The sequence below is a fragment of the Aethalodelphis obliquidens genome, unplaced genomic scaffold (genome assembly GCF_003676395.1).
Source record: "Aethalodelphis obliquidens isolate GAN/ISIS:26980383/991018 unplaced genomic scaffold, ASM367639v1 scaffold8, whole genome shotgun sequence".
In the NCBI taxonomy this organism is placed as follows: domain Eukaryota; kingdom Metazoa; phylum Chordata; class Mammalia; order Artiodactyla; family Delphinidae; genus Aethalodelphis; species Aethalodelphis obliquidens.
The window spans coordinates 50173647-50241688 of NW_020837952.1; the positions used below are offsets into that span (position 1 = coordinate 50173647).

Sequence of the window (68042 nt, forward strand, 5' to 3'; positions counted from 1 at the left end):
TAATGATCAAGATCCTTATGTTACTCTGAAAGATACGGTAAATATCTATATGGCTTTTCTAATTATGCTCCTTAAGTGTTTGAAAAACCTTCCCAAATATCTGATTCTAGTCAATGACTTTTTCTCTCTCCACTTAGGAGCAGTACGAACGTGAAGATTTCTTGATTAAGCCCAATGACAATCTCATAGTTTGTGGCAGAGCTGAACAGGACCAGTGCAATTTAGAGGTACATGGTAAGTGGGATACATCCCTTACTAAAGTTTTCTACTTAAGTGATACTAAAATAACCATCATAGTAACTATTATGGATTTCTAAGCACCAGATCCTTCTGTATTTCATTTAAGTTGGTTACCTAGTTAAATCAGACTTCCTGGTTATTGTGCCTGGGCATGTGTAGTCCAATGTGTTAGTTTGGTACTTGACTTGACTTATGGAAATAGGTCACCTGGAAGGTTCTAACTGGGTTTTTAAAATCTTTTGTTTAAACATTTTTGCCAGTTTTTAACTTTTTCCCCTCAATGGAGAAAACCTGGAAGTAAAACTATTTTAAAATGCAAGAAAAAATTATAATCTCATTAGCGTAGGGTAACTTTTTACCCTGGCTCTTTACTCCAGTTTGCTTTCTGGCTGCTTTTTCTTTATGTGGCAAAGATTACACTCAATATAATTTATCCTGCCTTTTTTCAGAGTTATTTCAAATAGATCCCCTTTTGCAAAACATTTTATTCTTTTCATAAAACTTCAGCATAGAGGCCCACATTTTTCTGCAGAGACCAAAACATTTTGGTCACCTTTCTCGGTGCAGAGAATGTTTGCACTAAAGCCAGCGGTGAATACAGTTGAACCTTGAACAACACGGGGTTGAACTGCGTAGATCCACTTACATGCAGACTTTTGTTAATAGTAAATACTACAGTACTACACGATGCGAGTTTGGTTGGGATACAGAGGGTGGACTATAAGTTATACAGGGATTTTCTCCTGTGCAGAGGGTCAGCATCCCTAACTTCTGCATTGTTCAAGGGTCAGCTGTACTTTGAATCTGAAGTAGGCAATGATTTGAATTTTTCTTTTTTATTGGAATTCTTAAATCAGATATTTCTTAATGTTGATATTTATTAATTCAACAAACATTAATGACTGTTTTCTTAAAATAGACCTTTAAGATATCTGGAATATTCTGCCTCCATATTTTCCCTTTTTCTTTTTTTTGCCCCTTCCTGTGTGCACACGTCCTCAGACAGGTCCATTCGTGCCCAGATACTCTCCTTCCCCAACACTCTTCTGTTCATCTGTCTGAAAATTTTGAAGCTTTAAAGAGATTAATAGGCTAATGCCTTTTCTTATAGGAAACACAGTTTGAAAATTAAAACCCTTGGGTTTAATGTTTTACTCCATTTTTTAGCTTGAATTTCTTCAAGACTGCCCTCAGGAAGCCTATCAATCAGGCCATTTTTATTCCATGGCCCATTGTGATCTATTTATAAAGTCAAAAAGGCTTTAAATAGCAAATACGTCAATGTGAAGTTATTCTCCTAATTATCTTTGAACTATTTACATATTTCAAGTGTAAACCATGATGATGGAATTTTTAAAACACCAATTCTAATTTCAAAAAATTGCAACTATTACGGTTTGTCATCGTTGATTTTTATGCATTCTTATTTGAGAATTTACTGTAGTCATTCCTTTGAATCTCGTGAGCCTTAGACAGGAGCTGAGAAGTTGAAGTAAAGCAGTTGTATTCCTACGTTGTTCTAGGTTAGGTCATTAATGATATATTTTACTTGGATTTGGTGTGAATCTCCAGATTACCTAGTGTATCTCTGTTCGAGAATAATTTCAAAATTGCACTCTAAATCAAATCTGAATAATAATCTGACATGGTTAAAAGAAGATTATTTTAAGGCATCATCATCATTTTTATTTAAAATGTAAGCTGAGTACATTGACCGTAGTTGAGGTTCTTGCAGGGCCACAACCTAATCATTTTGAACACATTCTTATCATAACGTGATGTGATAGAGCATTACATGGAATCTGCTGATCCCAAGATCTGTCCCAGATGCAGTGGTCTGAAGAATTTTTTAAAAATCCTTAGCTTATCTTAACATTGCTTCTTTCTAGTAAAAAACATATTGGGGGAAATTTCTGACTACTTGGGCTCTATTTTTATCAGTGTTTCATTATATAATTTTTAAAAGGCTTCTTATTGATTTTAACAATAAATATTAAAGAAGCAATTTTTGACAGGCATTTAGACTTCTAAATATGAGTTATTTCTCTCCAGTGCTGATTTGTTCTTCTTTACTTATGACCAGATAGACCTTTAAAAGATAAAATAATAATGAAGTACTTCTTATGGAGACCTCGTTTGTTTTCTGTAATTGGTGAACCAGAAGGTAGGACCATTTTAGCCGGGGAGCATGCAGATGGATTATTCAGGCAGATGTCAATTCTCTCTCAGTGTTCCTGTTCCCCTTTGGGGCACACCAGGTGCTGGGAATATATTTGACATGAAAAATTTTTGCCTAGCAATAAATACTTTGGAATGTCTTTAATGTCATAAAATATGTCTCACTTTAAGCAAGTGTCTCCCATAGGTTTAAAAGGGAGAATCTTTCCTTTTGAGTGGGATATGATTTCTTATTCTGATGTAATAAAGTCTCTTTTCCCAATCTTCTCAGTTTATAATCAAGAAGAAGATTCTTTTTATGTCCACCATGATATCCTGTTGTCTGCATACCCTTTGAGCGTGGAATGGCTGAATTTTGATCCTAGCCCAGATGATTCAACTGGTAATTAGAAAAGTTGAGATTGCTCAATGGTTCTACTCCTATGTGTTTTTCCTAGCCACATAAGTTACCTATTTTGTATGAATGTTTTCATAATTATTGATGTTTTATGAAGTTAATGTTATTTTATGAAGTTATATAGTTCTCCAAACACAATCACTTAATTGTTTTGGGTCTGTGTGTCTCCAGACTTTGGGCAGGCTAAGGAGGTTGCTGCTCCACTATAGGCAGAAGGACAGGGCCTGGAAGCTTTGGGTCTGCAGAACTGTGTGAAGGTCTCCTAAAATCCCAAACCTATAAACTGGCATGGTGTGTCTGATGTTACCAGCTAGAGTTTAGTGCATGACCCTTTTCAGAAAACATCAAGGTAAACCAAAATGAAGAAAGAATTGGGCTCTCGTGTTAGTCCCTTTGGCCATAGCTGCACAGTACTAGTTGCCCCTGCATACTTCTTAACAAGGATAAAAACTGTTAATACTCATACCTTACATCTTGTTTGCAAAGCTTGTTCACATTCATGATATTCAAATTGTTATTCAAATTGTGGTCTGAGGACGGCAGCACAGCATTGCCATCACCTAGAAGCCAGTTAGAAATGCAGTTTTGGGGCCCCACCCAAGACCTGAAACTGAATCTGCATTTTAACAACATTCAGGTGGTGTACACACATACGAAAGTTTGAGAGAAACTGCTCTAAGCCATGACTCAGTTAATCTGAAGTGTAATGTATTTCATTAGGAGTTGTATTTTAAATCATAAGTATATCATCTCCTCCTGTAGGAAATTACATTGCTGTGGGAAACATGACCCCCGTTATTGAAGTGTGGGACCTTGATATAGTGGACTCTTTGGAGCCAGTCTTTACACTTGGAAGTAAGCTATCAAAAAAGAAGAAAAAGAAAGGAAAGAAGGTAAACAAGCTAATAGATATTTAAACTCTGATGACAAACAGAGAGAGGTTTGTGGGGCTGGGGACGGGGGATGAGAACATGCACTTTTTCAGTTAGACACTTTTGGTGAAATAGGACAGGTAATTATGAAGTTACTCTAGTTTCTAGTTTTGAAAAGCCCATCCAAAGAAAAATTGACTTCTGATTATATAAAACCTCCACTGGCACGTTATCCATCCTTACACAAAACAAATTACTCTGAAGGTTATGATCTTCCTTCATAGAGAGTAGCTGTTCACACTAAAATGCTATTTTTGAACTTTTAAAATATTTCTATTTAGCCTTGAGTACGTTGAATTCTAAATATCCATGTATTCCTGTAGCTTTGAAAACTGTCAGGTTTTTGGTGGGGGAGAGGTGGGTGGGGTAGAATTATAGCACCTAGGTTAAGAACTACTATAGTTTCTTCCCTGTAAAGAACATTTATCATGTCTCTCAAGTAAAAGGAGGAAAAGGTGTTTCTTTCCCTAGATATTTGGGCAAGTTTACTTAAAATCAAAATAAGTTTTAAAGAATCTTTCAAATTAATATACCAATTTTATTTGGGGGTGTACTTTAATACCAAAAGTAATTAAACAATTATTACAGAATTCCTCAGCAGATGGGCATACCGATGCTGTCCTTGACCTTTCTTGGAATAAGCTGATCAGGTAAAAAATACCATTTGCAGGACTGTTAAAGACGGTAACCAGCGTGGTTTTACCTCCTGTCTACACTCATCTCTCTACATTATGACTTTCACATCTTTGTGTCCATGTTTTATTTTCTTTTCCTGCAGTACAAGCTGCTGGAAGGCAGGAGCTCTGCTGTCTGTATCCTTGCACCCCCCAGCATCACCTGCCAGCTCTTCACTTAGTAGATGCTCATTACATATTTGGGGACCAAGTGCCCTCCTCTCCAACACCACTGAGAAAAAGCAGTATGTACTGCAGTGCCAGTGGTGCAGTAGAATTGTTTCTTCAGGGAAGACGTTTTTCTCACTTCATTTAGTTTTCACATCTCATCCACGTGTTCTTTATATATATATATATATATATATGTTTTTTTTTAAACTGGTAAAATATATGTAACATTACCATTTTAACCACGTTTAGGTATACAGTTCATTGGACATTTTTGCACATTGTTGTGCAAAACGATTACCACCATTCAACTCCAGAACCTTTTCATCTTCCAGAACTGAAACTATATGCCCATTAAACAGTAACTCCCCATTTCCTGCTCCCCCCAGGCCCTAGTAACTACTGTTCTACTTTCTGTCTCTATGAGTTGACTCCTCCAGGTACCTCTTTTTTTTTTTTTTAAACATCTTTATTGGAGTATAATTGCTTTACAGTGGTGTGTTAGTTTCTGCTTTATAACAAAGTGAATCAGCTATACATGTACATACATCCCCATATCTCCTCCCTCTTGCGTCTCCCTGTTATAAGTGGAATCATACAGTATTTGTCCTCTTGTGACTGGCTTACTTCACTTAGCAAAAGTTGTAGCATGTGGCAGTATTTCCTTCCTTTTTAAGGCTGAATAATATTCCATTGTACGTATATGCCATATTTTGTTTATCCATCTGTTGATGGACACCTGGGTTGCTTCCACCTCTTGGCTTTTGTGAATAATGCTGCTGTTATTGACACAGATATAAATAATGTGGGTTTATGTGTATCTGTTAGAGTCCCTGCTTTCAGTTCTTTTGAATATATAGCCAAAAATGGAATTGCTGGATCTAATGGTAGTTCTATGTTTATACCTTTTTGAGGAACCACCATACTGTTTTCTACAGCAATTGCACCATTTACCTCCCCTCCAGCAGTGCACAAGGGTTCTAGTTTTTCCACATCCTCTCCATCACTTGATACCTTCTGTTTTTGTTATTGTTGTTTTCATAATAGCCATCCAAACAGGTGTGATGCAGTATCTCTTTGCAGTTTTTTATATAAATTTATTTTATTTATTTATTTATTAGTTTTGGCTGTGTTGGGTCTTCATTGCTGTGCGTGGGCTTTCTCTAGTTGCCACGAGCAGGGGCTACTCTTCGTTGTGGTGCGCAGGCTTCTCACTGCGGTGGCTTCTCTTGTTGCAGAGCATGGGCCCTAGAGTGTGCGAGCTTCAGCAGATGTGGCGCGTGGGCTCTAGAGTGCAGGCTCAGGAGTTGTGGCGCACGGGCTTAGTTGCTCTGCGGCACGTGGGATCTTCCCGGACTAGGGCTTGAATCCGTGTCCCCTGCATTGGCAGGCGGATTCTTAACCACTGCGCCACCAGGGAAGCCCTCATTGCAGTTTTGATTTGCATTTCCTTAATGATTAGTGCTGTTGATCATCTTTTCAAGTACTTATTGGCCATTTTTATATATTCTTTGGAGAAATGTCTATCTAAGTCTTTTTGTCCATTTTTCAATTGGTTGTTTGGTTTTTTGTTGTTGAGTTGTGTGAGTTCTTTATATATTCTGAATGTTAGTCTCGTATGAGATTTATGATTTGCCAATATTTTCCCCCATTCGATTGGTTGCCTTTAACTCTATTGAAGTGTCCTTTGATGCACAGAAGTTTTTCATTTTGATGTTGTACAGTTCATTTTTACTTTTGTTGCCTGTGGTTTTAGTATTATAGCCAAGAAATCATTGCCAAATCCATTGTCATGAAGATTTTCCCCTAAAAGTTTTATAGTTTTAGCTCTTAAGTTTAAGTCTTTGATCCATTTTGAGTTAATTTTTCTATACTGTGTAAGGTAAGGGTTCACCTTAATTCTTTTGCATGTCATCCACATATTTTTCATACTTATCCTTAAACAACAATTACTGCAAAGGGGCCATTTTCCTAATAGTGTAGTTGGTTTGAGGGGCTGCTAAGGCAAGGGAGGTAAGCATTAGGTTGAGTACAGCTTACTTAAGGGGGGTAAGAACAAACTGGATTACCCAGGGCACTTTTTTTTTAAAGCATTTCTATTACACTGGACACTTTATAATTATGAGCATTCTAAGGAAGATCCCAGAGTACTGGCTTAACTGAAGGATATCCTGTCTTGTTTGTGTTCAGACCTCTTCAGAGTTACGACTATTTGGGGAAATGGACCTGAGAAAGTTGTTTAGGTTAGTATTTCCCAAACATAGCTGCAAATCAGAAACTTCTGGGTAACCCTTTAAGGTACAAGTTCCCAGTCTCTAGTCCCCCAAGATTGAGTCAGTTGTTCTGGAGCAGGGGCCCAAGAATCTGTTGGTGTTTTTGTTTTTATTTTCAAAGCTTCCCCAGATGAACCTCTTGCTGCCGGGCTACAGGCAGTTGTTTGGGTTTTGCTTGAATTGGCCCTGATCCTGAGATCAGGGGAGATAAATCCTGAGATGGGGAGATAAATAAGAGATCTAATAATGAGTGTACCTTGCTTTTAGAAACCCAATTTTATATATAAATTCTTATATAGCAACTGTTACTTTGAGCAACTGAAAGTTCTTTCTAATGGAACAACCTCTCGTCAGTATTCCAACTGACTCATCAATTCCTTTCCCCAGCCACAATTCCCTAGTTCTATTTAGACCCTTATCAGCACCTGTACTCCCTTCCATCCCCATCTGTACTCGCATCTCTTTGACTTCAGTGCCACAGATTTCTTTGCTCCTTCACTCTCCTTTCTCTATCTTATTTTAGATCTTCGTTCTCCTTTCCCCTTTCTTTACTGAAAAGGTGCAGTATGCTTTAAAATATGTCCCATACTCCAGTGCACAGAGTTTAGGATTATGGTGAGGAATAACATGTTGACCTTGTTACTGGTGGGGCCCTTGGTTTCTAGTAAAATCCTCCCAGGAAAAAAAAAAATGCATGTTCTCTGCTAATTCATACTCTTCTTGGAGTGCTCTTCTTGCGGCTGTAGTGTTCAGAAGTTTTGTTTTTGTTTTTTTCGCCTCATACAATAAGAACTTTAATGTGGGAGGAATCTCAGATATTTTTGGAATGACTGGGATGAAAAATGTACTGTGGAATTTTAACTTTTTGCTGTTGGGAGACATAGAATATAAATAAACTAGTTACTGGGACTTTAAATTAATATTTAATTTATAAAATGCTAAGGACTTAAAACATTGTGACCTGTATGTGGGACTTAATGGTAGAAAAAAGCTAGCATGACCTGAATATACATGATCCTCCTAAGAGACCTTGCATATATCACTGAAATGTGAGTTACAAAACTGAAAGTAGTTTGTATAATGGAAGTAATTTATTGAGGAAATAATATCTGAAAATGAGTCCATCAGCATTTTATTTCAACAGTATATTGGTTTTCTGAACAAAAACATTACTGTCACTAATGGCCTGATTTTGTGTTGAGCCATGTTAAAGTTCGATGCTGAAGAATGAGCTTTCAATTTCAGGAGTATCTGTATTTTTAGGAGGCAGCTAACATTTATCAAGGGCCTGCTATGTCCCACTTACTCAGCCAGGTTCTTGCATAGCAGCTCTTTGAGGTTGGTGGTTTCATTCTCGTTGGCAGGCAAGTGGCAGCACCAAGACTCCATTTCAGGTTTTCTGGGCCCTAAAGCCTGTGTTCCGCTGTAGAACTACATTATTAGCGCTTGATCCCTAAGAGGTAGACATATTGGGTTTTTTCTGTTAATAGCATTTAATGCTCTTTTTTAAGGAAGAAAAAAAAAACAGTTGAGATGTAATTCATAATATATGACCTAAGGGCTTTCCTGGTGGCGCAGTGGTTGAGAGTCCGCCTGCCGATGCAGGGGACACGGGTTCGTGCCCCGGTCTGGGAAGATCCCACATGCCGCGGAGCAGCTGGGCCCTGTGAGCCATGGCCGCTGAGCCTGCGCGTCCAGAGCCTGAGGTCCGCAACCGGAGAGGCCACAACAGTGAGAGGCCCGCGTACCGCAAAAAACAAACAAACAAACATAATATATGACCTAGCAAGTACACGTCATAAAATCCACTCTTTTAAAGTATATAATTCAGTAGTTTTCAGTATATTCACAAAGTTATGCAGCCATCACCACTGTCTAATTCCATAACATTTTCATCAGTCCAAAACCATGCCATACCCATTAGCAGTCACTCCTCGTTCTCCTGTCCCTCCAGCCCCTGGTAGCTACTCATATGCTTTCTGTCTCTGTGGATTTGCCTATTCTGGACATTTCCTAGAAATGGAATCATATAATACGTGGCCATATGTATCTGGCTTCTGTCACTTAGCATAATGTTTTCAAGGTCCATCCATGTTGCAGCGTCTGTCAGTACCTCATTTTCTATTGCTGAATAATATTCTTTTGTATGGATATACCACATTTTGTGTATCCATTCACCAGTTAATGGACATTTAGTTTGTTTTTGCCTATTATGAATAATGCTGCTGTGAACATTCATGAACAAGTTTTTGCATGGACATATGTTTTCATTTTCTTGGATACATACCTAAGAGTTTAATTGCTAGGTCATGTGGTAGTGTCTCTACCATTTACATTCCCACCAGCAATGTAGGGGGGTTCCAGTTTCTCTTCATCTTGCTAGCGCTTGTCTATCTTTTTCATTATAGAGATCCTGTATGAAGTGGTCTCCCATTTTTTTGATTTTCATTTCCCTAATGACTAATGGTGTTGAGCATCTTTTCACGTGCTCATTGGTCATTTGTATATCTTCTTTAGAGAAATGTCTGTTCAGATCCTTTGCCCATCTTCTGATTGGGTTTGTCTGTTTATTTTTTGGTTGAGAGTGCTTTATGTATTCTAGATACAAGCACTTTATCACATATATGATTTACAAATATTTTCTCCAGTGGGTTGTTTTTTCACTTTCTTGGTAGTCTTATTTGCATCACAAAAGTTTTTCATGCTGATGATATCCAGTTTCTTTCTTTTGTTTTTGCTTTTGGTGTCATATCTAAGACTATTGCCTCACCCATTGTCATGAAGATTTATACCTGGGGTATTTTGGGGTTTTTTTTTTTTTTTTGAGTGCTTTAGAGTTTTAGCTGTTATGTTTAGTAGACCTGTGATCTATTTTGAATCCCTTTTTGTGTATAGTGTGAGGTGGGGCTCTATCTTCATTTTTTTGCTGTAGAATATCCAGTTGACCCTGAGTCATTTGTTGAAGATACTGTTTTTTTCCCCATTGAACTAAGCATAAATACTCTTGGCACCCTTGTCAAAAACCAGTGAACATAAGAACATAAATTTGAGGGTTTAATTCTGGACTTTTCTATTCTGTATGTCTGTCCTATGCCAGTACCACATTGTTACGATTACTGTTGTTTTTCAGTCAGTTTTGAAATCAGGAACTGTGAACTTTTCAACTTGCTCTCCTTTTTTCAAGATTATTTTGACTAGTCTGGGTCCCTTGGATTTCCATATCAATTTTTAAAACCAGCATTCAGTTTTCTGCAAAAGGGTCAGCTGGGATTGTGGTTGAATCTATAAATCAGTCTGTAGTTGGCAATATTTCTGTCTTAATGTTAAGCCTTCCAGTCCGTGAGCATGAAATGACCTTCCATTAATTTAGATACTCTTTAATTTCCTTCAACAATCTTTGTTTTCAGTATATTAAAAATCTTACTTTTGTTAAATTTATTCCTAAGTATTTTATTCTTTTTGATGGTATTGTAAATGGCATTCTTACATGTAATCCTCTTGATTTTTAAAAGATTACCTGATTTGTTTCCTCCCTTTCTCAGAAATGTGCTGGCCAGTGCATCAGCTGATAACACTGTTATTCTGTGGGATATGTCCTTGGGGAAACCAGCAGCCAGCCTTGCCGTACATACAGACAAGGTATGGTGATTTAATGGATAAAAGGGATTCTAAAAAATCTGAGACATATGTTGGCTACAAATAATCCCAAACATTTATATATGGCTTTTTGTGAATTACAAAGTGCTTTGACATGCTATCTCACTGGATCCTTCACAGAGCCCTTCGTGATAGTTATAATTACCCACCTGAGAGATGCAAAAATGGGTGCAGAAAGGTGAAGTGACTAGGAACATTAGTGCTTTGCAGCATTTTTACAGAGGCTCCTAAAAAGGGATGAAGGGGTATCAGTCACCAAATGGGGTTAAAGAATTTAACAGATGTTACTACAGAACCCAGGGATCTAATGTGCTAATGTACATTGTGAAACTTTCGGAACGTGTGGAGTTGCCCAGGAAGTTTGACAGCTCCCATTTTTTCTTCTGATTATAGTTTAGCATGAGGGACATAGGTATACTGCCAAGCACAATTTGGGTAGTGCTGCATTGTGTCTCTTAAGTGTCAGCCTTTATTCAGAAGTATGTTTTGTCCTTTTGATTATGCAGTACATTTACATTTCTTTAAATAGTACTACATTTCAAAGGGAAAAACCTGTAGAAACACTGCCAGATTGAGTCTCACCAAGTATAAGGCAGTTTTACCAAACCAAAACAAACATTGATCTATTCATTTATGTTTCTTCTTTTTAGGTCCAGACTCTCCAGTTTCATCCATTTGAAGCACAGACTCTGATTTCTGGATCATATGATAAGTAAGAAAGCATTTCAGGAATTATTGCTGTCGTTTTTATCCTCTTGAACTAATTCAGAAAGTGTCACTTGATGCTCAGGTAGAATTTATTACTGAGGCTTCTATGTGTTTAAATTTGTAGGACTACTTATTTGTGCTTTCAACTTGATCCTTTCAATCTGCAAGGGAATATGGTTCTGTTATAATGTAGTTCCTAACTAGCAACTACTTTGATTTTTTTAGCGGGTGTATGAGTTAGACATTGCTGTGAAATAAGCCATCCCAAAATTCAGTGACTTAAAACAGTGAACATTTATTTCTTATCACCTGCAGGGTTGAGCTAATCGAGGCTAGATTCAACTGGTAGCTCTGCTAATCTTGGCTTGTTCAGGCTGGGCCCGGAGACCTGGCTCTCCTCCCTCGTGTTTCACATCTTCCTGGGACCAGCGGGCTGGCCCACACGTGTTGCCATAGCAAGGTCAGGAGTACAAGCAGAGACACCAAGGCCTCTTAAGACCTGGGCTCAGACCTAATACACGTCTGTCTTACTCTTGGCCAAAATAGACATCACGTGGAGTGGGAAATGAACTCTGCCTTTAGGGGAGGAACTGTCAGATTACTGACAGAGGGCATGGATGTAGGGAGAGGTGAAGAATTGGGACCACTATGGTCAACCACAGGGGGGGTTTCCAGTCATGTGTGCTTTTTACAGATTGGGTCTGAAGGTAGGAGAGGTAGCTAGTAGAAACAGAAACCAACTTGCAGTCTTTATTTTGATTCCTTACCCTTTTGAAGAGTCCTATATTTACATTTTTTAGTTGGGATTCATGCAAAAATTGCAAAAGTCTATTTATCAGTTCCCCCAACACAGTAGCCTGCTTGTAAATGTGGCTGAGATGTGAGTTATCTGGCTCTGAGCACTACTGGGGAAGGGGAGATTAGAAATTGTCCCATTCTTTTGGAAATAGAGAGGATTCATCTTGGAAGTAGAGGATTCAGTCTGGGGGAGGTCAAGGCCACTGTGACATCCAGAGCTACCAGTGTCTTCAAGTGACAAGACCAGAGTCCACCAATTAGTAAAAATCAACTCTTCTACTTTTAGATGAGTTGATTTTTCTACTTAAAATAGGCTTTAAATAATTGGATCTTGATTTCATGGTGTTGTTTTATTACCATTTCATTAAAAATAAATTAAAACATACAGGAAAATTGAACCCTTAAAACCCTAACTTTGCCTGAACACATCCAGGTCGGTGGCTTTGTATGACTGCCGAAGTCCAGAGGAAAGCCATCGAATGTGGCGATTCAGTGGGCAGATCGAGAGAGTGACTTGGAATCACTTTTCACCTTGTCATTTTTTGGTAAGAGTGTGCATATCACCGTTCGTTTATCAGGTTATTAATGACTTTTTTTCTTTACTTCCATTGTAGAGAGAATCTCTGAAAAGCTTTTTCTGTATTAACAGTGTGAAGTATTTGGGTTTGGGTTTTCTTTAAAAACAAAAATATATTTTTAATAAGAGAACAGTGGATTTGCCACAAAAAGACAGTAAACATGTAAATGATTTTGCTAATTTCCAATCATTCCAAAGTGTCACATTCTATTAGTTGTAATTAGTTGATCATTTTAAAATTACTTTGAAATACTAAGCATGACTAATATTCTTTTTATGTTTTTTAATGGTTAAAGCAGTCCAAAAAAAAATTCCTTTATTTATATATTAGTACTTAAATGGAGCTCCAGTGATGCAAATGCTAGCCTATTTAACTAATATAGCACTTAATATACCACCATCTCCCAGATAGAAAGTTTACGATCATTTTGTAAATACCCTTAATATCTGTAGGATAACAGTTTTCCATGTAGGATCCAAAGATGCCACTGACATTTCAATCCATGGAAAAATAAAATCCCAGCTTTTATCCAGAAGGGAAGATTAATTAGAGAAATTGTGATACATCCATATATTGCCTAATTTTCCTAAAGCAAATACGTAGTGCTTTGTAAATGAGGAAAGGAATTCTTTAAAAAACAGCTTTCTTAAAATATGTGAACAATTTTAATAAGTTTCCCGCACTTGTGGGAACATTTAATCTCCTCTGTGTGGAGTTGCATGCAGTTCCCAGCTGAGCTCCCTTAAGCCAGATTTCATCTTACAGTTACCTGGAGTGAAGTCCCCGTTATATTTGAATGTTGTACTGTACTTTGGCTCTCACAGGCAGGCACACATATTTCCTGAGGTTATTTGCTAACAAATGGTTATCAGTACTAAATTCACAAATATTTAGGGAAATGGAAAGTAATCAGAATGGCTTACCTCTTTCCCTCCAGTCTCAAAGGATGGGATCTCCCTCTTCTGTTTTTATGCCCATCTGCAGCTCCACCTTCAAGACTGCATCAGTTGTCCTTTTTTCCCCTCCCTTTTTCCTGTCCTGGCTATTGCCCTTGGCCTGTATATAGGCTCAAGTTTCTGTCTCCTGTCCTTGACTAGGTCTCTTAATTCCTTCAAAATTTTCTCTTCCTTTCTTCAAAGTGGAACTGTAATCTGCCTTTCAGTCCTTATCTGATTAAATCTCTGCCAAAATACTGACAGCATTGTCACTCCTTTCTTCAGAACCCCTCTTTCCTTGGCTTCTTTAACACTGTCATTCCCTCCTCCCTCTTTGATTCTTACTTCTGTGAGCTCCTCCTCAGCCTCTACCGTAAGTGGCTGTGCTCTCCAGGTCTCTGTCCTCAACACAGTGCTCTTAATTATACACTCCCGGGGTGTATCCCCTCTGTTCTCAATGGATGTAACTTCTGCTTCTGTGCTTCCATATCTCTGCAGTCTGTATCACTACCACAGCTTCATACTCATATCCAACTGCCTAATAGACATGTCAGCTAAATTAGTCCTTGTAAGAACCAACTCGACTTATCCACAAGTAAATTCTTTATGTCCATGTTAATTTGTAATAAGCTCTTCAGGTAAGTCAGGTACATAGCTGATTTTCACAATGATTTATACTGTTTACTCATTGCTAAATTTTATTGTCATGTAATATTACCTTGCCCATCTTTTACTCTTTCCAGGCCAGTACAGATGACGGCTTTGTATATAATTTGGATGCACGTTCAGATAAGCCAATTTTTACACTTAATGCACACAACGATGAAATTTCTGGTGAGCAAGAATACTGTTTCTTTCGTCTCTATTAACCTATGATGAAGTGAATTTATTTCAACATGAGAGTCTCTGAACTTATCTTCCTCTAGGTCTTGATCTAAGTAGTCAAATCAAGGGCTGTCTTGTGACTGCATCAGCGGACAAGTATGTGAAGATCTGGGACATATTAGGAGATAGGCCAAGCCTAGTTCACTCTAGGGACATGAAAATGGTAAGAATATCCCTGGGCATCTTGGTTTTTTTGTTTCTGATCTGTCGTTTGTCTTTCTCTAGGAATCATTGCACTAAAGAATATGGATTTGTTGGGAGGTTAATTTGGGGCTTAGTCAAATTTGTGGAAGTTTTATAACTTAGGACACTTTGGAGAGAAATCAATGACTAGCTGGTTCCTTTTCCAACTCACATGATTAACAGTTGCTGGGAAAAACAAGGATGATGAGGGGGTGCTTTTCAAGGACACAAGTGGAATGGCCACATTTTTTTTTTTGACTTTTTATTTTATATTGGAGTACAGTTGATTAACAATGTTAGTTTCAGGTATACAGTGAAGTGATTCAGTTATACATACACATGTATCTGTTCTTTTTCAAATTCTTTTCCCATTTAGGTTGTTACATAATACTGAGCAGAGTTCCCTGTGCTATACAGTAGGTTCTTGTTGGTTATCCATATTAAATATAGCACTGTGTACATGTCAACCCAAATTCCCTAACTATCCCTCTCCCCCTTTCCCCCCAGGTAACCATAAGTTCCACAATTTTTTAACCTTAAAATCAGGACCATCCCAGGAAATCTTGAACCTTTATAGGGCACCATAGTGGTTGAGGTCAGTTTATCACCTACTTCTTTGTATAACTAGTTCTTACTACACTGATTACTACATAGTAGCAAGAGTTTTAGAAGTAACTGGAATTCAATAATTCATTCATCAAATATTTATTGAGCATATACTGTATGCCAGGCACTAAATTATAAAATTTAAATTGCAGACATAGAACACTGCACACAGCTGTTTAAAATTATATATAAATATAAATATTTGTGGAAAGGCAGGTTACAGAGTTTTTATAGCATCATTCCATGCATATATTTAAATACTTAAGTCTTTGAATGCTTATATTTAAATCTAGAAGACCCTGTCCCAAAACATGAACAGCTGGTTATCTCAGAGTGATTTTTATACTTTTTTGTATTTTCTATGATGCAAATGTTGTAATAGAGTTAAAATTTTTTAATGATTGAATGACATCTGGTATCAGTATCATTATGGGAATATTTAGCAGATTAGATTAATTAGGAGGTCCCTATTAGAATGACAATGGAGATGAGAGACCTGAGTGGTCAGAGCATACACCTGTCCTCCCGGAATGTCCATCATGCTGAACTTGTCCAGCTTTGTATTGTAGAGATAGCCCTTCCAACTTGACTGTGAACTACCTTTGCAAGAGCCTTGAAAGAGATTCTGGTGAGTTGGTTTTGAGTAACCATTCCAATCATAGGTTCTTGTAGACAGGAGTAGGGATCAAGATTAGAGCTTTCTGGAAAGACTGAAATCACTGACTTTGTATTCTCTTCTCAGGGAGTTCTCTTCTGTTCTTCCTGTTGCCCTGATTTACCATTTATTTATGCTTTTGGAGGTCAGAAAGAAGGGCTTCGGGTCTGGGATATAAGCACAATCTCTTCAGGTAAGAATCTTAATTTCCTGCTTTTTCTGGATGAGTTCTATAAGAGCTAAAGTAGTAGAATCTGTGGTTTGAATACATTAAGGAGATAACAAAGATGGATCCAGTGTTCATCCTCTAGTACAGTCTGCTTAGGAAACAGATAAGATCAAATTGTAATTTGGAAATGTTCACAAATAAATTTGTCTTCACACTTTAAATGTAGATAATTTTTAAAGACAAAATTTGAATTTTAAAAACGAAAGATTTTATTGGAAAGCTGGAAGGATATATAGTGTGGTCTCAAAGAATGGCCCTCCTCTTCCCAGTTCCCAGTGTGAATAAGTCTGCCTTTTTTCAACTACTTCCTAGAAAATCCAGCTTTCCTGAAGGGGCCACTCTGTTCCCTTCTATTACTTACTGATTCTTCCCTCCACTGGGGTCCTAAATCCACAAAGTTCTATTCTGATCATGATACAGAGAAAGATGAAGGTAGGAAACAATCAGAAGTACAATAAGGGAAGGATAGAGTCACTGTTATAAGGGCTTGGACATCTGTTATCAAGGTGGATTTGATAAATCCAGGACAAGGCAAAGAAAGTATTAAAAAAAGGAGGACCAATTTAAAACATAGTTAAAACTTCAGAACATTATCTTGGACTTTTGAGCTGGTTACTTACCCATTTATAAAGTGCTAAATATATATTTTTCAAAACAAAATCTCCACCACAGGGTAGATAGAGAACCTCCTTGCTCATGTCTACATTTTAGTCTCTTTTTATATTATAGGGTCTTAGTTTTCTGATCTGGTAGCTTCTTAACCATTTATTTATGTTTTAGTAAATGAAGCATTTGGAAGACGAGAGAGGCTTGTTCTCAGCAATACAAGAAATTCATCTGTTAGTGGCCCTTTTGGGAGCAGGAGCTCAGCAGCACCGATGGAGTCTTAATGAAGAGCATACAGTTTCCTGTTTTATTTACCCTAACTCAGTTTTTTAAAGCTGGCCTAAAGCTGTTCCCTGCTGCAGCCATCAAAATGACTGAAACAAAATTGCCTGACATTCCTCTCTGCAGCTGTGGTGGCAGCACAAACAAACAGGGCTGGTCTTTGTACTAACCTTTCAAGCATGTGGTATATAGGGCTCCACTTGCATTTCTTGAAAGGGATAATAAAAAAGGTTTTTTAAAAATAATTCCTTAAGTATGCCATCTGTCACAGGTAGTCTAGGTTTGTAAAATAAGTAGTACTTCATAGAATTTTAAGAGGAAAATCCTCTAATCTTAAAAGATGGGTAAACCCAGGCCTGGAAAAGTGGTAATTAGGCCAAGATTGCACAGTAGACTATGAGCACAGGCAGGTCCCTCTGGGACTACACTTTCCTGACCAGCTGTTCTCCAATTAGTGCTCATGACTTAGAAATGTTCTTAGTGCTACTCTCTTAAAAGTGGCATATGCCTTTTTTTGTCCATAGCATAGTATTCAGTGTTACCAAACAAAAGAGGCATTACATAATGATAGTCCAACAAGAGGATATAACATTTGTAAATAAATATTTAGGTACCCTTATGTTGGGTGAATAAATAAAGCAAATGGTAAAGAGCTAAAAGGAGAAGTAGCAATACAATTACTAGTAGGAGACTTTAGTACCCTACTTTCACCAATGGGTAGCTCATTCAGACAGAAAATAAGGAAACAGCCTTAAACGACACACTAGACCAGATGGACTCAGACATATATAGAATATTCCACCCAAAGCAAGAGAATACACATTCTTCTCAAGCACACATGGAATATTCTCCAGGATAGATCATATGTTACACCACAAATATGAGTCTCAATAAATTTAAGAAGACTAAAATCATATAAAGCATCTTTTCTAACTACAGTTATGAAACTAGACATAAGTTACAAGAAGAAAATTGGAAAATTTCACAACTATGTGAGGATTAAACAACATCCTGTTGAACAACTAATGTGTCAAAGAAATCAAAAGAACAATGAAAATGGAAATAAAACATACCATAATTTATGGGATGCAGCAAGGGTAGTTCTAAGAGGAAAGTTCTTAGCAATGCCTACCATCAAGAAACAAAGATTTCAAACAAATGACCTCACTTTACACCTTAAGGAACTAGAAAAAGAAGAACAAAGCCCAAAGTTAGTTAGTAGCCAGAAGGAAAAAGATCATGGAAATAAATGGAATAGAGGCTAAAAAGACAATAGAAAAGATGAAACCAAGAGCTACTTTTCAAAAAGATAAAACTGACAAACCTTTTGCTTGACTCAGTAAGGGAAAAAAAAAGAGATGAGGACTTAAAATCAGAACTGAAAGGGGAAATGTTATACCTCAATACCCCAGAAATACAAAGGATCATAAGAGACTACTATGAGCGCTGTACATCAACAAACTGGACAACTACCAAGACTGAATCACGAAGAAATAGAAAATCTGAACACACCAATTACTAGTAAGAATGTTGAGTCAGTAACCAAAACCCTTCCAGTAAAGTCCAGGACCAGATGTCTTCAATGGTGAATTATACCAAAGTTAATACCAATCCTCAAACTCTTCCAAAAAATATAAGTGGAGGGAATACTTCCAAATTCATTTTAGAAGGCCAGCATTACCCTGATACCAAAACCAGACAAGGATGCCCCAAGAAAATTAAAGGCCAATATCCCTGATAAATATAGATGTGAAAATCCACAAAATATCAATATTAGCAAACTGGATTCAACAATACATTAAAAGGATCATACACCATGACTGAGTCAGATTTACCCCAAGGATGCAAGAATGGTTCAACATCTGCAAATCAATATGATACACCACATTAACCAAGGATAAAACTCATAGGATCATCCAATAGATGCAAAAAAAATCACATTTGACAAATTCAGCATCAATTTATGGTAAAAACAAGGTGGGTATAGAGGGAATGTACCTCAACATAATAAAGGACATATATGACAAGCCCACAGCTAACATCATATTCAGTGGTGAAAAGCTGAAAGCTTTTCGTCTAAGATCAGGAACAAGACAAGGATGCCGCCACTCACCACTTTTATTCAACGCAGTATTGGAAGCCCTAGCCAGGGCAATTAGGAAAAATAAAAATCCAAATCAGAAAGCAGTAAAATTGTCACTGTTTGTGGATGACATAATATGTATAGAAAACTCTAAAGACTCTATTAAAAAAATTAGAATTCAGTAAAGTTGCAGGATACAAAATCAATACACAGAAATCTGTTGCATTTCTATACACCAATAACCAACTATCAGAAAAAAGCAATGCCATTTACAATTGCATCAAAAAGAATAAACTACCTAGGAATAAATTTAATGAGGAGGTGAAAGACCTATACATTGCAAACTAAGACACTGATGAGAGAAACTGAAGACACAAATAAGTGGAAAGATATTCAGTGCTTGTGGAGGAGATGAATACTATTGAAATGCAGGAACTAACCAAAGCAATCTGCATCTTCAATGCAACCCCTGTTAAAATTCAAATGGCATTTTCCACAAAAGTTAAATAAATAATCCTGTAATTTGTGGGGAACCACAAAAGATCCTGAATAGCCAAAGAAATCTTGAGAAAGAACAAAGCTAAAAGCATATGCTTCTTGATTTCAAACTATATTACAAAGCTATAGTAATCAAAACAGTATGATACTGGCATTAAAAACAGATACAGATCAATGGAATAAACAGCCTGGAAATAAACCCATGCATATGGTTAATTTACAACACAGGACCAAGAACATACAATGGGAAAAGGGCAGTCTCTCTTCAATAAATGGTGTTGGGAAACGACCACTCTCTCACACCATACACAAAAATTAACTCAAAGTAGATTAAAGACTTGACTAGTAGACCTGAGACCATAAAACTCATAGAAGAAAACATACACAGTAATTTCCTTGACATTGGTCTTAGCAATAATTTTTTTGGATCTGACAAAAAGCAAAGGGAACAAAAGTAAAAAACAAATGGGGCTACATCAAACTAAAAAGCACCCTACACAGCAAAAGAAACCAACAAAATGAAATGAAGAGGCAATCTACAGAATGGGAGCAAATATTTGCAAATTATATATCTGATAAGGGGTTAAGATCCAAAATGTATAAAGAACTCATATAACTCAACAGCAAAAATCACCCAGTTTAAATATGGATAGAGGATATGAAAAGACATTTTTTCCAAAGAAGACATACAGAAGCCACAGGTACATGAAAAGGTAATGAACATTACTAATCATCAGGTAAATGCAAGTCAAAACTACATCAGATGTCACCTCACCTGCTGGAATGGCTATTAATCAAAGACACAAGAAATAATATGTTGGCAAAGATCTGAAAAGAAGGGAACCCTTGTGCACTGTTAGTGGGAGTAAATTGGTGCAGCTACTACGGAAAATGTATGGAGGTTCCTCAAAAAATTAAAAATAGCACTAACATATGATCCAGCAATTCTACTTCTAGGTATTCATTTGAAGGAAATGAAAACACTAAAACAGATACATGAACCACCAGTGTTCACTGCAGCATTACTTAAATAGCTAAGACATGGAAACAACCCAAGTGTCTGTCAATGGATGAATAAAGAAAATGTGGGGACTTACCTGGTGGTGCAGTGGTTAAGAATCCACCTGCCGGGTTTCCCTGGTGGTGCAGTGGTTGAGAGTCTGCCTGCCGATGCAGGGGACGTGGGTTTGTGCCCTGGTCTGGGAGGATCCTGCATGCTGCGGGGCGCCTGGGCCCGTGAGCCATGGCTGCTGGGCCTGCGCGTCCAGAGCCTGTGCTCCGCGATGGGAGAGGCCACAGTGGTGAGAGGCCTGTGTGCCGCAAAAAAAAAAAAAAAAAAAGAATCCACCTGCCAATGCAGGGGACACAGGTTCGATCCCTGGTCCGGGAAGATCCCACATGCAGCGGAGCAACTAAGCCCGTGTGCCACAACTACTAAGCGTGTGCGCTAGAGCCCACACGCCTAGAGCCCGTGCTCTGCAACAAGAGAAGCCACCGCAATGAGAAGCCCGTGCACCACAAGGAAGAGTAGCACCCACTTGCCGCAACTAGAGAAACCCTGTGCACAGCATTGAAGACCCAACAGCAACAAATAAAAATAAATTTTTAAAAATGTGGTACACACACACAATGAGTCATAAAAAAGAAGGAAATCTTGCCACTTGTGACAGCATGGATATACCTTGAGGGCATTATGCTAAGTCAGAGAAAGACAAATATTGAACTGTATGATCTCACTTCTGTGTGGAATCCAAAACAAAATCCCCACTACCACCCAAGCTCATAGCTATAGAGAACAGACTGGTGGTTGCCAGAGGTGGGGAGAGTGGGTGAAATGGGTAAAGGGGGTCAAAAGGTATAAACTTCCAACTATAAAGTTAAGTCCTGGGGATGTAATGTATAGCATGGTGACTATAGTTAATAATACTGAATTATGCATCTGAAAGTTGCTAAGAGTAAATTTTAAAGTTCTCATCACAAAAATTTGTGTGGAGTGATGTTAACTAGATTTATTGTAATCATTTCACAATATATACAAAATCTAATCATTATGTTGTACACCTGAAACTAATGTTATATGTCAGTTATATCTCCGTTTTTTTAAAAAAGGAGAGAATGGGGGCTTCCCTGGTGGCGCAGTGGTTGAGAGTCCGCCTGCCGATGCAGGGGACACAGGTTCGTACCCCGGTCCAGGAGGATCCCACATGCCGCGGAGCGGCTGGGCCGGTGAGCCATGGCCGCTGGGCCTGTGTGTCCGGAGCCTGTGCTCCGCAACGGGAGAGGCCACAACAGTGAGAGGCCCGTGTACCGCAAAAAAAAAAAAAAGAAAAAAAAAAAGGAGAGAATGTAAAACAGTAAAGATGTGCTCCCTCAGACAAAAGACAAAGACAAAATATATCTTAATTGCCTCTGCCATAGCCAAAGTGTATCACTTCTACCAAATGTTCTGTTTCTCCTGACACGACTTCCTCTCCTCCTTTGTGATATGAGTTAAATAACAACAGAAATGCTGTGACTATAGTGAAAGCAAAGTAGTGGCTCATAAATACGGTTTCCTAGAACCCTGTGGTAGGTTAATTGGGAGTACTCTCTGAAACAAGACCTGTAAGGAAAGAGGGATGCAGAATTACGCAAAGGGATAAGTTGAACTGATAGGAACTTTCCACAGATGTCCCATTCGGATCTCTAACCCTAAAGCTGAAATGACCCTCCACAGAAGTCCTAAACTGAGGCACTGTCACTGAGCCTCTACCTGTACACCAACCAGTCGTTTGGTTTAGACTGCGTGCAGGAATGAGCAGGCATTGTCTCCCTGGGCAAGGCAACTGCCATAAGCTGAGAGCCATCTCCAGAGAAAAATTCAGCTGTGAGCAGTCATAGGCCAGCACCTCTGGAAAGAGCTTGTTATTTGTGAAAGGGATTCTGGGTGGTTCATCCCAGCATCCACTACACAGTTCAACATCTATTTCCACAAATGCCAGACTAAGAAATACAGATCATAGAAAATCCCAGGGAACTAAGTCATTGAAATATTGCAGCAACAGCCAGGAGAAAACAAACAGAAAGTTGTACCCAATTTGGGGACTATTTTTTTTCTCGAGGAACATGTGCGGATTACAGAAAGGTAGCTAAAGGCCTGAAAAGCCAAGCATAGATTTTTTTTTTTATTAACAGTGAAGTGCTAGTGGGAAACAACTGGTATTGAGAGGCATCAAGTAGGTAGGTGGAGCTTGAATAACCTCCCAAGGCTTTGAGTTGATCTAGAAGTAATGACTAACCAGAAACTGTCCCTCCCACAAACAGATTGAAGGCCAGTTTTGAATCATCTGAATTATAATTCATTAATGTAATCCAGGATTGCTAATACCCTTACCTGCCTACCAAAATGACAAATCATTTGGAAGATAGAGGAAGACAGCATCATATGCGGCCACACATTTTTATTATAGTTTGATATGTAATAATCAAGGCAAAAAAATAACCAGGTACAGAAGGAAACAAAACATAATTGAAAACTGGAAAAAATTAAAAAAGACAATAGAAACACACAAGAGATCCAAATAAAGGAGTTATTGGAAACAGATTTTGCAATAACTATCTTTAATATGGTCAAGGAAACTTAAAAATGGAGAATCTTGGCCAAAAACTAGAAATTGTATATAAAATATAGAACCTAGAACTGAAAGACATAATAATAGAAATGACAATCTCCATAAATGGCCTTAACAACAGATTAGATGTAACTGAGAAGAGATTCTCTAGAAGTAGAGGAGAAAAAGGAGAAAAATGGGACAGAAGCAATATATGCAAAATTATTGGCTAAAAGTTTTCCAAGAATAATGACACCAAATTAATGATTTATCAAATGACAGATTTGAAAGCACCAGTAACCCCATGCAGAATATACCCCAAAAACCCATATCTAAGCACATTATGGTAAAGTGCTGAAAACTATAGCAAAGGCTAAGGCACAACCATAGTGAGGCAGGGAGAAGAATTTAAAGGAGCAACAACTCACCTTACAGATGAGTTCGTAACAAAAATAATGGAAGCTGGAGGATAACAGAAGTATATAGTCCAGGTACTGAAAGTAAATAGCAGCCATATTTGAATTCTACACCTACAAAATGATTCTTCAAGAACAAAAGTGAAAGTTATTAAAAAACCCAGAGAACTTCCTGTCAGGAGGCCCACACTAGAATAAATGAAGAGGCAAATATTAAAATACACAAAAGATAAATAATTCTGTGACAAAGAGAAATTGAATCTAAATGAAAGTGCCTGGAAAGTATTGGTCAACACGTTTTTATTATAATTTTTGATACGAATAATCAGGGCATAAAAATAATCAGATAAACAAAAAAACATAACTGAAAACAAACAGAAAGTGCTGAAAGAAGACAGTAGCCAAACTTGAATTCTACACGTAGCAAAAATGTCCTTCAAGAACCGTAGGTGTTTCCTGATCACTATAACCTAAAATGGGGGTTGGTGAGTTTTCCAAAAAATAGCCAGATAGTAAACATTCTGGACAGTTAGCTAGCTGCGTGTCACAACACTCAACTCAGTTGTAGCACAAAAGTAGCCATAGACAATACATAAATGGACATTAAAAAGTGAGAGAGATAAAAGGGAGACTGTTCTTTCATTTTCAAATACTGAATGCCTATTCTGTATCTAGTGCCGTTCAGGCATGGGGAGATTCAGTGTGAATAAGAAAAGTCTTTGCTTTCCACCTAATGGGACAATTCTAATTACAGATTTTCTTCCTATTAAAAGTGAATTTTAGCAAGCAGTAAAAATTAGTTTGATTTATGAGACCCAATCCTAACTTGGTAGAATAAAAGAGCTATCAGTTCATGAACATTAATATTTCCTGTTTAATTCATGAATATGACTTCAATCATTTCAGCGTGAATCCTGCAGAATATCACTCCAAGTCAGACACTGGTATAAAGGTACAGCAACTTGGGTTCACCAAAATCTCTCTAGAAAGGACAACAGGCTGAAGGACGGAGTAACTATTTTGGTTTTCTTTGTTTTGATTTGGCTTTTAATTCAGTACCAAAACCAGCCCCAGACTAGTGACAGCTAGAGGCAGACTTCTAATAGGTTTAAACTCAATAGTTAATTTTCTCTCAAATTTTGTATTCTCCTGTAAAGAATAGCTATAAAAAATGCATCTTTCCTGGACTTCTCAGGAAAAGTTAGGTATAAAAAGTAAAGAGGGCTTCCCTGGTGGCGCAGCAGTTAAGAATCCACCTGCCAATGCAGGGGACACAGGTTCGAGCCCTGGTCTGGGAAGATCCCACATGCCGCGCAGCAACTAAGCCCATGCGCCACAACTATGGAGCCTGCGCTCTAGAGCCCGCGAGCCACAACTACTGAGCCCGCATGCCACAACTACTGCACCATGCACCTAAAGCCGGTGCTCCGCAACTAGAGAAGCCACCACAATGAGAAGCCCCTCAAGGAAGAGCAGCCCCCACTCGCCACAACTAGAGAAAGCCCACGTGGAGCAACGACCCAACGCAGCCAAAAAAAAAAAAAAAGAAATTTCACTGTTTTATATAGACATATGGCACTGCCTAAATATATATATAACTCATATTATTATACATATTAATATAAGAATTCATATTTAACACATTTTTGACTGGAGATGTATTACAGCCACAAGCATTAGTTTCTGCAAAAATCCGCCAGTCAATAATTTGTTAATACTTATAAAAATTTTAAATGGTAAAATAAGGGTGACATTCCTATTTCCAACTTGGAAAGTACTAGGTCTGATGAATGCTAGGCAAGGAGGTGCATTCAGAGCCAAGAGAATGTGCCTCTGAAGCTATTCCTGAGAGTAGATCTGGACACCTGGGATCAAAGAACTGGCCTAGGCTTGCAGTTGCTGCCAAAAGCCAGCACAGGCAGTGGGTGAGACATCTGAGCAGACAGGCAACAGAGGCAGTCAAACCCAGGAGACTGGGGAACATGGGGATTCAAATACAAGTCAGGATTGTAGATTTAAAAGGAAGCTCAATTGTGCCATGTGGACTGAGAAAAAAATTCCAATTGTTTCCTACCATAGGGATATACCACTCTTAAGTGTGGATAGATCTGAGCCCAGAGATTAGTGGCCTAGAGAGAGTGCCTATCTGGAAAGGAAAGTGGGAAAACGAGATGTAGCATTATTTTCATCATTGGTGGTTTGTTGGTGATTGGTGTTTTCATTAGGTAGTACGTGGAAATGCTATGGGGTTGATCCTGTCTGTCAAAGTGAAAAATCAATACTAACTTAAAAAAAAACAAAACAACCTAGATATAGGTAGGCTCCAGCTAATTATATATCAGAATTCAAATTCACTGAGACCAATTATTTTAAAAGCAGAATCAACTTATTTTGCTGGGGGGACGCATTACACAGGAGTAATGATCAGGCCTTAACTATTCAGGACAACCCCAACTGTACGTTGTAAAGTTCATTACATCTTAAAGCTCATGTTATAAACATGACATCTTAAAGGTAGTACATACTTTTTTTTCCTGGTCTTTTCAAGACAAGTAAAGTAATAAAACAAAAAAACATAATGTCAGAGCAAACATCCAGAATGTGGGTTCAAAAATAACTCTGTTTCCATTTCTAGCTGTGACAAATTAGTTTGTTATGCTCTTCCACTGAAAACAAGAAAGGCTGAACAGAATGCATGCAACATCTATTTGAAGTCATTGGAGAGTTTCTAAGGCACCCGAGACTTGAGGGGCAAAGATCCTGGGAAAAGAGACCTGTAGAGAAGCAACCTAGGCTGGTTTTCTTCTCAGGCATTTACTAATTTTTATGTTGTATGAGGTGAGAAACTAAAAGGGAAAAAAATGTAGGTGAAAAGTACAGCAGAGCATTCAGCGGTCTCACAATGCTAAAAAAAAACAAAAAACAAAAATTGAACTTAAGGACCTCAAGGAGGGGGGTTTCCAAACACTTCAGGCTCTTATTGTGACCCCTAGACTAGAAGTTGAGGTGAACCAGACACAGAGCCAGCTTTATAAAATCAGAAGCCCAGCCTTGAATAAGATCAGTTCTTGACTGGATTGAGATGTTCCTGCTCTAGTTGTTTGCTAGAGAATATGGTGAATCCTCTCTGGAAGAGGATAATTTCATCCACAGCTTCCAGTTTTTCATGTACAATCTCTAGCATCCCAGCAAAAATTACCAAGCATAGGGACTTCCCTGGCGGTCCAGTGGTTAAGTCTCCGTGCTTCCACTGCAGGGGGCACAGGTTTGATCCCTGGTTGGGGAACTAACATCCCGCATGCCGCTCAGCGTGGCCAAAAAAAAAAGTTAACAAGCATACTAGGAAATAGGACCAAAAGAGAAATGGACCTGAAAGGAATTCACACAATTGACTTCTACTGGACATGGACTTTGAAACAGCCAAGATTGATACATCCAAGAAAAGAGAAAACAAGATTGACTATGTCACCAGAAAACTGAAATCTGTAAAGAATTAAATGAGAATTCTAGAACTGATATATTAAATAGGGAATTTTATGTATGGGATTAATGAAAAATTAGACACAGGTGAGGAAGGATTAGTGAACTTGAGGGTAGGTCAACAGTAAATATCCAGGCTAAGTACAAAGAGAAAAAAGTATTTTTAAAAAATCATAAGATACATATTGGACATGGTACAAAAGTCTAAACTACATGTAATTGGAATCTGAGAATGGAATGAGAGAGAGTGATATTCAAAGAGATTATAGCTGAGAATTTTTCCCGAACTGATGAAAGGCATCAAGCCAATAAGCACTTGCGGAAAAATGCTCAACATCACTGGCCAGAAGGGAAAACACAGTAAGAAACCTCTTCATACCCACTAGAAAGGCTATAATTAAAAATACAAGTGTTGGTGAGGATATGGAGAAGCTGAAACCTTTCTATATAACTAGTAGGAATGTAAAGTGATGCAGCCACTTTGGGAAACAGTTTGGCAGTTTCTTAAAAAGTTAAACATAAATTTACCATGCAAACCTCCTAGGTATATACACAAGAGAAATAAAAATATATCCACACAAAGACTTGTATGCAAATGTTCAGCAGCATTATTCATAATAGCCAAAAAGTGGAAATAATCCAAATGTCTATCAACTGGTGAATGAACAGACAAGATGTGGTATATCCATACAATAGAATTCTGCGATAAACAAGAATGAACTACTGACACATGCTGCAACACGAGTGGGCCTTTAAAACACACTAAATGAAAGAAGCCAGACACAAGGGGTCGACCACATATTGAATGAATTGCATTTACATTATCAGAAAAGGCAAATCTATAGAGTCAGTGGAATAATAATTTCCTGGGACTAGGGGTGAGAATGGGAATGAGTGCAAATGGACACAATGGATCTTTCTGGGGTGATGGAAATATTTTAAAATGGGATTGTGGCAATGGTTGCACACCTCTGAACATACTAGAAACCATTAAATTGTACATTTTAAATGGATGTATTTTATGGTAAGTAAATTACCCTCAATAAAGCTGTTTTGTAAAAAGATAAAATAAAGACATTTTAAGACAGAATGTCTTAAAACTGGGAAAATTCATTATCTTTAGACCTACATTAAACTTAAAAATGAAAAATGATCTCAGATGGGAACATGGAAATACAAGAAAGAATAATGATCAATACAGGTAAATTTAAATAAATATTATTTTGTAAAACAACAATAATAATCTTGTGTAGAATGTAAGATGTCTGTAAAATTAAAATGCCTGACAACAATATAAAAGGCTGGAAAGAGACGAATAGAGTCAGGTATTCTACAATACCAACATTCTTTTAAAAGCAATAAAAGTACTAATTGATATTACACTCTAATAAGTTAAAGATGCATGTTGTAATTTCTAGGCTAACTACTAAGAGAATAAAGAACATACAGAGCCAAAAGGGGGGAGGAGGAATGAATAATAAATACTTGATTAATCCAAAAGGAGAGAAAAAGGAATACAGAATGGAATAAATAGAAAACAAATTGTAAGATGGAAGATTTAAACCCAAATATATCCATAAGTATAATATATATAAATGATCTAAGTAATTAAGGGCAGATTATCCAAATATGTAAAAAAAACGTAACTGTATGCCGCTTACAAGAGCCACACTTAAACATAAGGATACAGAAAAGTCAAAAGTCCTCAAAGAGTGGAAAAATACACACTATGCAAATATCAAGATTAATGTGATGCAGCTATTTTAATATCAAAATAGACTTCAAAGAAAGACATTATAAAAGCAGTGTCCTTTTTACAATGATAAAAGGATCAATCCAACACAAAAATACATTTCTAAATTTTTAAACATCCAGAAACATAGCTCCAAAATACATAAAGCAAAAAGGACGACTAAAAGGAGAAACAGACAAATCTACAATCAGACTGAAGATGTTTAATATACCTTTCTCAGTAACTGATACAACAAGCAGACAAAAAATTCAGTATGAGGCCTAGTTGACATGATTATCGAGCTGACTTGTTATTCATAGAACACTGTACCCAAGAAAAGCCGAACATACATTCTTTTCATATGGAACATTTTCCAAAATTGACCATATGCAGGGCCCTGAAGCAAGGTTCAACAAATTTTAAAGAACTGAAATTATTCAGTGTGTTCTCTGATCATCATGGAATTAAGCTAGAAATCAATTAGAAAAGATCAACTAGAAAATTCCTGAAAATTTGGAAATTAAGCCATTCATTTATAAATGATCCATGGGTCAAAGGAGAAAGCACAACAGAAATTACAAAGTATTTTTAACAATGAAAAACAATGAAAGTCTAACATAAAAAAATAGGATGTAACTAAGCTATATTGAGAAGATGATTTATAGCCTTAAAAGCATATTAGAAAAGAAATAAAATCAGTTATTCAAGCAGCCATCTTAAGAAGAAAAAGAATAGCAATTTAAACCTGAAAATGTGGACAGAAGGAAGTAAGAGTAGAAAGTAATGTCACAGAGACAGACATACAATACAGAAAATCATCAAAGCAAAAAACTGGTTCTTTAAAATACTAAGAAAGCTGATAAACCCAGGAGCAATACTGATAACAAAAGACACACACAAGTTATCAACACCAGGAACAAAAAAGGGGACATTGTTACAGATCCTAGAGACAAATAATTAATAAGATATGAACTTTATGTGACTAAATTTACACATTTAAGATGGAAAACTTCCTAGAAAAACAACTTACCAGAACTGATACAAGAAAAAATAGAAAATATGAATACTGAAACACATTTAATATTCATATCAAACTGCCTGATAGACACATAAGCTACGTCAGAGAACCATGGAGTTATCCCTGATTGCCCTGAAAGAATATCTTCCCTCTTGTAGCCGTAAGGCTGACACAGGGATAAACCAGAAGCAGTCTGATCCTGCAGGTTACTGACTTACAACACAGGTTGAATTCATAGCTTCAGCAGATTTCTTAAGTGAAAATTACAGTATTTGGGGGTAAAAGTGCAAAACTGAAAAGTAGAATGGTAATATTTGAGAGGATTCTAATAACTCCAATCACCCCCAAACCCCAAAGATTTCCCTAGTCAACAGAAACAGCTCCTCCTCCACTATCTAATGAGAATGGCTTTGACTTTCTTGAATACCCTGTAATGACCACACCAAAATAAAATTCCAATTCCCCTCATTTACCAGTCCTACTACCTCCTACTGCCTCTAACCTATGACTAAGACAAACCCTCAAATTCTGTATAATTCCAAAGACAAACCTTGTAAAAGAAAGCTTATATATTAACAGAATTACAAGAATTTCGTAACTCTTGATGAATATGTGTCCAAAGGATTCTGAGGATGCTGGACCGGGAAGGAGAAACATAATTTAGATGAAACTGAATTTATTGTTTTGGGCACATTTCAATTCAAGTGGTCACAGGTGATGATCTAACTCATGTTCCAACCATGGGGGCCAGGTACAATTTTGTACCCCATCCTCTAACAGTAGCTGGATCCTCAGTGCCTTGAAACCCAGTGAGGTCAGACAACTAATGCAATCCCATTTCCTTGTGGATCTATTTCCTGTAATATTTCTGGATACCAATTACTTGATCAGCATTCTTATTTTCAGAAAACAGAATCCCCTCAAGCTAGTTTAAGCAAAAAGAATTTATTATGCAGTATAGATAGCTCATAGAATCACTGAAAAGGTTTCAAATGGAGTCCAGGCTGAATTCTAGGAATGACTCCCAATCCCATACCACAGAAGTGAGCTTGCAAGGTACAGTGCTGCTTCTACAATCAGGAAGCGACCTGCCACACCAGAAGGCCTCCATCCACACAGCCACCAGCTCCAAAACCACATCAGCCTCGGTAAGATCCAAGCCTGCATATTAAATAGACGCCTCAGGCCCTGCTTCTGTCCCCACATAACTCACTTCCGAATCAAAGTCTCACACAAGTGCATCTGATCAGAGAAACTGTGGTTTTGTTTGGAATCTTAGCTCTAAAGGAGTCTGGGAAGCAGGCATCCTTTTTCATAACAACGTATTGCTCAGTATGAATGTGCCATAATTTATTCAACATTTCCTTTCTGGAAGACACTTAGGCTTCTTCTGTCTCTGCTGTTAAAAACTCTGATGTATACCTTCATCCTAACTACACCCCTGTAAGAAAGGACTATGATCCTGAATATATCTTTTTTTTTTTTTGCATGTGTGTATGCTTCTGGGCTTGAGATTGAATTTCCTGGTCATAAGCCATTGTTTTTTCATCTCCCTCCCCTACACTTTATCTCCCTCCTCTACCCCCCTTAAAGTCTAACATGTTCCTTTCCCAAAGAGAACAAATATATACTGAATGAATGGGTCAACCTGCTTTTCTTTGGCCTCAAAATACTACTTGCATTTGGGAATTTCAGATGCAAAATAGCCTGGCTCACTTTTTTTTTGCTACAGCATATCTGGGTCAGGCATCTTGAAAAAGTCCCTAACAGAATATTGTGTCATCTCCCACGCTTTTGACTAATTCATTTTTCATAGCTGAGTGCCAGTTGTCTGTAACCAATTAAGAGCAATGGCCCATAATGGTGCTCTCTGCTTATAAAAATGCATTTCACAACCCCAGCACAAATATGCAACTAGTAGAGGTAGCAGTGTGATGCACCCTGAAATGAGGTGTCAGAACAGCAGCATGTGGAGTCACATGGAAGAGAACCCTGGAGGAGAAATATTTACATACATTTTAAAATGTACTTTTTAAAAAGTGCTCCCAGGCAGTGAAGTACTGAATATGAAATGTGGAACATCTTTATTTTTCTGAACTTCATTTTCAATAACCATAAAATGGGGGTAAAATCTACTTTTATAATGCTCTACGAGGATTAAACAAATGTTAAACTAAAATATACTACTGCTGTTACAAACGATATCTGCAAATAAATGTGTCACAGATGTCCTAGAACATGTTAGCTAAGAAGGGCTGGAAGCTGTCTACTGACCAGTGATAGATCAGTCAAGAAGTAAATTTTCCCAAAGTTAGTACCCTTCTCCCTAAGTGATTTTCTCTCCTCATTCTGGCCATTAACAGATCTTGATGTTTGTCCTACCCCAGAGCCCAGCTCTAGCCTGTGCCTCAGCAAGTAGGCGGCAGCACGAAGCGGGTGAGGGTGGAGAGGGCTGCTGCAGCAGAGGAGAAGACAAAAACCAAAGCGTGCTTTCCACGAGCTCCCTAACTCGTGTATATAAATATGCTTTGTCTAAATAGAATCATTTAAATGTTCTGTGTGACTGCCTTTAAAGACTTGTAGCCTGCCTATATGCCACGGTGAGATCCCAATTTTAGCCAGGCCACTACTGAAGAATCAATAAAGCTTGGTGGGCTAGGCGCAGACTGCACTTAACAGCCACGTAACTGTGTGTCAATTACTTAACCTCTCTTGCACCTCTGTTTCTTCTTTATATTAGGGATCACCACAAGTCTACTGTGCAGGTTAAATGTGTTATTTAGAAAACATTTAGAACAATGCCTGCCACAAGGAAACACTACCAATGCAATTAAAAATAATCAAAAAGCAGCTATTGATTTGGTAAACTAGTCATTCTAAAATTTTTAGCCCTGGGACTTCCCTGGTGGTCCAGTGGTTAAGAATTCCGCCTTCCTTGGGGACTTCCCTGGCGGTCCAGTGATTAAGACTTTGCTTTCCAATGCAGGGGACGTGGGTTTGATCCCTGGTCGGGGAACTAAAATCCCACATGCTGCGGGGCAACTAAGCCTGCATGCTCCAGAGCCCGCGCGTCACAACCAGAAAGAAGCCTGCATGCCACAACGAAAATCCTGCACGTCCGCAACTAAGACCCAATGCAACCAGATAAATATTTTTAAAAATAAATAAATAAAAACAAAAATTTTAGCCCTGTTATCTCAAATGTATTGCCCCAGCCTTATTTTACTACACCACAGATCCAGGGTTGTTTTATCCACTTTTCCTTACTATTCTTCTCTTAGTATTACATTTTCACTCCTGCTCCTAGATTTTACTACTTCTTGTACCTGTAACACTTGCCATGGTCTGGCTTGCCTTGGGTATAGGTGTCTGCATCTGCATCTTGTGGGGTCTCCAACGTTTAAGACTCCTGTGGACTACTTCAGGATCACCTGGGGAGCCCAGGAGGCTCATCAGTAGGCCTGGGGCTGACCTGGAGATGTGACTTTTCTCATTTCCTCAGGTGATCCAGCTGTGCATTCAGATCTCTGCAAAATTTTGAGTTTCCAGAAGACAAGGGCATAAGTTCTAACCATTTTTCTGTTCCTTTACAATGCCTTAATTTGTGCCAGCACTCAATAAGTGTTTTGGGGTTTTTTTGGTTTTGTTTTTTGTTTTTGCCAATATATGGTTTTTGAAAGAAAGTTGTCCTTATCTGAGGATGACATAGGCCTGGGGGCTTCATGACTGTCAAGTGTGTATATGCAAGAAAAGCAAAGGAACAAACACATAGCTGAGGAGCAATTCTATCCTTTCAGCAGTCCAGAAATCTGCCAGTGGCAAAACCACTACAGATTGTTACTGCCATTATGTTGCTCACGATTTGTAAAACTGAGGTTGAACTGTAATCACTACTCTGGAAGCTGCTCCTCTATGAAGCAACCACCATAAAGATGGTCTATTCGGTTGGACAGTATTTAGTTTGCCAGGGCTGTCACAACAAAGTACCACAGACAGGGGGCGGGGGGGAGGGTGCTTAAACAAGAGAAATTAATTTTCTCACAGTTCTGGAGGCCAGAAGTCCGAGGTCAAGGGGTCAGCAGAGTTGTTTCTTCCGAGGCCTCTCTCCTTGGCTTGCACATAGCAATCTTCTTCCTGCGTCTTCACGTGATCTTCCTCCTGGGTCTCTGTTCAAATTTCCTCTTCTATAAGGAGACCAGTCATACAGGATTAAGGTATGCCCTAAGGACCTCATTTTAGCTTAATCACTCCTTTGAAGACCTTATCTCCAAATACACTCACATTCTGAGGTACTGGGGTTAGAATTTCAATACATGAATTTTGAAGGAACACAATTCTGCCCAAAACAGATGATATCATTTATATACCTGAAGTTGTTTTTGAGTGTTTGACTCTAAGATGCAGCTTGGTGATCAGGTAATACAAGTTTACATACTTAATAAGGGGCTGATAGCTCTGGCAACGTTTATGTTCCTCAAGACACACCAGCAAGTGTGAATATAGGTCAATAGGCTGAAAAGGCTGAAGCAGACTAGATCCTGTCACCTCTTTGCCCTCTGACGTACGGAGGAACTCAGCACACATGCAAGATTGAAACTCGCCTTTTAAGGAAGGAAACAGCAAACATGCATATACTGATCCACAAGAAGACTGCAAACTAAATAGTTTCTAGGCTTTGGCCTTGAAAACTCAAGTCACATCAGTTTTACTTGTCTCACTAAAATCTAGGACTTCTTGGGTCATGAATAGCCATATTTTAAGGATAGAAATCTGTGCTAGGATAACCTAAAACTAAAGAATATTAGCCAGTGCTCACTGTATGTTGAGCACTGTGCCAGCCCTTTACATGAATTAACATCAAACAATACTATGAAATGGGAACTCTTATTAGTAGTCTCTGCTTACAGTTAAGTAAAAAGAGGCACAGAGAGGTTACATAACTTGACTAAGCTTCCAAACCATCGTGCAGCAAAACCCAGATTGGAGAACGTTCAGCAGGGCTACAGAGCCCACACTCATAATATCCTGCCTCTGAATGTGACCATTTACCCAACAGCAGACTGATCCCAGCAGCAGCAACAGATGAGGGCACCTGCAATGGGCAAGGAAGGCTCAGAGTTAAATCTTGTCAAAGGGGCAGCTACTAATTTACTCATCTTGTGAGAATGACTTATAATGTGTCACTTAAGTCTAAGAGGTAAAAAAAAAAAAATGGAAGACACAGTTGTAAAGCAAGCAACAACAGCTACATTTTCACCTCAACTATTTCCCAGAATTCCTCTTTTACTGTTTTACATAAGGTTTATCTATCTTGGGCAGCACTTCAACTAGCACCTGGAAATGAAGAAATTTAACCCAGCGTGAGCCAGAGTTAAAGGGAGAAAGGTGCTTGTAGTTCTAGCACCGATGGTTTCCTGGGGACAGGAGTCGCTGCCACCAGGATGCCTTTACCAGCTCAAAAGGCTGAGATCTGAGTTGCCTCAGTCCCACCAGAGCTCCCTGATGAAGCCTTCATGGCCCAGTGTTGACAGCCACCTCTAACCACCATACCTCACCAACTCCCTCAACTGTAGACCTGTAGTTCTCCAAGGAGACAGCAAAGTAAAGGCACCACCTTAGGAAGGAAGAGGGCAGGGATGAGAGCTGGAAACACAGGGAGCATAGTTTATTTAAGCACTGTTATGCAGAAGCATGCGAAAATATAATTTCAAAGCTACAGTACTTAGGAAATACTTTCTCCACTTCTGACCTTAAGAAAAACTCAAGTTGTACCTCATTTTCCCTAAAAATACTCATTCCTCTCCGTCTACAAAATGAGATTACAAGAGGAATCGTATTTTTTAAAAAGTTTTTATTTTAATCCTTCCTAGAGGAATACAGATTTGAATGAAATACATTCATTCCATAAATACATTAGCAGCAAAACCTTCCCACCAAGGTTCTCTCTACTCCAGCCCAGAGGTCGCGCCTTAGAGCAGGAGAGCATGTTCCATCAACCGTCAACTTCAAGATGTGTTTGCTTCTTGCTGAAAGCAGGAGATGCATGAGAGACAAGGTGAAAAGATCAGATGGGTAGATAATTAAGCTGGGACCCTGAAAACACACCCACGTGGTGACCATTTAACCTTCTGCACTTCCCAAATCCTTTGGCATCCACCATGCTTAACTGATGAGGTCCTTCATTGTAGACAACTGGGAAGGCCTAATCTTGCAAATGCACCAATATCTCATCTGTCATTCTGAGTTGGCAACATTTTAATGGTGTCTTGATCCTTTTCATAGGGTAAGCCAGATAGGAAGGATCATTCCCTCCTTCCTTCCCTGGGCCAAGGTACCACTTTGCCAGCTGGGTCCACATGTCCTTGTTATCAGGAGACGATGCAGCAGGCATTACTTGGCTTGCTACACCCCCAGATCCCCTTTGTCTGGGTGCTGGAGGCTTCACTGGAGACAGAGACATGTCTAAACCTACAAAGACCTCTAAGGAACAACCACCAGATCTCTTACCCCAGCTTCAATCAAAGCTAGCTTCTTGGACAGTGGCCCAGGCATCTCTCCTTTTCTTCTCTCCATCAGTGCCTACTGCCTGGCTGCTCCCTTTTTTATCTGTCCTCTAGGTACCTGCTGAAATTTTGGGAAGCAAGACCTACCCTAAACTCCCAAGCAGCCAGGAGAGATTAAGGTAGGTGGTGCTTTAAACTTGTTAGCTGCAGTCAAGAGTAACAAGCTTACGTTGTTATATTCCAATCCATTCTGGGAAGTCACAAGTCTGCATAAAACAAAACACCAGAACCATAATCAGGACGACTGTAAGGCAGGGACCAAGTTTAGAGTGCTACCAAATCAGTGGCTTGGGAGAAAAATGGAATAATGAAAGAATTTAAAATAAATCTGATTTGTTTGGGCAGAGAGCAGCTCTGACTCAGGCATAAATGTATCACCCAATTATGTAAATAAAAAATAGATCTCAGGGCTTCCCTGGTGGCGCAATGGTTGAGAGTCCGCCTGCCGATGCAGGGGACACGGGTTTGTGCCCTGGTCCGGGAAGATCCCACATGCCGCGGAGCAGCTAGGCCCATGAGCCATGGCCCCTGAGCCTGCGCATCCGGAACCTGTGCTCCGCAATGGGAGAGGCCACAACAGTGAGAGGCCCGTATACAGCAAAAAAAAAAAAAAAAAAAAAAAAAAGATCTCAAAAGTTGACACTTTCCTCCCCATACGCTACTTAAAAATAGGATACATGCTCTTTTTTCAATCTTTCTTAAAGTGTTTTCATTAGGATACTCTTCTATAAGTGCTTTATCCGTTCCCATTTAGTCTGTTTTGACTGTTGGCTGGAAGGAAATCAGAAATTATTTTATATAAAAAGCACGGTAGTGGATAACTGGTCATGTGTGTTTTTCCCTTTTGTATTTTCCATCCGAAACAGCTGGCTCCTTTTCCTTTCATTTATGTGTAGACAGAGCCTCGTCCGCGGGATACACAGCACTGCTAACCCGGCAGCCTTCTGCCCCCACAGGGTCCGCGAGCTCCTCCTCCTCCGAGTCGTCTTCCTCCTCCTCCTCCTGCGCTGATGAACTGGACGTGGGCCCTTTGCAGGTTTTCAGGTGTCGGGTGAGATGATATTTGGTTAGATAAGCCTTTGTACACTTTTCACAGACATAATCCCGTTTTCCTTCATGTGAATTGAGATGTTTCTTTAAGTGATTTGTTCTCAAGAACAGCTTATCACACTTGGGGCACTTGATCTGGCGTTCTCTAAGAGGAACACAAGAAAAAAACATTTGATTTGGGGTTACAAATGACAACTGAGGCACACGCTTATTCTGCACAACCTCAGACCTTTGTCAGAGAAGCTCTACCCAAGTAGAATCAAACTTTTTTTTTTTTTTAACAGGAGATGTATCATATAGAAGAGTCATAAAACATTTGTAGTTTAAACACCATAGACTGATTCTGCTTGTTTTAGAACTCTATGTAAATGGGATCGTACTGTATGTATCTCTCTTGTGTTTTGCTTCTTTCACTCAGTATGATGTTTCTGAATTTCAATCAAGTTGCTGTATCAGTAGTTTGCTCCCTTCCATGGCTGTAAGCTACTTACAAATATACCACAACTTATCTGTGGCACTGGCTCTGTCTGTTGTTAATGGGTATTCTGGTGCTTTCCAGTTCTTTATCACCACAGGCAAGACTGCTATGAACATTTCTACACTGCTGTGTGGATTTGCATACGCATCAGTTCCTCTAGGGCAGGGGTCCACGGCCTGTTCGGAACCGGGCCGCACAGCAGAGGTGAGCAAGAGAAGTTTCATCGGCCGCTCCCCATGGCTCGCATTACCGCCTGAACCATCTCCGTCCCCCATCCGTGGGAAAACCGTCTTCCATGAAACCTGTCCCTGGTGCCGAAAAGGTTGGGGACCGCTGCTCTATGGCATATACTCAGGAGAGGCATAGCTGGATCAAAGGATATGTACATCTTCAATTTTACTAGATAATGCTACGCTGTTTTCCAACATGGCTGTATTGATATACACATCCATCAACAGCCATTTGAGTTCCCGTTGCCCCACATTCTTACCAACTGGAAAACTCAAATTTGAAAACATTTGCCAATTGACCAATACACAATGGTATCTAACTATGGTGTTACGGTAGCCCCTACAACAAAAAATTATCCAGCTAAAGATGTCAGTAGTGTCAAGGGTGGAGTAAACTTGGCCTAGACATTTAGAGCTGAAAAGAAACTTAGGGATCACACAGAGCAGGAATTTTTTAACTCTTTTTTTGAGCAGCTGAACCCTACGTCTTAATGAAAGTCCAATATGTGAAGCAAATAAAAGGGGGTTAAAATCCTTGATGGAGTGTGAGGGTGCAGCGGAAAGTTCTGAAGCCTGGTTTCCTTAGCATTTCTACCACCTTCTCCCAGTAGGACGTGGCAGAGAAGAATTCTGTGGAGCTACAGGACAGGGAAAACTCAGTCCCTGCCTTCATGGAGCTTACATTCTAGTGGAGGACTCACACCATAAACAAATTAAAAATATATAATGTGATATCAGATAGTAATAAATACTATTAAAAAAAATGAAGCCAGGTAAGAGTGACAGAGTCCTGTTTTAGATGAGATAATCAAGGAAGGCCATTCTGAGGAATGACAAACTTAAGCAGAAACCTGAATGAAGTGAGGGAGGAAGACAGGGAGATATCCAGAGGGAGAAGTTTCTAGGCAGAGGCAGAACAGTGCGAAGGCCCTGAGACTGTGTTCAGTATGCTGAAGTAGTAGCAAGGGGAGGCCCAATGTGGGTAAAATAGAACAGTATGAGAAAAGCAATAAAAGATGGAGTGGGACACGTAATCAAGTACCACTACCACATCATGAAGGGACTTCTAGTCAATGAAGAATCACGACTGGAGATGTGCACAATCTGACTTATGTTTTAAATATATCACTCTGGCCACTGTGGACGAATACAGCGTGTGTGTGGCACCTGTGTGTATATCTGTGTTGGGGAATGGATGAGGAGAGAGAAGAGCAGCAGGGAAGTCAGCTGCGACACTACTGAAGTTGTCCATAAAAAAGATGCTGGTGGTCTCAACCAGGCAAGAGCTGAATGAAGGAAAGAATGGAAGACTGAGTTGAGGATGACTCCAAGGTGTTTGGCTTGAGCCACTGGGATGAATGGTGGTATCATTTTCTGAGCCGGTGAACACTGGGGAAAATCAAGTTTGTTGGGTTAATACGAAGAGTTGAGGTTTGGACTTATCAGGTTTGAGCTGCCTAGCGGACATCCAGAACTCAGAGATGCTGAGTGAATGGTTAGTTATATAAGGCTGGGGATAAAGATCACAAAGCCACGGGACTAAGGTAACGACCTAGAGAATAAGCGCCCCACTCGTACTCTCAAGTTCCTTTCTTAGAGGAAGGGCAAAGTCCCATGCCTTATACTCCCAGGGGAACACTGGGAGAGGAACAACTCCTACATTTGACTTTAGGGGCTATAGTTCAGATAAACAGAAAGAATTCCAATACGAACATATGCATTTTGAAATGCCTAAAAGTAAAGATACAAACAACTGAAAATTTTACCAATTATCTCTATAGGAAGTCTCATTCAAAAATATTGGTTGGGGGGGCTTCCCTGGTGGCGCAGTGGTTGAGAGTCCACCTGCCGATGCAGGGGACACGGGTTCGTGCCCCGGTCCAGGAGGATTCCACATGCCGCGGAGCAGCTGGGCCCGTGAGCCGTGGCCGCTGAGCCTGTGCATCCGGAGCCTGTGCTCCACAACGGGAGAGGCCACAACAGTGAGAGGCCCGCGTACGGCAAAAAAAAAAAAAAAAAAAAAATTGGTTGGGGAATTCTCCAGCATTCCAGTGGTTAGGACATTCACTGCTGAGGGCCTGGGTTCAATCCCTGGTTGGGGAACTAAGATCCTGCAAGACGTGTGGTGCAGCCAAAATGTGTGTATGTGTGTGTGTGGGGGGGTGTGTGTGTGTGGGGGGGTGTGTGTGTGTAGGGTGAATGGTGCTTCTTTTATGAATGACTTATACTAGCATAAAGTCTTGACAGTCCTAAAACAACTTTTATACCATGGGAGTTTGGCAGAGGCTTATTATATTTTGTCATCATGAGAAAGTGTCCAGATCCACATTTAAGAAAACTGCTTTCACTGGTCAACATCTGATAAAGCCAACTTCCACCCCAAAAGGAGATAAGCAGTTATGACTAATCTCAAAATAATTTCTATTTCATTATGCTGTGAAATGGCTACCATAAAAGCAAGTGCAAATTTACACATCACTTGAAAGAATAGAAAGTTAAGGTCAAGGAAGATAATAACTCCTCTTTATGTGTGGTTTTCAAGAAGTAACAATATAGCCACTTGCCAGAGATACTGTGAAACAAGTCTTTCATTTGGATCAACTGAGTAGCACTCAACACTGACTGGACATTAGACTCACTTGGGGAGCTTTTTAAAAATACCAAGGCCAGGGCTCTACCCCTGACCAACTAAATTAGAATCCCTGGAGCTGGGGCCCTGGCACCAATCACTGTTTTTCACATTTCCCAGCTGATTATCATGAGCAGTGTTATCGGTTGGATATTTGTCATCCCCCCACCCCCACTCCTAAATTGGTATGTTGAAGCTGTAAGTCATAATGTGATGGTATTTGGAGGTGGGGGCCTGTGGGAGGTAATCAGGTTTAGATGAGGTCATAAGGATGGGACCCCCATGATGGGATTAGTGCCCTTATAAGAAGAGGAAGAGAGACCAGAGCTTGCTCGCTCTCTCCACCATGTGAGGACACAAGAAGGCAGCCATGCGCAAGCCAGGAAGAAGGCCCTCATCAAAACCCAACCATGCTGGCACCCTGATCTCGACTTCCAGCCTCCAGAAGTTTAAGAATATAAATTTCTTTTGTTTAAGCCACCACCCAGTCTATGGTATTTTGTTAATGGCAGCTCAAGCTGACTAATATAAGCAGCTAGACTAAATGATCCCAGAGATCTCTTTCAGCCCTAATTATGTACAAGCATATCTAATATTTGATAATTAGTGTGTCAAATTTCTAAAATTTCATACTAAGAATGAAACCACTTAATGAAGACTTTGTTTTATAAGGTCACTTTGAGAGTTTGGAATGTAGATCCAGACTCCTTGGATGTTTTAGTGTTTCAGGTTGCACTGTGGCTATGAATCAAAGAGCTGGTATAAAAGCAAAATATTTATCTAAAACCCGTAATAAGAATATAAAGTTTCCATTTTTTATGGATTTCTAAATAATAATTCAAGCTAATGTTTTCTCCCTCTTCTAACACTTGCTAAAAGCTCAGGACCACAAAATCTGTTCTCTTTTCTCTACTACTACTGTAACTAACACAGGCTGGGCAATTAATTACACTTGGATCCATGCAATAAAATCCTAATAGGTCTCCCAATACTTGGCCTTCTCCTCCTTCAATCACCCTTTCCTGCTGCCAGAGTAACCTTTATAAAATGAACATCTCAAAAAAAAAAAAAGAACATTTCACCATGACATTCTTTCCCTTAAAATCCTTCAATGCCTGTGCAAGAATGTGAATACACGTAACATTACTAACTATATACTTAAAAATGGTTAAGACAGTAAAATTTGTGTTTTATGCCATAATTAAAATACACACATGCAGGCACACACACGAAGCACAGAATAGTTCCTGGTACATAGGTAGGAAAAATGCTTTGGTGACTCTCCATTATTTCCAGAATGAAATTTAATTTTTTTAGTTGGATAAAAGGCTCTTCATGATTTGTCTGCTGCCTCTCTCTCTCTCGCTCTCATATACACCCAATGCTCTAACTATAAAGAACCACTAGCGGGACCTCCTTGGTGGTCCGGTGGTTACGACTCTGTGCTTCCACTGCAGGAGCACAGGTTCGATCCCTGGTCAGGGAACTAAGATCCTGCATGCCACACGTGCAGCCAAAAAAAAAAAAAAAAAAGAAAAGAAAAGAACCACTCGCATTTCACAGTCCTTTTCGCATACTCCATTTCATCTGTCTAGAACAGTATTCTCATCCCTTACCCTTCACTGTCTCCCTGAATAACTCTAATTTATCTCCTTTAATGCTTGCTCAAACTACCAGGACACTTTCCCAGGACACTGCAGGCTGGGCTGGATCCTCCTCTCTGGTCTCTCAGGACCCAGCGCTTACCCTGACATCTGCAACACAGTATAGCAATTACTCTTCTGTCTCTTAATGCTCTCCAAGCTCTTTAAATCCAAGGACCATCTCATCTTTGTATTTTTACCACTTAGCACAGTGCTGGACATCAAGGAGGTACTTAGAAATTTGTTAATGAAATGATGTTTTGAAAATATGAAAAAAAAGGAAATACAGAGAGTAGAGGTGAAAAATAAGAAAAACAAACAAGTGAAATCTTCCAGGATAAACCAAAACGTTAGTTTTCCAACCTCTGCTTGGCTACGTGGAACACAGGAGGCACCAACGGGTGCCAAGGCAGGAGACAGGTGACAAGCCTCGTTCCCCGCCCGAGGGGTGTTGGGCTGCGGGCGACTCACTGTGTGTGGATGAGCACGTGCTGCTTGAGGTCCTGCCTCCGCATGAACAGCTTGTCACAGTAATCACACTTGAGGTTCTTCTCGCCCGTGTGGATAACCATGTGGGATTCCAGGTGAGCCTTCTGGGTGAAAGACTTGTCACACAAAGTGCACCTGTAGTTCTTCTGACCTGCACATCAACCCGAATTACCATACCATGAATAAAACTGCCACGAGCATTCTCAGGATGAAGAGGCACACTGTATGGGTATGTAGCAGAGGCAGTAATAAAACAGAACTGACTGTAAACTGGAACTTCACTTTCTGGGACTGTCTACCCAGAGCCACTCAGAGCCACTGAATTTATATTCTGCAACTAAAGCTAGTGAAGCTAACAAATCTGACCTCCTAGGACTGCTTACACACACACACACACACACACACACACACACAGACACACACACACAGACACACACACACACACTTTTTAATGTTTATAGCTAACACATGATATAAACTCTGGAAAAAAAATCACTTATAACCCCAGTGCCCAACTTAATTCAATTATTTGTTTTAAAAAACTCATGAAATCTAGTACTTGCCTATAAGCAAACATATTTTTACAACCTACATTTTAGTATTCTTTTTTAAAACATTTAATATGACCTTATAAACCAGGGATGAAATAAAATCCTTTTAAGAATGCAGAAATAGGGACTTCCCTGGTGGCTCAGTGGTTAAGAATCCGCCTGCCAATGCAGGGGACACAGGTTCAAGCCCTGGCCCAGGAAGATCCCACATGCCGCAGAGCAATGAAGTCCGTGCACCACAACTACTGAGCCTGCACTCTAGAGTCCGCGAGCCACAACTACTGAGCCCACGCACCGCAACTACTGAAGCCTGTGCACCTAGAGCCCATGCTCCGCAAACAAGAGAAGCCACCGCACAGCAACCAAGAGTAGCCCCCACTCGCGCCGCAACTAAAGAAAAGCCCACACGCAGCAACGACCCAACACAGCCAAAAATAAATAAATAAATAAATAAATTTACATTAAAAAAAAAAGAAATAAAGTTACTCTAAGTCAGGGGTCAGCAAACCTTTTCTTACAGGTCAGTCAGAATCTTAAGCTCTGTGAGCCATATGGTCTCTGCTGCGACTACTCAGTCTTAATGGAAAAGAATGAGGAAAAGCTTTACTTTCAAAGATTTGGAGAATGAATGACCCAGCCAAGAAAACGAAACTAAAGCAGTTACTTTATAGCAAAGTAAAAAAGTAAGTGAAAAAAGTAAGTGCTAAGAGAAAGGGGTTGGTTTGTATGGAGTTTAGAAAATAGAAACTCAACAAATTTTGGCAGTGTTTACTGAGCAATATTCAAAGGAAAGAAACTGGCTGTGGCTGGTGACCAGGGGTGAGCTCTAATGGGAGGCTCAGGCTGTTTCTGTAGAATTCCCTTTAGGCCCAAACACATACACCAACTTCCTGATTATTAACTGCATTTTTCCAGTCACCTTCAAACTATGGTGGGGGCACCTGGAAAGTGAAGCAACTTAATAACGAGAAGTAATACTCTCTGAGGAGGCACAGTTATCCCACCAAGATTTATGACCCAACAAAGTCCTGCTGACAGCCAGCTGGATTCTTTCTAACATCTGATCTCAACTCTACCTGCAAGACTATCTTGCTGCCAAGGCCTTACTAATTTCTAATTTTTCAAAATTCCACTTTGATGGCCCAACACAACTTACCTGTATGTATCTTGAGGTGGGTCCGCAGGTTGCTGGGATCACTAAAAGCCTTGCTACAGAAATCACACTTGTGGGGCTTCATACCCATGTGACCCATAAAGTGAACATGAAGTTTGGAAGGAGAGATAAAAGCTTGGGGGCACATGGAGCACTTCCACTTCCTTTCTTTGCTGTGGCTTGGCCCATGGCTGCTGCTGTGGCCCTGGCTAGGAAGATGGTTATGGATGTGGCTGGTCAGGTGGGCTTTGAACTCTGTATAGGAACTGCACTCCTTGCCACAGTTACAGAGGTGCACATCTGGGTGTTCAGGAACACCTTAAGAGAAAGATTATTCAATGTCTCCTGATACTTAAATTTAAAAACTTGTTGATATTAGTAACTATTGCTTATAATTCTCCCTTCTACCAAAATTTCCAGCTTGCCCACTACCTGTAAAATTAAAACATCTTGTTCAATGCTCTAGTCCCAGCATCTCAGATAGCGTGTCAGGCACATACATAGGGAACACTTGGTAAATACTGGATTATAAGGCACCTTTCCTAGGAAAAAAACTTAAGATTTTGTAGCATACAAACTCCTAAACATCACTTGTCATCATGACACAGTGCAAGAAAAAGCCTATGAAGGTTAAACCAACTCAAGAAGCTTTGCTGTCCTTTATGAAATTAAACTGTAATGGTTCAAAAGGAACATAGGAACTTCAAATTCCACAAATCAAAGTCCTAACACAAAAGTTCATACTGTCTGGTCAATAACAATTAGCTTATGAAGAATCTCACGGATTTTAACACTTTTAACATGGGGTAATATCCTGCTTTTATATACACAAAGGTATGGGATTTGTTTCAGCTTACATGTAAATCATTCCCAAAACTCTACTACTGGTCCTTGGTGCTTTTACTATGCTAGATTCATAGCAAACAAGTCTTACATAAACTTACCAATCTGCTGAGCATAATCCCGGCTGTAATAAAAAAGCAGTTCATTTTCAGGAGGGATATCTTGTGAGGTGCAGAAATAGATTTTTCCATCATGGGGATAAGCCACCAAATTCTGCTCTTCCCGATTCCTAAGTCATCACATTTAACAGATGAAGCATATTAAATTTATTTTATTAATTAAAAAAAATTTTTTTGGCTGTGCCACAAGGCTTGCAGGATCTCAGTTTCCTGATTAAGGATTAAACCCAGGCCACAGCAGTGAAAGCCCAGAATGCTAACCACTAGGTCACCAGGGAACTCCCATCAAGCATATTAATTTTGAAATATACACTAAACACACCATATCCCTACAGCAAAATCCTATGAAAACTTAGATGTACTATTTCTCTGGGTCATTTCTCTAATTCCCTATACTACCTATTAGGAGTAACTTGCATAGAAACAGAATTCTTACTTCAATATCGTCCTTTATAGTCAGAAATACTACAGTCTGTTACTGGAAGAAAAATAAATAAAGTCTTAAAACAATATAACGAAGACACAGAAATAGATAGCTGAACAAGAATTAACCACAACAGCAGCCTAAGGGGTTGACTAATAGCTAATATAAAGAAAAGGTACCCGGGCTTCCCTGGTGGCGCAGTGGTTAAGAGTCCGCCTGCTGATGCAGGGGACACAGGTTCGTGCCCCAGTCCGGGAAGATCCCACATGCCACGGAGCAAATGGGCCCATGAGCCATGGCCACTGAGCCTGCGCATCTGGAGCCTGTGCTCCGCAACGGGAGAGGCCACAATAGTGAGAGGCCCGCGTACCGCAAAAAAAAAAAAGAAAAGGTACCCACTTGCAAGGTCAATGGTAATTGTATCATTCCCTACTGCATTAGTAAGTTGAATAAACTGTTCATAAAACAAGGATAGTTTCTTATATTTTGATTTATAATAACCCTTAGTCAACAACTACTGGGGTGAAGAAGGTGAAAAGTCTTAGGCTTTAAGGTATGTTCAGATATCACTGTCATTTGGATTCTTCGATTCTTCCCTATTTTATTCAAAGCTTCCTACTGAAAAACATCTGAATCGTAACTATTTCTTTCATCCAAGTCTACTCTTACCTGGCTCTGCGCACAAACATCATCCAATTACATTCATTTTCGTCAGTTGTAATGATGCAGAATTCTAGGACACCACTGTGGTATATCTGTCAACAAAAGGCAAACATACACATCAGATGAACTGAAAAGTGATACACAATGCTACTAAGTTTAGTCTAGCAATAATCTCATTTACTTTGCAGTAGGTACCAACTTTCCTAGTCAGTGTGAAAATACATGGTTGTCTTCTCAAATGTTTGCCATTTCACCAGTCCCCCTATTTCCAGCAGTACAATAAAGACCACTAGAGACCTACAGTTAGTGCTCAGCGTATAGAATCATGTTGCTCTTGATTATTCACATTTTGGCTTGACTGGAAAAGACATAAGAAACAGTCTGCTTGTCTTCACCACCTACCACATGAATGGACATTAAGGTCAGAGAACCACCTCTTCTCATTGTTTCTCCAATGCACATAGCATTCCTCTATGTTTACTCCTGGATACCACAATTAAAGTCCCCAATGCCAGTGGCACTCTACCTTTCCAACTATCACAAGACCCATTTCCCCCTTACTTCAATTTTTGCAGGCATCATTCTCAACCTATTGACTAAAATTCTATATAAACATGTTATAGGAATAGCTGTTTATATCAAAAACTTAAGTTTCTAGCCCCTTCCGTTAGAAAACTAGAGAAATAATCTTAGCTTCCAATTCTAGAATTGTTTCCCAAGCTAAATATTGGAGGAATGTTTTAGTTGATTGCAAAATAAGACTTTCAACATATAAACAAAGTCCATGGCCTCAGCTACCACAAGTAATAAAAATGAATAATCGTTGAGTTATCTAACAAAATGGAGACTAAAACAGTTTATCTTCCATATTCAATACCTGATGCTTTGCTATGTATAATAAGTTGGCTACTAAGAACAGAGAGAATGTACTATTAAATGACTGATAAGTGAAAGGCACTGTATGAATCTTGGCTAAGTTTTTAACTACCTCATTACAGTAAAAGCAACCAAAAGTCATAGAAAAGTTTCATAAACACTGACCTTCCAGATATGATTAACTGCCTTGTCTGTCCATTCTGCTACTTCCATGGAGTGACTTTGCTGGCCAATAAGAGGCCCAAAGCAAGTCCGCACAGGAATGGTTTCTCCAGTCCATACACCTATCAGTGGAAGGACATGAACTACACAATCAATGATTTAAACATCTAATCAGATAGAGAAGAGAGTAGCTTAACTCATACAAAGAATCTTATTTTCAATGAACCTAAGTACTACTGATATTCTAGCACTCCTGAGAGGTAGATAAGTCTTATGGGTCCTATCCTGTAAATAAGGAAAAAGTAATAAACAGATTAGATAGGGGCTCAGAAGAAATAAGCAGAGTAAGAAACAGTATCAGAATTCCTGAACCATTTTTATACACAAGGAACCAAACCATGTCCCTCCAAATACGTTATTTTGGAGTTGATACATAAAAAAGACTAGAGAACATCATTCTATCATAAAAAAGTAAAGCAATTACTACAAAATAAATCAAACTTCTAAGATCACTTGTGCTTAAAGCACTGCTCTTTACTATCTAAGCTGTTTATTGCTTTCAATTGACCCATGCCTAAGTTACACCTGAAAGAATAACGAACCTAGTGTTGTATTTTCGAAGAATGGCACAGTGATTCAGATACCATGTGAAGTTCCAATATGGATAAGCATACTTTGGCAGTCTACATTTCTTATTACCTTTTCCTAAGGAGTATTAGGCAATTTACAAACATCTAATGTAAATATCTTTAGTGATAAAGAAGTCATCAATGGTGAATTTTCAATGTTTTATAAAAGAAACTAAGTTTCAAGGAGTGCTTTGTCATGATTATTGATAGTGGATGATACAGCTGAAAATAAAAGTCAAGTCTTCAAAGACTCAGGCTAGGATTCTCTCCTCTATTCAATTCTGATTCTAAGAAAGGGAAACTTTTCCAATAAAGTTTTCAACTTGATGTACTGCTGTCACCCCTGGACAAGACAAATATTCCATAAAAGGATAAATCTCAGCTATAAACTGACTTCTGGATCAACCAAATAATCACTAAATTACACACATCCACTTTTACAACTTCACCCTACAAAGGAAGAAGAACCTCTGATGGGGTTTTATGGTTCCAAGGGTCTTACCAACATCTGCTCCCACAATTGACTGGCGGAGAACAAGCTGCTTTGGGAGAGAAAGCCTCGCTCTGCTCTCTATTGGAGTGTCAGGAACAAAAGTCACCGGTCCGTGATCTGGGCAGTCTGAGGGATAGGCTCGGTCACAGAGAGTGCACCCTGCAGATGGGAAATTTGAGACATAAATGGGGTCAGTTCTAGCAGGCAAATGAATGACCACCTGCTTTTTTATTTAAATACAAATTATTAAAATGTAACCAGTACGAAGCAAGGTTCTAGTAGAAATTCTCTGATCAAAGAACCACTTTCTTACACTAAAATATATATCCACTGTTATATCTCTCTTCAGCAACATTTGATATTTTTCTTTTGATCCAACTGGACAAGTTTTCTATTCAATGCGTAAGAGAAAGACTGATCAAAAAATAAGCCTACATTACTTCAAGAATCAAGTATATATTACTTGAATAGATAAGTAATACCTTGAGATATGATGTTCTAAAGTCCAAAAGATTCCAATTCTACCAAACTATAAGAGGAAACTGAGTTGAAATGCTGTAGCGATGCAAAACCAAAACAGAGATGACAACAGAGCACAACAAAGTCAGAGCCAGTTGCACCACTGCCCTCTTTTGCTTCACTATTAACAAACTGGCTGACCACGCTTTGATGACAAGCTCTTAAGACAAAAAAAATATGCAACCTGCTCTTTGGGACAGCAGGTGAATCATATTCTTGCAAACATATTTGCTTAACATTCTTAATTCTTATTGTTCATGTGGTCTTTTTGCATTGTCAGAAAAAACGCTAAATTCATATTCTGTTTTCTGTGCTTACTGTAACTTCACTCTTACAAGCTCAGGAGTGTCCTCCTTCTCTATAAATCTTCTGTTCTATTCTTTTACTTTCCTTTCTCACTGCTACCTTAACAGTAGTATTAATGACCCTATTTAGTCAATGATTGTGTTCAAACTTTCCAAATTCATTCACAAAATAGCTGTAAATACATAAACCTTAGAATCGCAGCCTTCTAGGTGCCTTTTTCTCCTAAGAAATCCATTAGAAATTACTGCTTAAATGGCATAAAATATCAGTAAGTTTTCATATTTAGCCAAAGCAGTAATAATATATTACTTCTTCGAGTACTACTTGATTAAAAATTCTTTGAATATCAGACTAGAGATCCCCTACACTCTATGAGAACTTATTCTCCAATGCTCTTAACAAGAAACGATGTTAACTCTTCAAACAAAGGAGATTCAGAATTCATACTGCAAAAAATGCTTACAGGTTTCCTTCAAAGATATACAAGTACATACTGCAAAAAATGCTTACAAGTTTCCTTCAAAGATATACAAGTACATGTAAGTACATGTAAGATGTTCAACATCATTAGTCATTAAGGAAATGCAAATTAAAACCACAATGAGATGCCACTTCACACCCACTACAATGGGTATTAAAAAAAAAAAAGTCTTGGCAAACATGTAGAGAAAATGGAACCCTCATACACAGATGCTGGGAATGTAAAATGGTGCAGCCACTTTGGAAAATAGTCTGGCAATTCCTCAAAACGAGGAATTCCACTCCTAATATATATCCAAGAAAATTAAAAACATATGTTCATACAAAAACTTGTACGTGAATGTTCCTACCAGCATTGAACATAATGGCCAAAAAGGAGAAACAACAAAATATTCATAAAAGATAAATGGATAAACAAAATACGGTATATGCATACAATGGAATATTCTTCTTCCAAAAAGAGGAATAAAGTACTAATACATGCTATAACATGGATGAGCCATCACAACATTATGCTGGAAAGAAGCCAGACACAGCCACATAATGTATGATTCCATTTATATGACATGTCTAATAGGCGAATCCAGAGAAAGTAGATTATTGGTTGCCTGAGAATGGGGGGCAGGGGTGAGAGTGACTGCTAATGGGGTTTCTTTACGGGGCGATAAAAATTTTGGAATTACACAGTGGTGATGGTTGCACAACCTTGTCAGTATACTAAAAACCACTAAACTGTACACTTTAAAATGCATATGTGAATTATATTACACATGATCTAATAAATATGTCTTATGTTGAAAAAGCAAATGGCATGTCACACAGAATACCTTACTGAAATTTACTTCTATAATTAACTATTTGTGAAATCTTGGGAAATATCTTAAGCATTATTAGGCTAAGCTTACCTGTAAAATACAGAAATGACTGTTTCCTTACTTCAGGAAGATGCTATAAGAACCAACAAAATGTCTATATACTGTTTGGCTTACCTGAGGAAAAGGCACCACATTAATACAAAGGACAATACAAAGGCAAATAAAAGTTCCAAAGTCTAGTTACTTTCTATACTCCCTTAACACCTGCCTTTGTGACTAAACCTGTTAAGGATGATGGCCCTTTCTATCAGTATCTCCAAAAGAAAAAGGCTAAGCACACTCACAAATTGTAAACAAGGTTGCCATATTTTCCTTGTTTGAATTGGAGTCTTCCATTTGCAGTGAAGGTGGTACAAAAGAAAGACTGTCTGAAGACACATCTACATGACCTGTCCCCATAGCAACCTCCTGGGTGATGGAGGAGACAGCCACAGGTTCTAGGCTTAGGCCAACTTCATGGAGGGAAACAGATTCTAGGGAGGCGAGGTTGTGTGAGGTAGAGAGTGCCACGCTTACAGAGTTGGTGCTCATGGCCACGGTGTGGATGGAGTCACTGAGGGCACTGTCAGACATTCCGTTGACCCGACTTGCAATGTGGTCTGTCTCCATGACCACAGGGAGCTCCAGGCCATTCCCATGAATGGGTATCACACCACCATGTCCTACAGTTTCTGCTGCAAGGTTGTTGCTCACAGAATCCACAGACAGAGGTTCATGACTTCTGGAGCCATTTGGGATTTGGGTATGCTCGCCTGCAACACCATCCATGGTAAGCTCTTCTGCCATTCCATCTGTAGAGATTGGGCTGGTGACCCTAGAGACGTTCTCCATAGTGATTGTTGTGTCCAAGGCCACCTCATGGCCATCAGTGGGATGAAGACTTTGGGCACCATGTGTGTTCACAGAGCGAGAGTCTATTGAAACAATGCCTGGTTCTAATCCAACATTTCCATTGGACTGATAGGGATCTAGCGCCGAAGGGTTATTGGTGATAGATAATGCTGTATTACCATCAACATTTATAGAGTTAGGGTGGATATACTGAGGAGGTGGTCTGTCAGCTAAATAAGATAAAATGCCTGAGAAAAGGAAAAGATGAGATATCAGGAATTTTTCAGTATATTGTTAAATATAAAGAATTCCAAATTCCTTACAAATGTAACTAAACTAAAATAATCTACTACCTATTTCTTTGGTTTGATATCTATATACTTTATAAATAGCAACATACATATACAATTCAGTTTTTCCTGTGAAACTCAGAAATCATAAAAAATTAACTATGTTCCTTTTAAGTCACTAGAAATTAATCACTTATAAATGCTGCCTTTAATATATACATGGCTGGAGTTCCTGAGTCTTAAGATGCTGAAATCTGCTCTATAAGAGTTAAAAGGTAAAATCATTTAAAAGATTTTCCATGTGAAAAATAAAAATTAAATATAATTTTTAACTTATTAGACTATCAGAAAACATTAGGCTCTATTCAAAACAAGTCACAATTATACCTGCTTTATTAAAACAGAAAAAAATATTTGAACACTCGTGCTTATGAAGATGTGGTGAAATGGTACTTGCTGCATTGCCAGTAGAGCCTAAATTTCTAAATCCTCTTTGGAAAGTATCTACAATAATAACCTCAAAAATGTTCATACCCTCTTGCACAAGAAATTCCACTTATGGTAATCTCACCTAAATGCATTTTGTAAGTATTATACACAAAGACATTCATACATGGTTATTAAAAAAACTGGAAAAAACTGTCCAACAATAAAGATATAATAAACCATGGAATATCCACTCAGTAGAATATAATGCATCATTAAAAAGGATAATTATGAAAACCACACAGTAGTTGGGAAAAATAACTATGTAAAAATAGAGAAAAATATTAAGTAAAAAAAAGGGTACACAATTGTATAGAAAGTACTATATAGTGTTAATTATGAAAAACAGTAAAAACCTATACATACAAATAAAAGACAGGAAGGAAGTACACCAGAAAGATGGATGATGGGACTATGAATGATTCCCCTTCCTCCTTATTTGCTAAATTTTTTGAAATGAGTATATAATACTTCTAGAATAAAAATTCAGTAAACTTTAATTTATAATAAACAATGACACTTGTAAGCAGGACATGTGGTTGATAGGAATTACAACTGCAGAATTATAAAAACTGAACCAAGGAGATGCTAGAGGAGACAAGAAAAACTGTTTATGTGCCATTAAGAAATTAAGCTTAGGGCTTCCCTGGTGGCGCAGTGGTTGGGAGTCCGCCTGCCGACGCAGGGGACGCGGGTTTGTGCCCTGGTCTGGGAGGATCCCACATGCCGCGGAGCGGGTGGGCCCGTGAGCCATGGCCGCTGAGCCTGCGCATCCAGAGCCTGTGCTCCGCAGCGGGAGAGGCCACAACACTGAGAGGCCCGCGTACCGCAAAAAAAAAAAAAAAAAAAAAGAAATTAAGCTTAATCAAACTGCTATGTTAATATGTTACCTATATGTTCTAAGAGGAAAAGTACATAAATATGAACAATTTTTTCCCACAAAGATTAATGTCTAATAGTGACAAACAGAAAAAAGTGTTATTCAAGCCTTCAAGAACTGAAATTAAGAGCTGGCTGAATTTTTCCTCCTAAATTCCTGAATAACTATAACACTTACCAGGTAGAATGGTTCTGAAGTAACTGCTCTCAAGGTGGGGGTAAGGTGGTGGAGGTAGGGTGTAGTTTCTTTCAGGTAACCCACACATCACCCCTCGATCCCCAATACCCATTGGGAGCATGAGAGACAAAGCAGAAGGCAGAGAGCTCAGGGAGGGACCCAGGTTTGGAATCGCCACTGGCAGCCCTACAAAAAAAAATTTTTTTCTCCATTAAAAGTAAGTATCTTAGGGCTTCCCTAGTGGCGCAGTGGTTAAGAACCCGCCTGCCAGTGCAGGGGATATGGGTTCGATCCCTGGTCAGGGAAGATCCCACAAGCCGCGGGAGCAACTAAGCCCGTGCGCCACAACTACTGAACCAGCGCTCTAGAGCCCGCAAGGCACAACTACTGAAGCCTGCGTGCCTAGAGTCCGTGCTCCGCAACAAGAGAAGCCACTGCAATGAGAAGCCCGCACACCGCAATGGAGAGTAGCCCCCGCTCTCCGCAACTAGAGAAAGCCCGCTCGCAGCAACGAAGACCCAACACAGCCATAATTAATTTTTTTTTAAAAAGTAAGTACTTTAAAATTCTGTAATCACTTGCTCAACTCTTAGGAAGGTTTTTGCAATGGGCAAAAATCTCACCTAGCAGCCCTTTACATCCACAGATAGGTAGTGTTGTGCAGACATCCACAAACAAGTCCTACATTTAGTCAAGTTAGTTTTAAAATGCCAACTTGATCATCCAGTTGTCTATTGCTCTTAAGTATCAAAGCATTTAATTACAATTAAAAACCTAGTTTAAATACAATTTAAGAAAACAAATTATAAGAGATAAAAAGAATGGGAAGAAACATACCAAAGATCAAAGAAATATATCAAAGTTCAGAGTGGTCTCTGAGTAGTGATAGAATAGTTGTTTGTTTTTCTAAGAATTTTCTTTCTTTCTTTCTTTCTTTCTTTCTTTATTTGGGTCTTTGTTGCTGCGCACAGGCTTTCTCTAGTTGTGGCGAGCAGGGGCCACACTTCGTTGCGGTAGCTTCTCGTTGCGGAGCACGGGCTTCAGTAGTTGTAGAGTGCAGGCTCAGTAGTTGTGGCCTGCGGGCTCAGTAGTTGTGGCGCAGCACAGGCTTAGCTGCTCCACGGCATGTGGGATTTTCCCGAACCAGGGCTTGAACCCGTATCCCCTGCACTGGCAGGCGGATTCTTAACCACTGTGCCACCAGAGAAGTCCCCAGAGTTTTTTAATTTATTTTTGCACTTTACTATATTTTCCATTTTATATGGTGAGAACGTTTCACTTAAAAAAAGATATGCTTCTGGGCTTCTAGGGGCTTCCCTGGTGGCACAGTGGTTGAGAGTCCGCCTGCCGATGCAGGGGACACGGGTTCGTGCCCCGGTCCGGGAAGATCCCACATGCCGCGGAGCGGCTGGGCCCGTGAGCCATGGCCGCTGAGCCTGCGCGTCCGGAGCCTGTGCTCCACAATGGGAGAGGCCACAACAGTGAGAGGCCCCCATATCGCAAAAAATAAAAACAAAAACAAGAAGGCCTGGGCGCAGCAACAAAGACCCAATGCAGCCAAGAAAATTAATTAATTAATTTTTTAAAAAATGTTTCTACTTGGAAATTAATGTAAAGCTAAATGTAAAACTGTACATACATATTTTCATATAATCTTTTGTATATACGCTGTACTTCATGATTTTTAAAAATTTGTACTTTATATTTACCTTGGACTATATCTATCCGCAAGTGCTAAAGTGACCCTGTGCCTACGTATCATAATGAACAATCACCAACTTGGGCAGTGCTGATTCGCATTATTTTTGCCAGTGGCAGTATTTTTTAATAGGTTTTTCCTCCTCAATAAGAGTGTCCACTAAATGGAATGCCTAAGAGATAATCAAATGAGTTAAGAAGTAATACTTTTTTTAAAAATTTCTTTTGTGGACACTAAAAGAAATGTGAAGACACCCTAGTTTAGACAAACCTTATTTAGCGGCTGCATATTAGTAATTAAGCAGGTAATTCTCTATAGAGAACTAAACAACTTAATAGATTTAAAATACTCTTAAACATTAACTCTTACTTTGATAAAATCCAATACATTACAATGTCAAAGACCGAAGAATCACTGTCTTGCCACTGTAAGACTCAATGGCTTACTTGTTTCATTTCTATTTCAGTAGAAAGAAAAAATTGAACTAGCCAGATAAAAAGGTTTTAAAAGTACAGCGATGGGGGAAAATGAGCTTTTCCTATACTATTATTCTGTCCCAGTACTGAGGCTCAGGGGGAGTTCTACGTAGGAGCTTCATCTCTGAAACCTCCTCTTTGACCATAATTCTAGGCCTGGTGTGTTTGCAGCTGTTGCCAGTTTGATATCATAGAAAATAAAGCTGAATTTCCCATGTGTTCTAGGAATAGTTATTACAGTAACTTTGATTCTCTCCTAATAACCCAGGGACAGAATGCCAAGGGGGAAAACAGATGAATGGGTAACCCTAGATAAAATGCCAAATCAACTACAGCTCTACAGACAAAAGGCCACTAACCCAAGAAGAGAACAACCAGAAAAAAACCACTACTCCTATTCTATCCACTAGGACTTCAGTACTCTAGGAAAATTGCTGCCACATGTGGAACCACCATTTAGACCTGCTGGGCTTCTCCCTTCCACTCTTAAAGGGGCTTTCACCCCCCCTGTAGGCTCCATTTAGAACTGATAATGCAATTAAGTGCTGAAATTCAGTCACTCTCCCTTACCACTCACCTGGGGCTGGGATGGCATTGTGAGTGGGTGAGGCAGTCAACCCCAGGTGACTCCCTGAGACTGGCAAGGCATTGCTCACAGAGGATGAAGTCAGCTGCTCCATCCCCACTGGGCTCAGGTTCATTTCATTCATCCTAAGAAAGAGCAGACACAACCAGTTATGCAAAAAATTACCTCAGTGACTCTGTTTAACGTACTGAAGAACCTGAAACAATGGAGGTGGGGAAATGGGACTTAACCAACTATGACTTCATTTCTATGCTCACAGCTCCCTGATAACTAGTGTCATTGGGATTCAGAGATGTTAACTCAGCCATCATATAGCAGAAACAGGATTTAACTCAGGTGTGCCTCGCTCCAAACCCTAAGCACACTATCTAACGCAAAGTTTGCAATCCTTAGAGCACACTGGCAACAAGGGTTTGTTTTTTAAATTCACCTAAGTTTTTTCCTTCACAGTATTTAGTTTCTCCAACCGGCTTATTACTTTAAACCAGGAGTTTTATAGACAGTCTGTTTTAACTTACTCAAAGAATTTTTACTAATTCCTTTTACCAGGAGTTAAAGTGATACTGGGTGTGAATTAGATTACCAGTCGTATAAAGAAGCACCATATCTTCTCCATGGATCAGCATTTTATTAAAATTCTGTATAGATACCTTAATAATTAATCAATAATTTTAGTAATATCCTCCACATATCAAGGTTCATTAGGCAAGCTTTGCTAGCTACTTTATAAAAAATTACTTCATATTTGCTCACCAATTCTACAAAATAAGGTAACCAAGGAAACAGTGGCTCAAAGAGGGCTTGTCATATGCCCCAAATCACACAGCAATGAAATAACACAGATCATGCTGCAAAATACTGTCAGAAAGTTTTTCAATACACCAAACTTTTTTTATCTAGAGACCATTTTTGGCTGAAGAATCTGAGAACTGCTTTTTCCATAAAATCCATCTTGTAGTGCCATTGACAAAGTCATTAGAATAAGAGTATACTAATTTGAATAAGATACTACTAGAGATTGTTATCAGTAAGTATTAGTTCCTATGTCAGAATTTAGAGACTGCCATATTATAAACAACTTCAAGGGGCCAGCCAACAGGCTATCCAAAGGAGGTCACCAGTGACCTCCAATGCTTATACTGAGTTATCAGTGATTCAAGTTCATGCGCGTGCACCTATGTACATGGGAGGGGTGAAGAACAGGAAGGGGAACCAAATCGGTCTACACACTCCTTAGCAGTGAAGGCAAAACTTAATAGGTTTTTAATCTGAAAAATGGCAATATCAGCTGCCAATCAACATGAAAATAATAACAACTAATACTTATTACTCCCTTACTTTAGGTGTTAGGCACTGGGCTAAGTGATAACATGTAATTACCTCACCTAATCCTTATAACTACTGTGAGGTAGGTATTATTCTTAATCCCATTTTAGAGAGGAGAAAATTGAGACTCAGGCTAAGAAACTTAACCCCAAATTACATTAACTACTAAGTGGTAGAGTCGGGATTTAAATCCAGGTCTGCCTAATTTAAGAAAACTAGTAAGTCGCAGAATTGGCATTTAAGTCCAGGTCTGCCTAATTTAAGAAATCTAAACTCTTAACTATGACTAGAAAAAGACAATTACAATAAAAGAAACTCTTTGCCTTTTACAGTCCCAACACTTACGATCTGTGTATTTATATTGTGGAGTATGTTTAAAGTCCCACATAGACCTATTCCTGAATTACTCTCTATCCATAAGCTTCAACCTTACTCCGGGCTAGGTATCTCATACAACTAGGCTCCCAGACGTTAATGAAGTGTACAAAGCTGAGGGCGACACCCTATATAGAGTAGGCATTCTGAAATATGTATTTGATTTGGATGAAGCAATGCAAACTCATCTTTACTAGAAAGACAACTAGCATCACATGGCAAATGAGATACACCTTATGAAAGACAGCACATTAATAACAGTATTTAATTATGCTATAAAAGAATGCAAAAATCCTTATAGCCTAAAGAAGCGATAGCTAACAATTTTGAAGGTTTCTGGGTTTGGGGTGGTTTAAAACAGACTTTTCCTGTGACTTTATAGCTACAAACATTAACTAAAACTTTAGAACCACTGGAGCAGTAATGACCTACAAAAAAATGGTTACGATAATTTTTTTAAGTACAATTAAAAGTCTGTAGCTTCAAATTCCATGCTGAAAATTTCTGAGTATTAATCTGTGCACCTCATCTCAAGATGAAAATCAAAACGGTGCTTCTAGGTTGACTCTTAGGCCTTCTCAAACCAGTTCAAACCGGAGTTTAATGTGAGAGGCTCAGCAGATTTCTGCTTTGCTGTGAGTCACTAAAATGTGATGATCTCAGCAGCCATAAACCAAAGGTAACTAGTATCCCACAGAGAGAAAGCAGATGAAGGGAATTTACAGTATGAGCCTCAAAAGACTCCCTCATTCCAAAGTGCAAGTCTATTCTAGCTCCTTTTCCCATATGGGATGCTAGGAAGCAATCTTGGGAGAAGGGCCAGAATCAAGATACTAAGCTCGCTCTTCTTCCCTATGCATTCATTGTAGAATCATATCCTTCATCTTCTCTAGTTTATGTGACCTATGTATGAACCATTTGTTGATCTTACGACTTTTTCGTAGAATGACATAAGAAGCTAACTGAAATGCAGCCACTTTGCAAATGCAATGGACAGTTTCAGTAATTTGGATGAACTTTTTTTAATCTTCCTTATCCTCAACATACAGCCTATGAAAGGACTCATAAAGAATGGCCAAATGTAACTATTTCTCTGACACACTTCTGTACTGTAGTGGCATGGTACCACAAAGTACTTTCAACATTAACACGGAGCCTGCACAATTAATAACTTAATTTCTCTACATTACCAGCCAAGCCAGACGGTAACCAGCAAAATTCAAGGTGAAACATGGTTTTGAGCTAAAAACACACTTCGAAATCCAGATGAAAATATTATTAAACGCGCAAATAACTCAAAGGCAAGGATAAAGATGTCCAACGAGCCAACAATCGACGTAATGGCTATTCGGAACAACTACTCACATTTGGAGTAAATCAAATTTAATGAGAGTATATTCAACCCAATACTGGTTTCTGGATGTTTTGTTCCCTTTGGGACAAACCCACTTGCCAATCGCACCTGTAACCTGCCCAATGGCACCAAAAACAAAAGCACTCTTAAGTCTCATTTGCCAAATGTTTTCCAAAGATGTCACCAACGCTGAGCTCACCAAGCTACTCACCTGTGATGCATCTGCTGGGGGCCAAGTGTCAGAGGAACGCGCACACGGGTGGTGGAGAACCGGCATCAGGGTTTGCGTTCCAGGGTCACGTGCTACCGCATCTTGCTTACAACCGCTGCACAAACGCGGCCATTCTTCCCCGGGGCCGCCCGGGGCAGCCCAACTTCTCCCGAGGGCCGGCGGCCGCGCACCCCGCCGCGAGATAAGGCATGCCGGGGGACACCCGGGGCCTTTCCTCCAGAAGCTTCGGGAGGGGGGCTACCTAACCTGAGGGGGAGGACAAGGGCGGTCACCAAAACACGGGAAGGATGCAGCCCCCGTCCCCTCGCCTCCAGAGAGCCCGGGCCTGCTGACACTGCCTCCCAAGGGCGGCCAAGTCGCCCGCTCGCCGGCATGGGGCCCGCAGGCCGCCCTCGCCCCGCCCCGGCCGGGCCCGCGCGCAGCCCACCTGCCGGCCGCGCGGGGGTCGCGCACGCCTGCCCCACTGCTTTGTTCCTCATCCGGGCAAAGCTCGCCTCGGGGCCCTCCCCGCCAGCACGACCCCCCGCCCCGGGGCCCGCTCGCCTAACGTTTCCCGCCCGGCCCGGCCCAACCCGTAGTGTCCTCAGGGCCGCACCCTCCAAGGCGCGTTTCCGGCTCCTCAGCCACTCTCGGCGCCCGCTGCCCCGCCCCTTGTGCGTGTGCCCCTCCCCGCCACGGCCCGCAACCGGCGCCAGCGCACCGACTCCCCCTCCCCCCAAACCACCCCGTTCCGCGCTTGCGCGCCGCGGGGACTCGGGCCGGAGGGGGCGGGCCGTGAGAGGCTCGGCCCGGAACGTCTCGTCTCAGTCCGGCCGGGTCGAGTCGAGCGCCGAGCGATCGATCCCGTTGCTAAGTAACCAGGGCTGACGTGCGCGCAGGGAGTGAGTTCTGAGTCTTATAAATCCACCAAACTTAGGATTTCAGTCTTCCTGGCATTCTCCTAGTAGCAAAGCGTGGGTCCACGCAAGCCCACAAAATTTGAAATAAGGGACTTAACCTAGAGGTGTTGGTGGTGTTGCCCAGGAGGAGTTGAATATCCCGAATATTTGTCGTCATACGTTACATCTGAATGTTGCTCAGTTTCCTTGCTTGAAGTCATAAAGAGTGGTGTTTGGGATTTTGTACAAATTTCCTTCCCCTTCTCTCTTTGCCGTTCGTTCCCTACTGCATGTCAGGCACTGTGCTAAGCCCTAGGGATACTGAGATGGCTTTAAAGGAAAGTGGTCCAAGTTCGTGAGGATTGGACAATGAAACTACAGCACACACTACCTGTTAGCTTCCATTCACCAGCAGAACAGCAGAGACCCAGGAATTCCTCCTTTCATTCAGAAGACATTTACTGAATTACATCTCAAACACAGGATACAAAATAACACGCAGGTCTTGACTTTCAACAGCTTGCAGTGTAGTAGGGACTGGTGAGTTTTGAAAATTCAGTCTCATGTGAAAGACAGAGGCACATACAATGTTTTGGACGAGAGCCTGGAGTGGTGTCAACTCATGTAATGTCTCCCTTCCTTTACTTCTCAGAAGGAGAAAGAACATTCCAAGTTGAGGGAACTATTCACTGAACACTGGCAGGTCACGTTGGTTTTGCTCTCGTTGACAACAGATATCAATAGAAACCTAAATCAAGAAAGTCATCATATCACAACTAAGTGAGAGACAATATTCCCTAAAATGTCACATCAAACCTGGGGCCTAGGGAGAGATGATGTCTTACAAAGGCTAAATAATTTCATTCTGGTTTTCCATGCCTATTCTTTTTGAACAATTTTATTAATTTCAGAAGTGTATGTAAAAGTCAGGTCAGATAAATGTAAGAGCTAAAACTATAATACTACAGAAGAAAATATAGGAGAAAATCTTTGTAATCTTGATAGGATACAAAAATCAGGAACCACTAACAATTTGACAAATTGAACTTCATCAAAATTAAAACTTTCGGTCTTGAAAAGACACTGTTGACAAAATGAAATGTCAAGCCAGAGATGGGGAGAAAATATTTGCAAAACAAATATCTGACAAAGGACTTTTATTGGAATGTATATAAACCCCTTTAAACTAAATAATAAGGCAAACAACCCAACTTTTTTAAATGGGCAAAATGTTTGAACAGCCACTTCACCAAAGAAGATATATGCATGGCAACTAAGCACACAAAAAGATGAGCAATTATTATTGATTAGGGAAATGCAAATCACAACACAATGAGATAACATTATACACATCCTAGAGTGGCCAAATTTTAAAAGGCCAACTACAACAAGTGTTGGTGCAGATACAAAACAACTGGAACCCTCACACTTTGCTGGTGGGAATGCAAAGTGCTGAAGCCATTTGAGAAAACAACTTAGCAATTTTTATACCATATGATTCAGTAATTAACACTTCTAGGTGTTTACCCAAGAGAAAATACAAACATATGTACAAAGACATGTACACAAATGTGCATAGAAGCTTTATTTATAATAACCTCAAACTGGAAATAACCCAAATGTCCATCCACTGGTGAATGAATAAACAAATTAGAGTATATCTACGCAGCGGAATACTATTCAGCAATAAGAAGGAAAAAGCTATTCATAGGTGAATCTCAACAGCATTAAGCTAAGTAAAAGAAACCATACACAAAAGACTACACAATATGTGTATCCATTTATATGAAATTCTAAAAAAGGAAAAACTGTAGTAATAAAAAGCAGGTAAGTGTTGGGAGTTGAGGATGAATGGGAGGAATGAGACTGCCTGCAAAGGGGCATGAGGGGACTTCTAAGGGTGATGTAATTATGTTGATTGTGGGAGTGGGTGTATGACTGCATACATTTGTCAAAATTCATCAAATAGTACATTTGAGATTGATGAGTTTTATTGTATGTAAAAATACCTCGAGTAAACAGTTCTCAGAGCTTTCTGAGATAGATGCTCTTCCTGGGTTATAATCCTCAAATTTGGCTTGAATAAAATTTTCCATTTCTTTCTTTTAAGAAAAAAACACTCAAAAAGTTGCTTTAAAAAGAAAATGATATCAGGGTCATCAAAAATTGAAGCATCCTAACCCCATTCCCCAGACCAGATTAGGTCCACTGTATGTTCTCTCACCGTCCTTATCTTCATTGTAATTAATTGTTTAATTTTCTGTCTTGCCAAGTAGATTTTAAGTTTTGGGGACAAGACCCATGTCCATCTTACTTAATGCTATATGACATAGCACAATTTTCAGCATTTATTAGGTTCTCAATAAATATTTGTTAAATGAATGAAAGTCAAACCGGCATAAATCAAAGCTATGCTTATTGACTCAAATATCTACTTACTTGGAGACCTACAGTAAAATGGATGCCCACAGTTGTCTAAGGAGCTGATTTAGGGTGACTTACCACTTAGGAGACACCAAGGTGCCACTGAGACAATAAAAACAATAGAATTACTGACCAATTAGACAAGTAGAAATGAAGAGCATAGCTGCTCTTTCAGAACCCAAGTATCAGAAAGACTGTGGAGCAAAGATGTAGCGTTGCAATCAAAGGTAAACCTTAGAGATAATTGTGTATAAGACAAACCAGATAGCAAGCATTAATATTTTGCTGGATGGCAAAGACAGAAACAGCAAATTACCTTTTTTTTAAAAAATTATTTATTTTTTTATTTTTGTCTGCATTGGGTCTTCGTTGCTGTGCGTGGGCTTTTCTCTGGTTGAGGCGAGCAGGGGCTACTGTTCGTTGTGGTGCATGGGCTTCTCATTGCGGTGGCTTCTCTTGTTGCGGAGCGTGGGCTCTAGGCGCACGGGCTTCAGTAGTTGTGCCATACTGGCTTTGTTGCTCCACGGCATATGGGATCTTACCAGACCAGGGCTCGAACCCGTGTCCCCTGCATTGGCAGGCGAATTCTTAACCACTGCACCACCAGGGAAACCGCACAAATTACCTTTAAACGTTATCTTCTAGCCCTAAAGACAAGGACAGTAATTGGGTAAGTTTGGGCCTGGACTGGGCTTCTTAGGATATTTTTCTTTCAATTGACTCTAATTAAGGTTTCAAATCCTACTTCTGATCGCTCATGTAAGGGAGGGTCTGGAAATACGACTTCTTACGTGGGTAAACCTGTTCTTTGGAATTCTTGGGATTCTCATGCATAAGCCTGATTTATTGGAAACCAGACTTATGATGTACAATCTGATATAATAAATTATAATTATCAAATATAACTCTAACTATTTCTTTAGTATTTGCAGAAAGGCATGGAAAGGCTAGAGTTGGTTCAACAAATATGTGTTGAGTGCCTACTATTGCTCTAGGCACTGGGGAGATAACAGTGAACTAAACAGGCAAAAGATACCCAGTCTTTATGGAGCTTACATTATAGTGGAGAAAAATAATAAATAATTAAAATATAAAATATACGAGATAGCAATAAATACCATTAAAAGTATGGCAAGGAATATAGATAGTGCTCAGGGATAGGAGCTGCAATTTTAAACAGGGTAGACAGGGAAGTCATCATCGAAAATGTGACATTTGAAACAAATGAGATGAGGGAGTGACCCATCTGCACATCTGGAAGTGTGTTTCACTCAGAGGGAATGGCAAATGCAAAGGCCCCGAGGCAGGAGAATCCCTGACAGGTTTGAGGAATTGCAAGGAGGCCAGTGACACTAGCACTGGACGGTCTAACATGGGAGCCACTAGTCACATGTGGTTATTGAGCCCCTGAAATGTCCCTAGTTCAAATTGTGTAATTATTTTAGAGTGATTATGTTACTGGCCCCAGTTCTTCACTCCTCTTGTAACCATGCCCTTTACAAGGGGACTTCATAGCTCATCCTAGGAAAAGAAAAAAGTTTTTTCTGCCCCTTGATTCTAAGTTTGCCATGTTAGACATATACTAGAATTCAGCCTAAATCATTGCCCCTCAGGCTCAAGAACTAAATAAATGCTTATTTTCTTAAGCTACTGAGTCTTGAGGTGGTTTATTTGATGGCAATTTTGAGGCTGCCTTCCTTTTCTTGGATGCCACTGATTTTCTGCTTTGACCTTTGGAAACTGTTACATGGGTATAAAATTAACCACTGGTATTTGGAACATTATTTCTCTTGGGTTAAGTTCCAAGTATTTGGTTTAACTTCTCTAAGGGCTGCAGAATGGCTTGTTTTCTAAATGGAGTGTGTATGGGACTAGAACTGGGATAATCTTGTGTGTTCTATGGACTTCAAAAGCAGAAAACATGTGGTGATAAACTAATTCAATTCCTCAGATTTGAAGAGACTACACGAATTTCAGTAGACGATCACCCAGGCTAAAACTGCTGAAGAAACCCTGACTTTGCTCAGACTGGGCAGTGTGACCCCTCTATTTGAGACTGAGCAGAATCGGAAACTGGGGGGAATGATCTGTGGAGTTTAACCAAAGAAATTTCGATGTTGATACCTTTGAATTTAAACCTATAGGGTAAGGTTATTTAAACTTTGGGTTTTAATTTATCCTTAGCAATTTGATAATGGGTGCTTTTTAAAATCTGAAGTATTGGGGACTTCTCTGGTGGTCCAGTGGTTGAGAATCTGCCTTCCAATGCAGGGGATGTGGGTTCGACCCCTGGTCGGGGAACTAAGATCCCACATGCCACAGGGCAACTAAGCTCACATGCCCTGGAGCCTGTGTGTGCGCACCAGAACTAGACAGAAGCCCGCGCTGCAAAGAAGAGCCCTCACGCCGCAACGAAAGATCCCGCGTGCCACAACAAAGATCCCATGTGCCTCAACTAAGAACGGATGCAGCCAAATAAATAAACAAATGATTTTTAAAAGTCTGAAGTATTATTCTACTGATAATTTATTTGATTGCATAATCTCTGGCCAGCTCTATTGAAATGGTTTTCATTAGAGAAAGGAAAAGAATGCGCTTTTGGCCAAGGGACCACCAGGCTTTGAGGTTAATTTAACAAATGTATTGTTCTGATCTACTTTAGAGATTTTAATGGGGCAAAAGCTAAACTGCTGCAACATTAGATGCTTTCCCATAAAAAAGTACAAGGATGCTAGCATTGGACTAGAGATCTTAGGCAATGAAATTCAATAAGAAAAAATAAATGAGTTATACTAGAAAAGAAGAAACAAAATTATCATTACTTGTAGACGATCTGATTACAGTTTAAGAAATTGTAGAAAACTATCTTTAAAAAATAACTATTGGGGGACTTCCCTGGAGGTCCAGTGGATAAGACTCTGTGCTTCCAGGGCAGGGGGCACAGGTTCGACCCCTGGTTGGGGAACTGGGATTCCACATGCTTTGCAGCACGGCCAAAAAAACAAAAAACAAACAAAAACTATTGGCAATTCCCTGGCGGTCCAGTGGTTAGGGCTCCAAGCTCTCACTGCTGAGGACCCAGGTTTGAACCCTGGTCCGAGAACTAGAATTCCACAAGCTGTGTGGTGTGGCCCCCGAAAAACCTATTAGAACTATCTTGAGTGGGGTGTTGTTTCACAAGTGTATACATATATCAAAACTCATTGAATGATGTATTTAATATATGAGAGTTTAACTATATGTAGATTTTCACTCATTTAAAAATCATTAGAACTAGTAAGAGAGATCATGAGATGACTGGATTAAAAATTAACATGAAATAAGTCAATAGCTTTGAAAAAATTCTATTCACAGCAGCAATCACACCTGTAAAACATCCTGAGATAACCATAACAAGAAGCATGCAAGATCTACATGAAGAAACATATGAAACTTTATTAAAGGGCAAAAAGAAGGCCTGAATAAATGAGTTCTACTGTGTTCGTATAGGAGAGATTCAATGTTAAAAAAAAAGTAAATTCTCTCCAAATTAATCTGTATATTTAACACAATCCCAATTAGAATCCCAAAGTTTTCCTCTCTCACGGATATTAAAAGTGCATGTTGGGTTTTCCTGGTGGCACAGTGGTTAAGAATCCTCCTGCCAATGCAGGAGACACGGGTTTGAGCCCTGGTCCGGGAAGATTCCACATGCCGCGGAGCAACTAAGCCCATGAGCCACAACTACTGAGCCTATGCTCTAGAGCCCACGAGCCACAACTACTGAAGCCCACGTGCCTAGAGCCCGTGCTCTGTAACAAGAGAAGCCACCACACTGAGAAGCCAATGCACTGCAACAAAGAGTAGCCCCCGCTCGCCGCAACTAGAGAAAAGCCCGCGCCCAGCACCGAAGACCCAGTGCAGCCCAAAATGAATGAATAAATAAATAACTTTTTTTAAACGTGCATGTTACTTTCCTCTTCTTTTCCAAATTTGGGCATCCTTGCTCAATAGTTCTTTCAGATAAATTGCAAAGTCAGCCATCCATTCTCCAAGCCTTGAATGTGGTACATTTTTCTGATTCACACCAAGATGCCACATAGACAAGGAAAGGCCTTGTAAATGTGTGGTAGGAGAAGGTAGCCTTAAGCAAGAGAGAAAAGACAAAAACCACAAGGGAAGGATTAATGGATCTGACTACATCAAAGTTTTAGATTTCTATCCAATAAAAGACTGCATAGGCAAGGTTAAAATGCAAATAGTGTTTGAGAAGTTCAGAATAAAAACAGTAATAAATTGTACCTAAATATTTGTGGTTCTTTAAATCTTGCTGTAAATTATATTATCTTTAAAATAGAATGTAATGGTGTGGGTAAAGGATTAATAAAACTTTTCCTCTTCTTGCACAACAATTTGACCTTCAGTTGACTTGCTGTTATCTGTTTCTCTGAAACCTAATAAAGATCGAATGTCAGCTATGTTGTTAGGCAGCCTGACTTATATTAAAGCAATTACCTGATTGTTAGATTGCATCTGGGTTGCCACAACTATAGCTGGTGGGGGAGCATAGCTTTGGGCTTTTCTGAGTGTGAAGACTCTAATTGGGCCCGTGGTGAGGTCCCTGGAAGCTATGCCTATGGGGTCATACTGGCTCCCGAGGGGTACCAGACATCCAAGTCAGGGCAGCTGCCACACTGGTCTGATGTGAGTGGTCTTGCCTTGCACCTGAGCTGTCACTTGGCCGCAGGTGGGTTAAGGGGGAGCAGCTATGTAGATATCTGCATAGATTACTGCAAGGACTCCCTGGGAGGTATAACACCTAATTCTGCCCTGCTCAGAGCTATTGTTCCTGACCTAAATCCTTCCAAATGAATCTGATGCTAAATGTGGCCCATGGTAGTCTTAATGAATCTTGAAGTTTAGTTGTGCCTGAGAAGACTCCTGGTGAATGCTGCAAATGGTAATACAAACAGTTTATACTTGGGCTATATAGAAAAGAACTAATTGGATAGAATTGTGTTAGAGCATCAATTTGAGATTTATGTAACTACACCTGTGATAAATCTTACTTGG

The 68042-nt window shown here is 39.5% G+C and overlaps 2 protein-coding genes and 1 long non-coding RNA gene across 13 annotated transcripts in view; 1 reads left to right on the top strand and 2 right to left on the bottom strand.

Moving 5' to 3' along the window:
- Positions 1–17229, top strand: part of PWP1 (PWP1 homolog, endonuclein) — a 21530-nt gene extending 4301 nt beyond the window's left edge. For both annotated transcript variants that reach the window (XM_027107452.1, XM_027107451.1), the window contains exons 4-15: positions 1–37; positions 138–234; positions 2690–2800; positions 3578–3708; positions 4336–4397; positions 10405–10501; positions 11170–11231; positions 12459–12570; positions 14282–14372; positions 14465–14586; positions 15955–16060; positions 16877–17229. The exon at positions 1–37 is cut by the window's left edge and continues 49 nt beyond it. In XM_027107452.1, the coding sequence (XP_026963253.1) occupies positions 1–37; positions 138–234; positions 2690–2800; positions 3578–3708; positions 4336–4397; positions 10405–10501; positions 11170–11231; positions 12459–12570; positions 14282–14372; positions 14465–14586; positions 15955–16060; positions 16877–16986 (1138 nt within the window). In that variant the 3' untranslated portion in view covers positions 16987–17229. The remainder of the gene's footprint in view (positions 38–137; positions 235–2689; positions 2801–3577; positions 3709–4335; positions 4398–10404; positions 10502–11169; positions 11232–12458; positions 12571–14281; positions 14373–14464; positions 14587–15954; positions 16061–16876) is intronic.
- A 16785-nt stretch (positions 17230–34014) lies between these two features.
- Positions 34015–60302, bottom strand: PRDM4 (PR/SET domain 4). Of its 10 annotated transcripts, none has more exons than XM_027107456.1 (12): positions 60284–60302; positions 59668–59934; positions 56393–56526; positions 53641–53826; positions 51261–52055; positions 48806–48955; positions 47678–47817; positions 46643–46728; positions 45532–45659; positions 44591–44905; positions 42866–43034; positions 36893–37559 (listed from the first exon to the last, which is right to left on the bottom strand). In XM_027107456.1, the coding sequence occupies exons 2-12, from the start codon at positions 59676–59678 to the stop codon at positions 37247–37249; spliced, it is 2427 nt and encodes an 808-aa protein (XP_026963257.1). In that variant the 5' UTR covers positions 59679–59934; positions 60284–60302; the 3' UTR covers positions 36893–37246. The 10 variants fall into 10 exon arrangements, with proteins under 10 accessions (XP_026963264.1, XP_026963257.1, XP_026963256.1 ...); XM_027107455.1 differs by lacking the exon at positions 60284–60302 and adding an exon at positions 60116–60248; XM_027107459.1 differs by lacking the exon at positions 60284–60302 and adding an exon at positions 60116–60247 and having other exon boundaries at positions 47678–47796.
- Positions 35633–36834, bottom strand: LOC113620956 (uncharacterized). The gene is made up of 2 exons (XR_003432991.1): positions 36309–36834; positions 35633–35827 (listed from the first exon to the last, which is right to left on the bottom strand). It is a non-coding gene; the product is annotated as an uncharacterized LOC113620956 (long non-coding RNA).
- Positions 60303–68042: the final 7740 nt, after the last annotated feature.

Excerpts from the sequence above, each read along its gene's own strand:
- PRDM4 (XM_027107456.1), bottom strand. Across the intron at positions 48,956-51,260 it reads GGCAACCTTGTTTACAATTT|GGTGCACTCTCTGTGACCGA; the intron begins GTGAGTGTGCTT and ends TCCCATCTGCAG. Across the intron at positions 45,660-46,642 it reads ATGTTTGTGCGCAGAGCCAG|GAATCGGGAAGAGCAGAATT; the intron begins GTAAGAGTAGAC and ends GTGATGACTTAG.